This window comes from Eulemur rufifrons, chromosome 30 (assembly GCF_041146395.1).
Source record: "Eulemur rufifrons isolate Redbay chromosome 30, OSU_ERuf_1, whole genome shotgun sequence".
Taxonomy (NCBI): Eukaryota; Metazoa; Chordata; class Mammalia; order Primates; family Lemuridae; genus Eulemur; species Eulemur rufifrons.
Window position 1 is genome coordinate 90,791,049 of NC_091012.1, and position 71,612 is coordinate 90,862,660.

Sequence of the window (71,612 nt, forward strand, 5' to 3'; positions counted from 1 at the left end):
TACTCACTCTAGCCTGGGCAGCAGAGAGAGACTCTGTCTCAAAAAAAAAAAAAAAAGTTATTAAACTTCTATTATATGTCAAGCACCGGGCTAGACCCTGAGGGAGATTAAAAGATGAGGAAGAGTTCTCCCATGAAGAGGCTCACAGTCTACGAGGGGGACGGATTCAGGAGCATAGTATAACTGGGACTAGTGCTTTAGTAGAGACAGGCTCTAGAACTTAGGGAACCCAGGGAGGGAGGAGCCACTCTGACCTATGGCTTCGGCTTCAGAAGAAAGTGACAATTGGACTGGGTCCTAAGAAAAATGGGATATACTCAGGACAAAATGCACAGGCAGGAAACACTCCAGGCCTGTGGAACAGAGAACGCTAAGATACGGGAGCATGAGAAATACGTGGGCATTCCTCCCCCGTTCCCAGAACAATCCTTTTGCTGGGATGGCTGCCTCCAGTGGCCATTAGGAAGTTGCTGAAATAGCACAGGCTTTGGCAGGTGGGACAGGCAGACCCGACAAGACAGACAAACTTGGCAGGCTTAGGCACCTTTGGTGGGACAGGCATACTTGGCATGACTGGCTTACCAGGTGGCACACAAATATTTTTGGGGTTTTGCTTCCTTTTCCTCGGTTGTTTCGCCACAGATGTAGGCTTTTTATCAGTTGGCATCTTTCTATCTGAAATCGCTAGGTTAGCCTCAGGATCATTTGGTGGCTGGCTGAGGTTTCCACCAAGATCCTGCTCACCAACAACATCGGATACATTGCGCTGGGACACAGTAGACTCATCCAGCTCTTTCTCATCTGAGGTAGTTTGGCCCTGATCACATGAATCCCCTTCTTTTAGCACAGGATCCTTCGAATCATTGCTGTCAGCCTCTTCCTCAGGTACTGGAGGCTCCGTGATGGTCGGCTCATTGTCAATATCAAATAACTCCTCCACAGACTCTTCTGAAATGCAAGAGACACAGTCATATACATACCCCCGCTACCCTCACCTCATAGACCAAACTTCAGCTCAAATTAAATGAGCTGGGAACTGTGACATTTTCAATCACAGTTAAGAATTAGCTGTTTTGGATTGTTTTCCCTCTATTTCTTTTTCATTTTACTGACAGATAAAATAGCAATCAAAGTCCAGTGTCAATTTCCACATCATTCTCTAAGTAACACAATGTAGTTGGCTCAAGGGTTCCCAAATACGGGTCTGCAGACTTGCAGATTTTCACTGGTCCACAGCAAAATAAGAGAAATAAGAATAATAAAGTGGTGTTTTTATCCTCATCCGGTTAAATTTCTGGAATTGGAAGAACTGTCCTGACTAAACTTTTGGTGCTCTTTACTCTATGAAATTATAGAGATAGTAGATGGTAGCTGGATTTTTTTATTTCCTTCATTAGACAGATTAAAAATTGGCAACTCTACGTTGGTCACCAAAATTTCATTGTTTTAAATTAGACCATAAGTGCAAAGCTCTCAGAACCACTGACATAAGAGTGAGGAATTAGGTCCTGACACCAGCACTCTCTGAGAGGCCTTGGGAACATGCAGCACATCACCGCCTGTCTGCGCTAAGCATCTTGTCACCTGGAAACAAAGGCCAGCACGTCTGACACCACATGCTCTGTGGAGCCTGTTTGGAACTCAAGGTCTAGGTTTCTATGATTCTGGATGTAAAAAAATCTAAACCATGGCATGGGGAAGACATGAAGATATATTGATGGTACAAAACCTCTTTATCCTAAAACTGCAGCTTCTGAGTGTCTCATTTGATATTTAGCTATGAAAGAACTTGAAATATGAAATAAGGAAAGAGAAAAGGAGTAGGTGCTCTCATGGTAAAAAGTCCTCCCTTCCTAGAAAATTTAAAGATTGCCCACTTGCAGTGGAAATTTAAAATTTTTTAAAAGTGCAGACACACTGATTACAATATATATATTTAAAAAATGACTGTGACAGTGAGAAAGGTTAGAAGTGAGGTTGGAGTATGTTTTAAAGCTCATCAGATCTTTCATTCTATAGAATTTCCTAAATTCATTACAATCATGAAAGAAATGCCATGTGGAAAACAGCAAAGAAACATACAAAACCAGTCCTATGAGAGCAGCCTCCACTGCTGGGATGGACACCCACAGGCAGAGCCCCGGGGCCAGCAAGGTAAGAGCAGCCTTAGTTGAAAGTTCACCCTCAAAAGAACGTCTCTTCTGGTTCAAGGAGTCAGAACCTGGCGGCCTTCGGTGGTGAACTGGTTTCTGTTCCTGTCACTCCTCCCCTGCCCTCCAGCTGCCTCCTTGAGGTTCCCTTCAGTATTGGAGCAGCTTGTCATGTCAGACCCCCTGTTCAGTACCCGGACCTCTGTCCCACTCAGGCACAGCCACCCAAGCTAGAGAGAGGGAGGGGGAAAGAAAATTGAGGGGACAGGGGGTGAAACAACACGACACTAGGGCTCCAAGCCACCTTTCCTTTCCCTGCTGAGATCCCAGGTTAGCTAGGAAACTGTGGCCAACGATAGCTCTTGGGTAGGGATCTAAGAAGTAGCCAGAGAAAGTACACAGTCATTTTTTATACACTGTCAGCACTGTGTCCCTACTTTTAAAAACTTTTTAAATTTCTTTAAGGACCTCCCATTTTCAGTTGAGTTCAGCTTAGCAAACATTAATTAGGTGCCCAAGTATCACGCTCTACACCTGGTACTGACTGAACAAACATCAGTGAACTACTATCCCTAATGCTTAAGAAGCTTCTAGTCTTCCTGTGTCTCATGTCCACTGAGCAGCTAGGGTCTGAACTGCAAGTAAAGCTCCGAGCCTCACAAAAAAGCCTCTTTGAATCCACAGAGGCAAGGATCTTCTGTGAGAAACAGGCACTAAGAAACACAGGAATCTCTAGAAAATATAAAGGACGTGGCCAACAGCAGACATCAACAGCTTGATGGAGAAAGCAGGGATTTCCCCTGACGTGTCACTGCCAGCTGGCCCACAACCACCGCCCACCCAAGTGTCCACCAAGCTGGAAGAACGAGTCCATGCCTCCTCCTCCTTTCCTCCTCCTCGTCATTCCCACACATAGAGAAGGAGGGGAAGAGTGGAAGAGGGAGCAGCAGAGCAGCCTGCATACTTCTCAGCCTCAGTTCTCGACTTTGTCCCCTCTGCTCCCCTGGTGTAGTCCTACGCAAGCAAGAACTCTACTGAGGGGGCCGCCTCAGGTCTAAGGCAGAAAGAACAGTGGCGTCTGTGTTAGGAAATTGACCAAGAGGTACAGGGAACCCAGCCATATCCACAGCCAGCACATAGGAGGAAAGAAATGGTGGCGCTTGCTACTAAGTGATTCCGAATAGAAAGTCTGCTGACTCTTATCCTCACACTACTGTGTGTGATGAGGTTTCAGAGCTCAGCTGCTTCTCTGGGAGAGCAGTATACTTGCCATCACTGCTTATTTCAAATAGCCTGGATTTCTTTTCCTTTCGCAAGTATTCACCATCAGATTCCCAGTCAATCGTCTCCAAGCTGAGTGATGAGAGGGGGAAAAACAAAAGAGAAATGTCAGTGCGACAGTCTCCCTGTCACGGCATTTTCAATGAACACGATCACTTGTCAATTTTTTGTCTTTTCCCCACAGTAATTCTGTTCCCCTTCTTTAGAGCTACTCAGTCTTGCCATTATTCCCGCTTTTCCATCTTTTCCATGTTTCTACCGCATCTTTCCATCTGTCTCACTTCTAAAAGAAGGTATCTGTCACGCATTGAGAGTGAAATGGGCTCTGTCAGAGTGCTCACATTCAAATAGTTTGGGTGCGGGGCAGGGGAACTGAGAGGGAAATGTCTAGTTAGAAAATGTCATCACTTTTCTTTATCGAGTTTGAGATCCAGTTGTCTGGGAAGGGCAAAGGGCCACAGACGGAGAGAGGCAGCCTGAGAGCAAGGAGGTTTCTCCTCAGCGCCACTCTCTGCAACCCCAAACCGGCAGGCACCCTCTCTTCAATTGAAAGAGTGCTCTGGCAGGAGTCAAACTCAGTGGTGGCCCTGCACCACTGAGGGTGCCAGTGGTGTGCACCCCCTGGGGTCCTCATTCTCAGCTGGGGCTGGTATTTGGGTCAGAGACTCCAGCAGGATGAAATTTGCCACACTCCTGTATTTTCCAAATAGTGAAACATGGGCATGATATACTTTTCATGATGAGAGAAAAATAATATACTGTTACAGGACTTGGATGCACCTGTTACAGAGATAAATGTTAATCTATTTCCACCATGTTCACCACTTTTAAGCTGCCAAATTGATGGGCCTTTGCTATCCTGTTGACTATTCCATCCTCAAAATTCTCTCTTCTCTTGATTTCTGGAACACAGTTATCTTTTGGGCCTCATCTCACCTTTCCATCTCACTCCTTCTCACTCACTTGCCTCCCTCAAGTCAACCCCAGGGTTCATCCTCAGCCTCTCGATGGCAATCCAATCAATTCCTAAGGATTGGGTTGCCGAGCCCAATATGTCAGCCCAATCCATTATATCCAGCCTGACTTCTAACTTCTAGCTCCACAGTTACAACTTCTTCCCTGGACGTCCTGTGGGCTGGGCCAGTATTTAGTCAGCATGCACAGGCACAGCCTTACCAATTGTTTATTCATGGCATCTGTTCTGACCGGCAGGCATCCATCCTGACGAATCCCTGCCTGTGCTCTATTGGTCGTTAGATGTGTTCAATATCACCCTGTCTACAAGCCCCTCAGTTCCAACATGCCCCAAACAACTCGTCACTGTCCTCCCAAATCCACTCTTCCTATAGTATCCCTTATATAGAAGCCATTTGGGACTGGACCAAGACCTGTGGGCACTTCTTGCAGGCCCCTTAAAACAGATTTTCTTTAAATATTTGTTCAACATCTACCTAGTGGAGGCTGGAAGAAACTAATGTTTCTATTTGGTGATGCTCACGCTACCACATGCATTTGTCAAAATTAATCAAACTGTACACCTAAAAAGGGTGAATTTTATTGTATGTAAAGCAGACCTCAATAAACCTGAATTTAAAAGTATAATTAATAAAACTGATCATCTCCAATTAATGGCTTTATATTATACAATGCCTAACTTGGTTCTAGGATTTCAGCCGACTATAACTGCCAACCTCAAATGACTTTTCACACATTAGTATCAGTATTTTTACATGTTGCAAAAATGCACAACAGAGATAAATCAGAGCACTCTTTGGCTTGATCGGATGAGCAGGAATGACCAATTCACATTGCTGTAGTAATTCAAGGAGTCAACGTGCAAACCATACTTGTCTAGCACCATACTTCAGATATATTACAGTAATTTTTCAGCACCCCCTATAGTTTGGGACCTGGACAACACCCCTTTATCTAGCTCTGCTTAGAGCAGAGGATTCATTAATAGGAATAGCAATAGGTAAGGCTGAAAGATAGGTTATGGCCAGACCACAGAGGGCTGTACATACTTGGCTAAACAGCTTGATTTTTAGAGGACAAGCTACTTCAGTTGGGGATCAATACGATCAAAGCAGTGCCTTGGGAGATTCATGTGGAACTGGTATACAGACTGGATCAGAGGAGGAGAGGATCAAGGTCAGGAGCCCAGTTAAAAAGGAGTAACAACCGGTAAGGGCTTAGACGAGTGGAGACTGGAAGTAAGGCATGGTTCACAGACATTTTGAAGAAGAAACTGACCAATTTAGAGAATGCGCCAGAGACAAGGAACCTAATATTCTCAACCTGGTTGGAAGGTCAAACACCCATTATGATCCTGCTGAGCACCAGTGTTCACAGAGGAAATGGGATGTTTACTCTTAAATCTTCTTCATCAGAGCATCAGGCTTTTTTCCTTAAAAAAATGTCAAGTTTCGCTAATTCTCCTACTCACCCGATTGGTCTCTTCTGTGCTTCCGTTGTGGTCGCAACTAAACCAGAGAAAGAGAGAGGGCATTAGGAAGCATCTGAAGCACGGTAACATTTGCTTAGCCATGTGTTTAACTCCCTAAAACCAAAGTCCATAAATTGGAGCTGGTTAAAATTTACATCTCCCATGAAAGACAAAGAGGAAATAAAAGTAAGGAGACCCAGACCCAAAAACAGGAACAGGAAGTGAGTTGGAAAAGAAGCCCAGAGAAACTCCTCTGCTCCTGACAGTAGGGAAGTAAACTTCCTTTCCCCAGCCCAGAGAGAGTCCTAGAGGACATGAACCTAGGACCAGCTTAGGCTAAACGTCCCAAATGACATTTCAGTCATCTCTACAAAGACACTTCAAAATGTACATTACTGCTCTGAGCGGACTCTACTTACCGGGCCCACTGTCTTCATCAGGCTCATTGTCTTTATCGCTGGAATCAAGCGGGAGAATGAAACTGCAAAAGTAAAAGATACTTTTTAAAAGGAAGGCTACCAACATCATAGGCAACCAAACATCACAAATCTCGAGTAAGTGAAGAGAACAACCAATCAGAGTTTCTGAAATACAAAAAGGTTTGCAGGGCTTTAAGCCTTTATCACAATAGTGGCGGTAAAAAAAAAAAAAAATTAGAAGCAACAAGCTGCTAAGTAGTCTTTACTGCTGAATCAAAGATAGGGGAAAAATGTCAGCTGAGTACCATTAGCTGTCAGTGAGAAGCATGTTTTCTGCCAAGTGATTTATTTCTATTTAAAGATATGAAAGTGAGTCCTGAGAAAGGGGCCATGGGATAAAGGGCTTGAGGATGAAGAGATTGCAGTTAAAAATCAAAAGGATTAAAATAAAATTTTGTTCTAAGTGTGACCAGATTTTTTTTAAAACGGGGTAAAGGAGCAAGGAGGTCCCCTTTTAGGGCGTTACTGCTTGGAGAGCACCTACCGATGAGCTTCCTATCTAGGTAAATGGCCAAGGACTCAAGTCCACTTCTTGGGGAGCCAACAAAGGATGTCTGCAAAGCTGCACCTGCTCTCTGCAGTGAGCCATGATGCCGGGGCCTCTTGCTTCTCTGCCTCATGAGATGCCTGTGGACCCAGCATGCGCTCTCCACTGCTCATGCAAGGCCACTTTGCCCGTGGCTGTTGCTTACCAGACGGCTGTGCATACTACCCGAGGGTAAGCCAAGCGCATTCCTGCTCAGGACCCTGCAGCTCCCCGGACAGCAGCCGACTGGATATCCCACTGTCAGCCGCTCATTACACAGGGCCAAACCCCAGCCCAGAGGAGCCACAGAGCCACGCTGCAGTAAGCATCACTTCACTGCTGGAGCTTGGCTACCTCAGAGGTAATCTTGTCATTAGTTATGGTGACACATAGCCACAGGGGATATGAAAATGCTAGAGGAGGTAGACATAACAGCTCTAAGGAAGTCCAGGTTTCACATATCAACAGTTAGACTCGGCCAGCACAGGGGCGGGGGGCTCACGCCTATAATCCTAGCACTTCAGGAGGCCAAGGCAGGAAGGATCGCCTGAGGACAGGAGTTCTAGACCAGCCTCAGCAAGAACGAGACCCCATCTCTAAAAAAATAGAAAAATTAGCCGGGCATGGTGGGACTGTACCCGCCTGTAGTCCCAGCTAATTGGGAGGCTGAGGCAGGAGTATTGCTTGAGCACAGGAGTTTAAGATCGCAGTGAACTATGATGACAACACTGCACTCTAGCCCAGGATATGCAGCAAGACCCTGTCTAAAATTAAAAAAAAAAAAAAAAAAAAAAAGTTCTTGCTTTGGGAGGTTTATATAAAGAGGAAAAAAAAAAGAAACAAGAAAGTCAGACTTCACTTCTTTAGGAGTTTTCATTGGGCCCAGAGGCTGTTACTGGCCTTATTGTCTACTTTTTCAGTCTTTCAAGACACATGCTGGCTCACTCCCTTGACTAGATTTCCTACTCATTTATCAGCCACTACACACTGGACTTACTCAGTAGGAAGCTTCAAATTTATTTTTTTAGTAAGGAAAGAAAACTGGCTGGGTGTAAAGTTTCCTAGGAATGGGTCAAGACATCACCTTGGGTATCAGTAAATAGCACTATATACAAACTAAAAAGTGATTCAAACTTGATCCTTTTACATTTGTGTTACACACACACAAATATGTATGATACACATACAAATATGTTTTGAGAGGTCAGGCAAAAGGAACAAAGGATGGGAAACATGACAAAGAAAGTTACACAACACAGAGCCCCACCCCAATCCCTAAAGGCAAAATATCCAATTCCAGGATGGATAGTAACCAATAGAAGTGGTCTAAGGAAAGCACTAAGGAAGAAATATGTGGTCGAAAAGAAGGCAGATTTTGTTTGGTATCTTTTTCAAGTAAAATTTACCACCAGGAGTACAAGTCCGTAGATTCTGTTTCAAGTCTCATGTTACTGTCACTGGAAAATATATGCAGCCTGGGCGCAGTAGCCCACCCCTGCAGTCCCAGCTACTCTAGAGGCTGAGGCAGGAGGATCGCTTGAGCCCAGGAGTTTGAGGTTGCTGTGAGCTAGGCTGACACCAAGGCACTCACTCTAGCCCGGGAAACAGTGAGACTCTGTCTCAGAAAACAAAACAAAACAAAACAAAAGCAAAACAAAACAAACAAAAAAAACCCATTTCCATACTATATATAGTGCTAAGAGTAACTAGGTTCAGCCAGAACACTAGAAAAGCCTAGAAGACAATCTTGACCCCTCTCCCTCCAATTCTGACCATCAGAGCAACTTGTTGCTTCTGCCTTTTCACCATTTCCACGGCCTTCGCCTTAGTTTAGTGAACACTAGTGGCCATAAGACTGTGTCCAGCCTGAAAAAAAAGTATCTTGTTGGGCTACACATTCTTTGATCTAAGGACAAAGGCATCCTCAGAGGCCAGAGATGCTGTGGGGAGGAAGAAAATGCCCCCCACCAGGCACCTGCAGCCACCGTGGTGGAGCACCCACGCCCAGCCAGCGGCGGCCTCCTCCCCTGCTCAGGCCCTCCCATTCAGGGACAGAAACCTTGCCATTCCCCACTCCAAACCAAGCCAGACTCCTTCATCCCCTTGCAGAATCCCCGCCACATGCCCAGTGGACTGTTTCACATGTAACAACTGTGCACGGAATATGAGCACTACATACCCAGCCTCAGGTTTTTCAACTTTTGCTGCTCTGGGTTTCTTCTTGGAAGGCCCACGCTTTTTTCGTCCTTTAGCGGCTGAAAGGATAGTAGTTAATTTGTACCCTGAAAATTGGTACCATCAAGCAACTGACAGAACGGCAAGCCCAGGAGGATCTCCCACAGCCAAGCCCAGAGCAGTATGTCTGAACAAGTGTCTGAAGCCTGCATACTGCTGTGTTTGTCATGCTGAACCCTCTCACCTGTGAATCACAGAGCTGCCAGCAGCGTAAGCTGGGCAAGATTCCGTCACAGCCACCAAGCACCATGAAGGTGGGCAAGATTCTGTGACAGCCACCAAGCACCATGAAGGGACGGGAGTGTGCCGTTAGAGGCCAGGCAGTATGAGCAAGGGAAGCACATGCAGTTGAAGCATGGCACAGCTCACACGCTTGCTCTGAGCAGTGGCTCACAGCCGAGGCAGCACCTTCACCCTGGTTGCAAGCCAAATCTTTCTTCCTTCGTCTAGGACCCATCCTGCCAGTTGCACTAGCCAGATATTTATTAACCAATAGTGTCATTCATTTATTTAAAAAAGTTATTAAAACTCTATTACATGCCAAGCACCGGGCTAGACCCTGAGGGAGATTAAAAGATGAGGAAGAGTTCTCCCATGAAGAGGCTCACAGTCTACGAGGGGGACGGATTCAGCAGCATAGTATAACTGGGACTAGTGCTTTAGTAGAGACAGGCTCTAGAACTTAGGGAACCCAGGGAGGGAGGAGCCACTCTGACCTATGGCTTCGGCTTCAGAAGGAAGTGACAATTGGACTGGGTCCTAAGAAATATGGGATATCCTCAGGACAAAATGCACAGGCAGGAAACACTCCAGGCCTGTGGAACAGAGAACGCTAAGATACGGGAGCATGAGAAATACGTGGGCATTCCTCCCCCGTTCCCAGAACAATCCTTTTGCTGGGATGGCTGCCTCCAGTGGCCATTAGGAAGTTGCTGAAATAGCACAGGCTTTGGCAGGTGGGACAGGCAGACCCGACAAGACAGACAAACTTGGCAGGCTTAGGCACCTTTGGTGGGACAGGCATACTTGGCATGACTGGCTTACCAGGCGGCACACAAATATTTTTGGGTTTTTGCTTCCTTTTCCTCGGTTGTTTCGCCACAGATGTAGGCTTTTTATCAGTTGGCATCTTTCTATCTGAAATCGCTAGGTTAGCCTCAGGATCATTTGGTGGCTGGCTGAGGTTTCCACCAAGATCCTGCTCACCAACAACATCGGATACATTGCGCTGGGACACAGTAGACTCATCCAGCTCTTTCTCATCTGAGGTAGTTTGGCCCTGATCACATGAATCCCCTTCTTTTAGCACAGGATCCTTCAAATCATTGCTGTCAGCATCTTCCTCAAGTACTAGAGGCTCCATGATGGTCGGCTCATCGTCAGTATCAAATAACTCCTCCACAGACTCTTCTGAAATGCAAGAGACACAGTCATATACATACCCCCTCTACCCCCACCTCATATACCAAACTTCAGCAGATTATTGAGCTCAAATTAAATGAGCTGGGAACTGTGACATTTTGAATCACAGTTAAGAATTAGCTGTTTTGGATTGTTTTCCCTCTATTTCTTTTTCATTTTACTGACAGATAAAATAGCAATCAAAGTCCAGTGTCAATTTCCACATCATTCTCTAAGTAACACAATGTAGTTGGCTCAGGGGTTCCCAAATACGGGTCTGCAGACTTGTAGATTTTCACTGGTCCACAGCAAAATAAGAGAAATAAGAATAATAAAGTGTTGTTTTTAGTCCCCATCACGTTAAATTTCTGGAATTAGAAGAACTGTCCTGACGAAACTTTTGGTGCTCTTTATTCCATGAAATTATGGAGATACTAGATGGCAGTTGGATTTGTTTATTTCCTTCATTAGACAGATTAAAAATTGGCAACTCTCACACCTACATGATGAGCGTGATGTGCACTGTCTAGGACATGGACACAATTGAAGCTCAGACTCGGGGGGATGGGGAGGCATGGGCAATACATATAGCCTGAACTTTTGTATCCCCATAATGAGCTGAAAAGCAGAAAAATTAAAAAAAAATGAAAAATGAATGATTGTGAAATCCCTAGCCTTGTAAATTTTTTGTTAAAAATAAAAATAAAGGAAAAAATTTTCTACAAAAAAAAAAAAGTGAGAATACTTTTCAGTAGGGTCAACTGATTATTTAATTCTCAATATCCCACCCTAACTCTCTTTCTCTAGCAACTTGCCTGGGAAATTTGGGATGTTCGTCATCCAAGGCATTTAAACGAGACATTCCAAAGACCTTTCTCATGAAAGTATTAAAGGAAAGGGTCAAGGCCAGAGAAGAAGAGAGAGCAAAGGGCCAGGATCAGGTATCTGGTGGGTCATCGTCTACCACCTGTGGTTACTATCTGGAGGCTCTATGAAGTTACTCTCCCAATTTACAACTTAAAAATGAGGCAAATTACGATCACCCCCATAAGATCAAAACTCAGCCATGCAAGGTAACCTTTAAGGAATAAAAAACCACATAGGCCAGCACAACAGATGAATATATTACCCTATTGAAAGAAAAACTGTATAAATTAGAAGTCTGCAAGGATGTTAAAGGTTAAGAATAAAAGCAAAGAAAGAAGGCAGTCAGAGAAGCAAGTGTTTTCTACTAATCTAGTAACTTACTAAGTGAGGAGTATCAACTTTGGAATTCAAACATGGCCGTTCAATTAACAAATTCCTAAGATATTTTGACTCTAAGAAGAGAGTCTAACACCTTCAAGTTATTCTTCTATTACTTGATTTTCCATATCTTCCCAGTGTCATATTCTGCCTCAGAAATCCACACTACTTAATCCATCCTTTTTGCTCTACATTCAAAACATCCTCCATTCAGACATCCTTCACCACCATTGCAGCCCCCCGAGTCCAGTCATCATTATTTCTCTCTTAGAAGTACCGCAAAATATCACTGTAACTAGCCATCCCCAAATTGATTTCAATTATGTATATTAGATCATATCATGTCCTTATTTTTAAAAGTCCAGTGATTTTTATTGCACTTTCAATAAAATCTAGACTTCTTCACATGACCGCCAAAGTCTACAGTAGCTAGCCTTACGTAACTCTCCAACTTCTGTTCCTGCCCTTCTTCTTCACACTTTCTCTTCTCCACACTAGCTTTCTTCTATGGCAAGAACATATCAAACTTTTTCCAACCCTGAGGTCTTTTAATACGCCGTTCTTCTATCTGTGGCATTATCCAAGAATTGTCATAAGGTTGCCCTCTTTTTACCTTTCATCTTTGATGTATCAACTCAATTGTCTTCTTCTTATTAATACCTTATTTACTTTAATGGCCACCCAAAGAAGCACCCCCCAACCTATCCTCCGTATCCCATTGCCCTGGTTTATTTTTTAATAGCACCTCACTATCTGAAGCAATCTCATTTATTTACTAACTTTATATCTTTCACGACTAGAATGGTTATTGTTTTATTTGTGTATTTTTAAGTTTATATGAATGGATTAAGGCTAGGTATACAATCTGTAATCAATAAATATTTGTCAATAAACAAATGAATTTTATGCACATGAGTATTTCCATTCATGTGACAATTATACTTTTCACTGAAATAAATGATTTTTACATACCTCGGAAAAAAAAAATTGGCAACTCTACGTCGGTCCCCAAAATTTCATTTTTTTAAATTAGACCGTAAGTGCAAAGCTCTCAGAACCACTGTCATAAGAGTGAGGAATTAGGTCCTGACACCAGCACTCTCTGAGAGGCCTTGGGAACATGCAGCACATCACCGCCTGTCTGCACTAAGCATCTTGTCACCTGAAAACAAAGGCCAGCACGTCTGACACCACATGCTCTGTGGAGCCTGTCTGGAACTCAAGGTCTAGGTTTCTAAGATTCTGGAAGTAAAAAAATCTAAACCATGGCATGGGAAGACATGAAGATATATTGATGGTACATAACCTCTTTATCCTAAAACTGCAGCTTCTGAGTGTCTCATTTGATATTTAGCTATGAAAGAACTTGAAATATGAAATAAGGAAAGAGAAAAGGAGTAGGTGCTCTCATGGTAAAAAGTCCTCCCTTCCTAGAAAATTTAAAGATTGCCCACTTGCAGTGGAAATTTAAAATTTTTTAAAAGTGCAGACACACTGATTACAATATATATATTTAAAAAATGACTGTGACAGTGAGAGAGGTGAGAAGTGAGGTTGAAGTGTGTTTTAAAGCTCATCAGATCTTTCATTCTATAGAATTTCCTAAATTCATTACAATCATGAAAGAAATGCCATGTGGAAAACAGCAAAGAAACATACAAAACCAGTCCTATGAGAGCAGCCTCCACTGCTGGGATGGACACCCACAGGCAGAGCCCAGGGGCCAGCAAGGTAAGAGCAGCCTTAGTTGAAAGTTCACCCTCAAAAGAACGTCTCTTCTGGTTCAAGGAGTCAGAACCTGGCGGCCTTCGGTGGTGAACTGGTTTCTGTTCCTGTCACTCCTCCCCTGCCCTCCAGCTGCCTCCTTGAGGTTCCCTTCAGTATTGGAGCAGCTTGTCATGTCAGACCCCCTGTTCAGTACCCGGACCTCTGTCCCACTCAGGCACAGCCACCCAAGCTAGAGAGAGGGAGGGGGAAAGAAAATTGAGGGGACAGGGGGTGAAACAACACGACACTAGGGCTCCAAGCCACCTTTCCTTTCCCTGCTGAGATCCCAGGTTAGCTAGGAAACTGTGGCCAACGATAGCTCTTGGGTAGGGATCTAAGAAGTAGCCAGAGAAAGTACACAGTCATTTTTTATACACTGTCAGCACTGTGTCCCTACTTTTAAAAACTTTTTAAATTTCTTTAAGGACCTCCCATTTTCAGTTGAGTTCAGCTTAGCAAACATTAATTAGGTGCCCAAGTATCACGCTCTACACCTGGTACTGACTGAACAAACATCAGTGAACTACTATCCCTAATGCTTAAGAAGCTTCTAGTCTTCCTGTGTCTCATGTCCACTGAGCAGCTAGGGTCTGAACTGCAAGTAAAGCTCCGAGCCTCACAAAAAAGCCTCTTTGAATCCACAGAGGCAAGGATCTTCTGTGAGAAACAGGCACTAAGAAACACAGGAATCTCTAGAAAATATAAAGGACGTGGCCAACAGCAGACATCAACAGCTTGATGGAGAAAGCAGGGATTTCCCCTGACGTGTCACTGCCAGCTGGCCCACAACCACCGCCCACCCAAGTGTCCACCAAGCTGGAAGAACGAGTCCATGCCTCCTCCTCCTTTCCTCCTCCTCGTCATTCCCACACATAGAGAAGGAGGGGAAGAGTGGAAGAGGGAGCAGCAGAGCAGCCTGCATACTTCTCAGCCTCAGTTCTCGACTTTGTCCCCTCTGCTCCCCTGGTGTAGTCCTAGGCAAGCAAGAACTCTACTGAGGGGGCCGCCTCAGGTCTAAGGCAGAAAGAACAGTGGCGTCTGTGTTAGGAAATTGACCAAGAGGTACAGGGAACCCAGCCATATCCACAGCCAGCACATAGGAGGAAAGAAATGGTAGCGCTTGCTACTAAGTGATTCCGAATAGAAAGTCTGCTGACTCTTATCCTCACACTACTGTGTGTGATGAGGTTTCAGAGCTCAGCTGCTTCTCTGGGAGAGCAGTATACTTGCCATCACTGCTTATTTCAAATAGCCTGGATTTCTTTTCCTTTCGCAAGTATTCACCATCAGATTCCCAGTCAATCGTCTCCAAGCTGAGTGATGAGAGGGGGAAAAACAAAAGAGAAATGTCAGTGCGACAGTCTCCCTGTCACGGCATTTTCAATGAACACGATCACTTGTCAATTTTTTGTCTTTTCCCCACAGTAATTCTGTTCCCCTTCTTTAGAGCTACTCAGTCTTGCCATTATTCCCGCTTTTCCATCTTTTCCATGTTTCTACCGCATCTTTCCATCTGTCTCACTTCTAAAAGAAGGTATCTGTCACGCATTGAGAGTGAAATGGGCTCTGTCAGAGTGCTCACATTCAAATAGTTTGGGTGCGGGGCAGGGGAACTGAGAGGGAAATGTCTAGTTAGAAAATGTCATCACTTTTCTTTATCGAGTTTGAGATCCAGTTGTCTGGGAAGGGCAAAGGGCCACAGACGGAGAGAGGCAGCCTGAGAGCAAGGAGGTTTCTCCTCAGCGCCACTCTCTGCAACCCCAAACCGGCAGGCACCCTCTCTTCAATTGAAAGAGTGCTCTGGCAGGAGTCAAACTCAGTGGTGGCCCTGCACCACTGAGGGTGCCAGTGGTGTGCACCCCCTGGGGTCCTCATTCTCAGCTGGGGCTGGTATTTGGGTCAGAGACTCCAGCAGGATGAAATTTGCCACACTCCTGTATTTTCCAAATAGTGAAACATGGGCATGATATACTTTTCATGATGAGAGAAAAATAATATACTGTTACAGGACTTGGATGCACCTGTTACAGAGATAAATGTTAATCTATTTCCACCATGTTCACCACTTTTAAGCTGCCAAATTGATGGGCCTTTGCTATCCTGTTGACTATTCCATCCTCAAAATTCTCTCTTCTCTTGATTTCTGGAACACAGTTATCTTTTGGGCCTCATCTCACCTTTCCATCTCACTCCTTCTCACTCACTTGCCTCCCTCAAGTCAACCCCAGGGTTCATCCTCAGCCTCTCGATGGCAATCCAATCAATTCCTAAGGATTGGGTTGCCGAGCCCAATATGTCAGCCCAATCCATTATATCCAGCCTGACTTCTAACTTCTAGCTCCACAGTTACAACTTCTTCCCTGGACGTCCTGTGGGCTGGGCCAGTATTTAGTCAGCATGCACAGGCACAGCCTTACCAATTGTTTATTCATGGCATCTGTTCTGACCGGCAGGCATCCATCCTGACGAATCCCTGCCTGTGCTCTATTGGTCGTTAGATGTGTTCAATATCACCCTGTCTACAAGCCCCTCAGTTCCAACATGCCCCAAACAACTCGTCACTGTCCTCCCAAATCCACTCTTCCTATAGTATCCCTTATATAGAAGCCATTTGGGACTGGACCAAGACCTGTGGGCACTTCTTGCAGGCCCCTTAAAACAGATTTTCTTTAAATATTTGTTCAACATCTACCTAGTGGAGGCTGGAAGAAACTAATGTTTCTATTTGGTGATGCTCACGCTACCACATGCATTTGTCAAAATTAATCAAACTGTACACCTAAAAAGGGTGAATTTTATTGTATGTAAAGCAGACCTCAATAAACCTGAATTTAAAAGTATAATTAATAAAACTGATCATCTCCAATTAATGGCTTTATATTATACAATGCCTAACTTGGTTCTAGGATTTCAGCCGACTATAACTGCCAACCTCAAATGACTTTTCACACATTAGTATCAGTATTTTTACATGTTGCAAAAATGCACAACAGAGATAAATCAGAGCACTCTTTGGCTTGATCGGATGAGCAGGAATGACCAATTCACATTGCTGTAGTAATTCAAGGAGTCAACGTGCAAACCATACTTGTCTAGCACCATACTTCAGATATATTACAGTAATTTTTCAGCACCCCCTATAGTTTGGGACCTGGACAACACCCCTTTATCTAGCTCTGCTTAGAGCAGAGGATTCATTAATAGGAATAGCAATAGGTAAGGCTGAAAGATAGGTTATGGCCAGACCACAGAGGGCTGTACATACTTGGCTAAACAGCTTGATTTTTAGAGGACAAGCTACTTCAATTGGGGATCAATACGATCAAAGCAGTGCCTTGGGAGATTCATGTGGAACTGGTATACAGACTGGATCAGAGGAGGAGAGGATCAAGGTCAGGAGCCCAGTTAAAAAGGAGTAACAACCGGTAAGGGCTTAGACGAGTGGAGACTGGAAGTAAGGCATGGTTCACAGACATTTTGAAGAAGAAACTGACCAATTTAGAGAATGCGCCAGAGACAAGGAACCTAATATTCTCAACCTGGTTGGAAGGTCAAACACCCATTATGATCCTGCTGAGCACCAGTGTTCACAGAGGAAATGGGATGTTTACTCTTAAATCTTCTTCATCAGAGCATCAGGCTTTTTTCCTTAAAAAAATGTCAAGTTTCGCTAATTCTCCTACTCACCCGATTGGTCTCTTCTGTGCTTCCGTTGTGGTCGCAACTAAACCAGAGAAAGAGAGAGGGCATTAGGAAGCATCTGAAGCACGGTAACATTTGCTTAGCCATGTGTTTAACTCCCTAAAACCAAAGTCCATAAATTGGAGCTGGTTAAAATTTACATCTCCCATGAAAGACAAAGAGGAAATAAAAGTAAGGAGACCCAGACCCAAAAACAGGAACAGGAAGTGAGTTGGAAAAGAAGCCCAGAGAAACTCCTCTGCTCCTGACAGTAGGGAAGTAAACTTCCTTTCCCCAGCCCAGAGAGAGTCCTAGAGGACATGAACCTAGAACCAGCTTAGGCTAAACGTCCCAAATGACATTTCAGTCATCTCTACAAAGACACTTCAAAATGTACATTACTGCTCTGAGCGGACTCTACTTACCGGGCCCACTGTCTTCATCAGGCTCATTGTCTTTATCGCTGGAATCAAGCGGGAGAATGAAACTGCAAAAGTAAAAGATACTTTTTAAAAGGAAGGCTACCAACATCATAGGCAACCAAACATCACAAATCTCGAGTAAGTGAAGAGAACAACCAATCAGAGTTTCTGAAATACAAAAAGGTTTGCAGGGCTTTAAGCCTTTATCACAATAGTGGCGGTAAAAAAAAAAAAAATTAGAAGCAACAAGCTTCTAAGTAGTCTTTACTGCTGAATCAAAGATAGGGGAAAAATGTCAGCTGAGTACCATTAGCTGTCAGTGAGAAGCATGTTTTCTGCCAAGTGATTTATTTCTATTTAAAGATATGAAAGTGAGTCCTGAGAAAGGGGCCATGGGATAAAGGGCTTGAGGATGAAGAGATTGCAGTTAAAAATCAAAAGGATTAAAATAAAATTTTGTTCTAAGTGTGACCAGATTTTTTTTAAAACGGGGTAAAGGAGCAAGGAGGTCCCCTTTTAGGGCGTTACTGCTTGGAGAGCACCTACCGATGAGCTTCCTATCTAGGTAAATGGCCAAGGACTCAAGTCCACTTCTTGGGGAGCCAACAAAGGATGTCTGCAAAGCTGCACCTGCTCTCTGCAGTGAGCCATGATGCCAGGGCCTCTTGCTTCTCTGCCTCATGAGATGCCTGTGGACCCAGCATGCGCTCTCCACTGCTCATGCAAGGCCACTTTGCCCGTGGCTGTTGCTTACCAGACGGCTGTGCATACTACCCGAGGGTAAGCCAAGCGCATTCCTGCTCAGGACCCTGCAGCTCCCCGGACAGCAGCCGACTGGATATCCCACTGTCAGCCGCTCATTACACAGGGCCAAACCCCAGCCCAGAGGAGCCACAGAGCCACGCTGCAGTAAGCATCACTTCACTGCTGGAGCTTGGCTACCTCAGAGGTAATCTTGTCATTAGTTATGCTGACACATAGCCACAGGGGATATCAAAATGCTAGAGGAGGTAGACATAACAGCTCTAAGTCGAGGTTTCACATATCAACAGTTAGACTTGGCCAGCACAGGGGCAGGGGTGGGGGGAGGGGGCTGCTCACGCCTATAATCCTAGCACTTCAGGAGGCCAAGGCGGGAAGGATCGCCTGAGGCCAGGAGTTCTAGACCAGCCTCAGCAAGAACGAGACCCCATCTCTAAAAAAATAGAAAAATTAGCCGGGCATGGTGGGACTGTACCCGCCTGTAGTCCCAGCTACTTGGGAGGCTGAGGCAGGAGGATTGCTTGAGCACAGGAGTTTAAGATCGCAGTGAACTATGATGACAACACTGCACTCTAGCCCAGGAGACACAGCAAGACCCTGTCTCAAATTAAAAAAAAAAAAAAAAAAAAAAAAAAAAAGTTCTTGCTTTGGGAGGTTTATATAAAGAGGAAAAAAAAAAGAAACAAGAAAGTCAGACTTCACTTCTTTAGGAGTTTTCATTGGGCCCAGAGGCTGTTACTGGCCTTATTGTCTACTTTTTCAGTCTTTCAAGACACATGCTGGCTCACTCCCTTGACTAGATTTCCTACTCATTTATCAGCCACTACACACTGGACTTACTCAGTAGGAAGCTTCAAATTTATGTTTTTAGTAAGGAAAGAAAACTGGCTGGGTGTAAAGTTTCCTAGGAATGGGTCAAGACATCACCTTGGGTATCAGTAAATAGCACTATATACAAACTAAAAAGTGACTCAAACTTGATCCTTTTACATTTGTGTTACACACACACAAATATGTATGATACACATACAAATATGTTTTGAGAGGTCAGGCAAAAGAAACAAAGGATGGGAAACATGACAAAGAAAGTTACACAACACAGAGCCCCACCCCAATCCCTAAAGGCAAAATATCCAATTCCAGGATGGATAGTAACCAATAGAAGTGGTCCAAGGAAAGCACTAAGGAAGAAATATGTGGTCGAAAAGAAGGCAGATTTTGTTTGGTATCTTTTTCAAGTAAAATTTACCACCAGGAGTACAAGTCCATAGATTATGTTTCAAGGCTCATGTTACTGTCATTGGAAAATATATGCAGCCTGGACGCAGTAGCCCACCCCTGCAGTCCCAGCTACTCTAGAGGCTGAGGCAGGAGGATCGCTTGAGCCCAGGAGTTTGAGGTTGCTGTGAGCTAGGCTGACACCAAGGCACTCACTCTAGCCAGGGCAACAGTGAGACTCTGTCTCAAAAAACAAAACAAAACAAAACAAAAGCAAAACAAAACAAACAAAAAACCCCCATTTCCATACTATATATGGTAGTAAGAGTAACTAGGTTCAGCCAGAGCACTAGAAAAACCTAGAAGACAATCTTGACCCCTCTCCCTCCAATTCTGACCATCAGAGCAACTTGTTGCTTCTGCCTTTTCACCATTTCCACTGCCTTCGCCTTAGTTTAGTGAACACTAGTGGCCATTAGACTGTGTCCAGCCTGAAAAAAAAGTATCTTGTTGGGCTACACATTCTTTGATGTAAGGACAAAGGCATCCTCAGAGGCCAGAGATGCTGTGGGGGGGCAGAAAATGCCCCCCAGCAGGCACCTGCAGCCACCGTGGTGGAGCACCCACGCCCAGCCAGCGGCGGCCTCCTCCCCTGCTCAGGCCCTCCCATTCAGGGACAGAAACCTTGCCATTCCCCACTCCAAACCCGGCCAGACGCCTTCATCCCCTTGCAGACTCCCCGCCACATGCCCAGTGGACTGCTTCACAGGTAACAACTGTGCACGGAATATGAGCACTACATACCCAGCCTCAGGTTTTTCAACTTTTGCTGCTCTGGGTTTCTTCTTGGAAGGCCCACGCTTTTTTCGTCCTTTAACGGCTGAAAGGATAGTAGTTAATTTGTACCCTGAACATTGGTACCATCAAGCAACTGACAGAACGGCAAGCCCAGGAGGATCCCCCACAGCCAAGCCCAGAACAGTATGTCTGAACAAGTGTCTGAAGCCTGCATACTGCTGTGTTTGTCATGCTGAACCCTCTCACCTGTGAATCACAGAGCTGCCAGCAGCGTAAGCTGGGCAAGATTCTGTGACAGCCACCAAGCACCATGAAGGGACAGGAGTGTGCCGTTAGAGGCCAGGCAGTATGAGCAAGGGAAGCACATGCAGTTGAAGCATGGCACAGCTCACACGCTTGCTCTGAGCAGTGGCTCACAGCCGAGGCAGCACCTTCACCCTGGGTGCAAGCCAAATCTTTCTTCCTTCGTCTAGGACCCATCCTGCCAATTGCGCTGGCCAGAGATTTGTTTACCAATAGTGTCATTCATTTATTTAAAAAAGTTATTAAAACTCTATTACATGCCAAGCACCGGGCTAGACCCTGAGGGAGATTAAAAGATGAGGAAGAGTTCTCCCATGAAGAGGCTCACAGTCTACGAGGGGGATGGATTCAGGAGCATAGTATAACTGGGACTAGTGCTTTAGTAGAGACAGGCTCTAGAACTTAGGGAAACCAGGGAAGGAGGAGACACTCTGACCTATGGCTTCGGCTTCAGAAAGAAGTGACAATTGGACTGGGTCCTAAGAAAAATGGGATATCCTCAGGACAAAATGCACAGGCAGGAAACACTCCAGGCCTGTGGAACAGAGAACGCTAAGATATGGGAGCATGAGAAATACGTGGGCATTCCTCCCCCGTTCCCAGAACAATCCTTTTGCTGGGATGGCTGCCTCCAGTGGCCATTAGGAAGTTGCTGAAATAGCACAGGCTTTGGCAGGTGGGACAGGCAGACCCGACAAGACAGACAAACTTGGCAGGCTTAGGCACCTTTGGTGGGACAGGCATACTTGGCATGACTGGCTTACCAGGCGGCACACAAATATTTTTGGGTTTTTGCTTCCTTTTCCTCGGTTGTTTCGCCACAGATGTAGGCTTTTTATCAGTTGGCATCTTTCTATCTGAAATCGCTAGGTTAGCCTCAGGATCATTTGGTGGCTGGCTGAGGTTTCCACCAAGATCCTGCTCACCAACATCATCGGATACATTGCGCTGGGACACAGTAGACTCATCCAGCTCTTTCTCATCTGAGGTAGTTTGGCCCTGATCACATGAATCCCCTTCTTTTAGCACAGGATCCTTCAAATCATTGCTGTCAGCATCTTCCTCAATTATTAGAGGCTCTATGATGGTCAGCTCATCGTCAGTATCAAATAACTCCTCCACAGATTCTTCTGAAATGCAAGAGACACAGTCATATACATACCCCCTCTGCCCCCACCTCATATACCAAACTTCAGCAGATTATTGAGCTCAAATTAAATGAGCTGGGAACTGTGACATTTTGAATCACAGTTAAGAATTAGCTGTTTTGGATTGTTTTCTATCTATTTCTTTTTTATTTTAGGAACAGATAAAATAGCAATCAAAGTCCAGTGTCAATTTCCACATCATTCTCTAAGTAACACAATGTAGTTGGCTCAGGGGTTCCCAAATACGGGTCTGCAGACTTGTAGATTTTCACTGGTCCACAGCAAAATAAGAGAAAAAAGAATAGTAAAGTGGTGTTTTTGTCCCCATCAAGTTAAATTTCTGTAATTGGAAGAACTGTCCTGACTAAACTTTTGGTGCTCTTTACTCTATGAAATTATAGAGATAGTAGATGGTAGCTGGATTTTTTTATTTCCTTCATTAGACAGATTAAAAATTGGCAACTCTACGTTGGTCACCAAAATTTCATTGTTTTAAATTAGACCATAAGTGCAAAGCTCTCAGAACCACTGACATAAGAGTGAAGAATTAGGTCCTGACACCAGCACTCTCTGAGAGGCCTTGGGAACATGCAGCACATCACCGCCTGTCTGCACTAAGCATCTTGTCACCTGGAAACAAAGGCCAGCACGTCTGACACCACATGCTCTGTGGAGCCTGTTTGGAACTCAAGGTCTAGGTTTCTATGATTCTGGATGTAAAAAAATCTAAACCATGGCATGGGGAAGACATGAAGATGTATTGATGGTACAAAACCTCTTTATCCTAAAACTGCAGCTTCTGAGTGTCTCATTTGATATTTAGCTATGAAAGAACTTGAAATATGAAATAAGGAAAGAGAAAAGGAGTAGGTGCTCTCATGGTAAAAAGTCCTCCCTTCCTAGAAAATTTAAAGATTGCCCACTTGCAGTGGAAATTTAAAATTTTTTAAAAGTGCAGACACACTGATTACAATATATATATTTAAAAAATGACTGTGACAGTGAGAAAGGTTAGAAGTGAGGTTGGAGTATGTTTTAAAGCTCATCAGATCTTTCATTCTATAGAATTTCCTAAATTCATTACAATCATGAAAGAAATGCCATGTGGAAAACAGCAAAGAAACATACAAAACCAGTCCTATGAGAGCAGCCTCCACTGCTGGGATGGACACCCACAGGCAGAGCCCCGGGGCCAGCAAGGTAAGAGCAGCCTTAGTTGAAAGTTCACCCTCAAAAGAACGTCTCTTCTGGTTCAAGGAGTCAGAACCTGGCGGCCTTCGGTGGTGAACTGGTTTCTGTTCCTGTCACTCCTCCCCTGCCCTCCAGCTGCCTCCTTGAGGTTCCCTTCAGTATTGGAGCAGCTTGTCATGTCAGACCCCCTGTTCAGTACCCGGACCTCTGTCCCACTCAGGCACAGCCACCCAAGCTAGAGAGAGGGAGGGGGAAAGAAAATTGAGGGGACAGGGGGTGAAACAACACGACACTAGGGCTCCAAGCCACCTTTCCTTTCCCTGCTGAGATCCCAGGTTAGCTAGGAAACTGTGGCCAACGATAGCTCTTGGGTAGGGATCTAAGAAGTAGCCAGAGAAAGTACACAGTCATTTTTTATACACTGTCAGCACTGTGTCCCTACTTTTAAAAACTTTTTAAATTTCTTTAAGGACCTCCCATTTTCAGTTGAGTTCAGCTTAGCAAACATTAATTAGGTGCCCAAGTATCACGCTCTACACCTGGTACTGACTGAACAAACATCAGTGAACTACTATCCCTAATGCTTAAGAAGCTTCTAGTCTTCCTGTGTCTCATGTCCACTGAGCAGCTAGGGTCTGAACTGCAAGTAAAGCTCCGAGCCTCACAAAAAAGCCTCTTTGAATCCACAGAGGCAAGGATCTTCTGTGAGAAACAGGCACTAAGAAACACAGGAATCTCTAGAAAATATAAAGGACGTGGCCAACAGCAGACATCAACAGCTTGATGGAGAAAGCAGGGATTTCCCCTGACGTGTCACTGCCAGCTGGCCCACAACCACCGCCCACCCAAGTGTCCACCAAGCTGGAAGAACGAGTCCATGCCTCCTCCTCCTTTCCTCCTCCTCGTCATTCCCACACATAGAGAAGGAGGGGAAGAGTGGAAGAGGGAGCAGCAGAGCAGCCTGCATACTTCTCAGCCTCAGTTCTCGACTTTGTCCCCTCTGCTCCCCTGGTGTAGTCCTACGCAAGCAAGAACTCTACTGAGGGGGCCGCCTCAGGTCTAAGGCAGAAAGAACAGTGGCGTCTGTGTTAGGAAATTGACCAAGAGGTACAGGGAACCCAGCCATATCCACAGCCAGCACATAGGAGGAAAGAAATGGTGGCGCTTGCTACTAAGTGATTCCGAATAGAAAGTCTGCTGACTCTTATCCTCACACTACTGTGTGTGATGAGGTTTCAGAGCTCAGCTGCTTCTCTGGGAGAGCAGTATACTTGCCATCACTGCTTATTTCAAATAGCCTGGATTTCTTTTCCTTTCGCAAGTATTCACCATCAGATTCCCAGTCAATCGTCTCCAAGCTGAGTGATGAGAGGGGGAAAAACAAAAGAGAAATGTCAGTGCGACAGTCTCCCTGTCACGGCATTTTCAATGAACACGATCACTTGTCAATTTTTTGTCTTTTCCCCACAGTAATTCTGTTCCCCTTCTTTAGAGCTACTCAGTCTTGCCATTATTCCCGCTTTTCCATCTTTTCCATGTTTCTACCGCATCTTTCCATCTGTCTCACTTCTAAAAGAAGGTATCTGTCACGCATTGAGAGTGAAATGGGCTCTGTCAGAGTGCTCACATTCAAATAGTTTGGGTGCGGGGCAGGGGAACTGAGAGGGAAATGTCTAGTTAGAAAATGTCATCACTTTTCTTTATCGAGTTTGAGATCCAGTTGTCTGGGAAGGGCAAAGGGCCACAGACGGAGAGAGGCAGCCTGAGAGCAAGGAGGTTTCTCCTCAGCGCCACTCTCTGCAACCCCAAACCGGCAGGCACCCTCTCTTCAATTGAAAGAGTGCTCTGGCAGGAGTCAAACTCAGTGGTGGCCCTGCACCACTGAGGGTGCCAGTGGTGTGCACCCCCTGGGGTCCTCATTCTCAGCTGGGGCTGGTATTTGGGTCAGAGACTCCAGCAGGATGAAATTTGCCACACTCCTGTATTTTCCAAATAGTGAAACATGGGCATGATATACTTTTCATGATGAGAGAAAAATAATATACTGTTACAGGACTTGGATGCACCTGTTACAGAGATAAATGTTAATCTATTTCCACCATGTTCACCACTTTTAAGCTGCCAAATTGATGGGCCTTTGCTATCCTGTTGACTATTCCATCCTCAAAATTCTCTCTTCTCTTGATTTCTGGAACACAGTTATCTTTTGGGCCTCATCTCACCTTTCCATCTCACTCCTTCTCACTCACTTGCCTCCCTCAAGTCAACCCCAGGGTTCATCCTCAGCCTCTCGATGGCAATCCAATCAATTCCTAAGGATTGGGTTGCCGAGCCCAATATGTCAGCCCAATCCATTATATCCAGCCTGACTTCTAACTTCTAGCTCCACAGTTACAACTTCTTCCCTGGACGTCCTGTGGGCTGGGCCAGTATTTAGTCAGCATGCACAGGCACAGCCTTACCAATTGTTTATTCATGGCATCTGTTCTGACCGGCAGGCATCCATCCTGACGAATCCCTGCCTGTGCTCTATTGGTCGTTAGATGTGTTCAATATCACCCTGTCTACAAGCCCCTCAGTTCCAACATGCCCCAAACAACTCGTCACTGTCCTCCCAAATCCACTCTTCCTATAGTATCCCTTATATAGAAGCCATTTGGGACTGGACCAAGACCTGTGGGCACTTCTTGCAGGCCCCTTAAAACAGATTTTCTTTAAATATTTGTTCAACATCTACCTAGTGGAGGCTGGAAGAAACTAATGTTTCTATTTGGTGATGCTCACGCTACCACATGCATTTGTCAAAATTAATCAAACTGTACACCTAAAAAGGGTGAATTTTATTGTATGTAAAGCAGACCTCAATAAACCTGAATTTAAAAGTATAATTAATAAAACTGATCATCTCCAATTAATGGCTTTATATTATACAATGCCTAACTTGGTTCTAGGATTTCAGCCGACTATAACTGCCAACCTCAAATGACTTTTCACACATTAGTATCAGTATTTTTACATGTTGCAAAAATGCACAACAGAGATAAATCAGAGCACTCTTTGGCTTGATCGGATGAGCAGGAATGACCAATTCACATTGCTGTAGTAATTCAAGGAGTCAACGTGCAAACCATACTTGTCTAGCACCATACTTCAGATATATTACAGTAATTTTTCAGCACCCCCTATAGTTTGGGACCTGGACAACACCCCTTTATCTAGCTCTGCTTAGAGCAGAGGATTCATTAATAGGAATAGCAATAGGTAAGGCTGAAAGATAGGTTATGGCCAGACCACAGAGGGCTGTACATACTTGGCTAAACAGCTTGATTTTTAGAGGACAAGCTACTTCAATTGGGGATCAATACGATCAAAGCAGTGCCTTGGGAGATTCATGTGGAACTGGTATACAGACTGGATCAGAGGAGGAGAGGATCAAGGTCAGGAGCCCAGTTAAAAAGGAGTAACAACCGGTAAGGGCTTAGACGAGTGGAGACTGGAAGTAAGGCATGGTTCACAGACATTTTGAAGAAGAAACTGACCAATTTAGAGAATGCGCCAGAGACAAGGAACCTAATATTCTCAACCTGGTTGGAAGGTCAAACACCCATTATGATCCTGCTGAGCACCAGTGTTCACAGAGGAAATGGGATGTTTACTCTTAAATCTTCTTCATCAGAGCATCAGGCTTTTTTCCTTAAAAAAATGTCAAGTTTCGCTAATTCTCCTACTCACCCGATTGGTCTCTTCTGTGCTTCCGTTGTGGTCGCAACTAAACCAGAGAAAGAGAGAGGGCATTAGGAAGCATCTGAAGCACGGTAACATTTGCTTAGCCATGTGTTTAACTCCCTAAAACCAAAGTCCATAAATTGGAGCTGGTTAAAATTTACATCTCCCATGAAAGACAAAGAGGAAATAAAAGTAAGGAGACCCAGACCCAAAAACAGGAACAGGAAGTGAGTTGGAAAAGAAGCCCAGAGAAACTCCTCTGCTCCTGACAGTAGGGAAGTAAACTTCCTTTCCCCAGCCCAGAGAGAGTCCTAGAGGACATGAACCTAGAACCAGCTTAGGCTAAACGTCCCAAATGACATTTCAGTCATCTCTACAAAGACACTTCAAAATGTACATTACTGCTCTGAGCGGACTCTACTTACCGGGCCCACTGTCTTCATCAGGCTCATTGTCTTTATCGCTGGAATCAAGCGGGAGAATGAAACTGCAAAAGTAAAAGATACTTTTTAAAAGGAAGGCTACCAACATCATAGGCAACCAAACATCACAAATCTCGAGTAAGTGAAGAGAACAACCAATCAGAGTTTCTGAAATACAAAAAGGTTTGCAGGGCTTTAAGCCTTTATCACAATAGTGGCGGTAAAAAAAAAAAAAATTAGAAGCAACAAGCTTCTAAGTAGTCTTTACTGCTGAATCAAAGATAGGGGAAAAATGTCAGCTGAGTACCATTAGCTGTCAGTGAGAAGCATGTTTTCTGCCAAGTGATTTATTTCTATTTAAAGATATGAAAGTCAGTCCTGAGAAAGGGGCCATGGGATAAAGGGCTTGAGGATGAAGAGATTGCAGTTAAAAATCAAAAGGATTAAAATAAAATTTTGTTCTAAGTGTGACCAGATTTTTTTTAAAACGGGGTAAAGGAGCAAGGAGGTCCCCTTTTAGGGCGTTACTGCTTGGAGAGCACCTACCGATGAGCTTCCTATCTAGGTAAATGGCCAAGGACTCAAGTCCACTTCTTGGGGAGCCAACAAAGGATGTCTGCAAAGCTGCACCTGCTCTCTGCAGTGAGCCATGATGCCAGGGCCTCTTGCTTCTCTGCCTCATGAGATGCCTGTGGACCCAGCATGCGCTCTCCACTGCTCATGCAAGGCCACTTTGCCCGTGGCTGTTGCTTACCAGACGGCTGTGCATACTACCCGAGGGTAAGCCAAGCGCATTCCTGCTCAGGACCCTGCAGCTCCCCGGACAGCAGCCGACTGGATATCCCACTGTCAGCCGCTCATTACACAGGGCCAAACCCCAGCCCAGAGGAGCCACAGAGCCACGCTGCAGTAAGCATCACTTCACTGCTGGAGCTTGGCTACCTCAGAGGTAATCTTGTCATTAGTTATGCTGACACATAGCCACAGGGGATATCAAAATGCTAGAGGAGGTAGACATAACAGCTCTAAGTCGAGGTTTCACATATCAACAGTTAGACTTGGCCAGCACAGGGGCAGGGGTGGGGGGAGGGGGCTGCTCACGCCTATAATCCTAGCACTTCAGGAGGCCAAGGCGGGAAGGATCGCCTGAGGCCAGGAGTTCTAGACCAGCCTCAGCAAGAACGAGACCCCATCTCTAAAAAAATAGAAAAATTAGCCGGGCATGGTGGGACTGTACCCGCCTGTAGTCCCAGCTACTTGGGAGGCTGAGGCAGGAGGATTGCTTGAGCACAGGAGTTTAAGATCGCAGTGAACTATGATGACAACACTGCACTCTAGCCCAGGAGACACAGCAAGACCCTGTCTCAAATTAAAAAAAAAAAAAAAAAAAAAAAAAAAGTTCTTGCTTTGGGAGGTTTATATAAAGAGGAAAAAAAAAAGAAACAAGAAAGTCAGACTTCACTTCTTTAGGAGTTTTCATTGGGCCCAGAGGCTGTTACTGGCCTTATTGTCTACTTTTTCAGTCTTTCAAGACACATGCTGGCTCACTCCCTTGACTAGATTTCCTACTCATTTATCAGCCACTACACACTGGACTTACTCAGTAGGAAGCTTCAAATTTATTTTTTTAGTAAGGAAAGAAAACTGGCTGGGTGTAAAGTTTCCTAGGAATGGGTCAAGACATCACCTTGGGTATCAGTAAATAGCACTATATACAAACTAAAAAGTGACTCAAACTTGATCCTTTTACATTTGTGTTACACACACACAAATATGTATGATACACATACAAATATGTTTTGAGAGGTCAGGCAAAAGAAACAAAGGATGGGAAACATGACAAAGAAAGTTACACAACACAGAGCCCCACCCCAATCCCTAAAGGCAAAATATCCAATTCCAGGATGGATAGTAACCAATAGAAGTGGTCCAAGGAAAGCACTAAGGAAGAAATATGTGGTCGAAAAGAAGGCAGATTTTGTTTGGTATCTTTTTCAAGTAAAATTTACCACCAGGAGTACAAGTCCATAGATTATGTTTCAAGGCTCATGTTACTGTCATTGGAAAATATATGCAGCCTGGACGCAGTAGCCCACCCCTGCAGTCCCAGCTACTCTAGAGGCTGAGGCAGGAGGATCGCTTGAGCCCAGGAGTTTGAGGTTGCTGTGAGCTAGGCTGACACCAAGGCACTCACTCTAGCCAGGGCAACAGTGAGACTCTGTCTCAAAAAACAAAACAAAACAAAACAAAAGCAAAACAAAACAAACAAAAAACCCCCATTTCCATACTATATATGGTAGTAAGAGTAACTAGGTTCAGCCAGAGCACTAGAAAAACCTAGAAGACAATCTTGACCCCTCTCCCTCCAATTCTGACCATCAGAGCAACTTGTTGCTTCTGCCTTTTCACCATTTCCACTGCCTTCGCCTTAGTTTAGTGAACACTAGTGGCCATTAGACTGTGTCCAGCCTGAAAAAAAAGTATCTTGTTGGGCTACACATTCTTTGATGTAAGGACAAAGGCATCCTCAGAGGCCAGAGATGCTGTGGGGGGGCAGAAAATGCCCCCCAGCAGGCACCTGCAGCCACCGTGGTGGAGCACCCACGCCCAGCCAGCGGCGGCCTCCTCCCCTGCTCAGGCCCTCCCATTCAGGGACAGAAACCTTGCCATTCCCCACTCCAAACCCGGCCAGACGCCTTCATCCCCTTGCAGACTCCCCGCCACATGCCCAGTGGACTGCTTCACAGGTAACAACTGTGCACGGAATATGAGCACTACATACCCAGCCTCAGGTTTTTCAACTTTTGCTGCTCTGGGTTTCTTCTTGGAAGGCCCACGCTTTTTTCGTCCTTTAACGGCTGAAAGGATAGTAGTTAATTTGTACCCTGAACATTGGTACCATCAAGCAACTGACAGAACGGCAAGCCCAGGAGGATCCCCCACAGCCAAGCCCAGAACAGTATGTCTGAACAAGTGTCTGAAGCCTGCATACTGCTGTGTTTGTCATGCTGAACCCTCTCACCTGTGAATCACAGAGCTGCCAGCAGCGTAAGCTGGGCAAGATTCTGTGACAGCCACCAAGCACCATGAAGGGACAGGAGTGTGCCGTTAGAGGCCAGGCAGTATGAGCAAGGGAAGCACATGCAGTTGAAGCATGGCACAGCTCACACGCTTGCTCTGAGCAGTGGCTCACAGCCGAGGCAGCACCTTCACCCTGGGTGCAAGCCAAATCTTTCTTCCTTCGTCTAGGACCCATCCTGCCAATTGCGCTGGCCAGAGATTTGTTTACCAATAGTGTCATTCATTTATTTAAAAAAGTTATTAAAACTCTATTACATGCCAAGCACCGGGCTAGACCCTGAGGGAGATTAAAAGATGAGGAAGAGTTCTCCCATGAAGAGGCTCACAGTCTACGAGGGGGATGGATTCAGGAGCATAGTATAACTGGGACTAGTGCTTTAGTAGAGACAGGCTCTAGAACTTAGGGAAACCAGGGAAGGAGGAGACACTCTGACCTATGGCTTCGGCTTCAGAAAGAAGTGACAATTGGACTGGGTCCTAAGAAAAATGGGATATCCTCAGGACAAAATGCACAGGCAGGAAACACTCCAGGCCTGTGGAACAGAGAACGCTAAGATATGGGAGCATGAGAAATACGTGGGCATTCCTCCCCCGTTCCCAGAACAATCCTTTTGCTGGGATGGCTGCCTCCAGTGGCCATTAGGAAGTTGCTGAAATAGCACAGGCTTTGGCAGGTGGGACAGGCAGACCCGACAAGACAGACAAACTTGGCAGGCTTAGGCACCTTTGGTGGGACAGGCATACTTGGCATGACTGGCTTACCAGGCGGCACACAAATATTTTTGGGTTTTTGCTTCCTTTTCCTCGGTTGTTTCGCCACAGATGTAGGCTTTTTATCAGTTGGCATCTTTCTATCTGAAATCGCTAGGTTAGCCTCAGGATCATTTGGTGGCTGGCTGAGGTTTCCACCAAGATCCTGCTCACCAACATCATCGGATACATTGCGCTGGGACACAGTAGACTCATCCAGCTCTTTCTCATCTGAGGTAGTTTGGCCCTGATCACATGAATCCCCTTCTTTTAGCACAGGATCCTTCAAATCATTGCTGTCAGCATCTTCCTCAATTATTAGAGGCTCTATGATGGTCAGCTCATCGTCAGTATCAAATAACTCCTCCACAGATTCTTCTGAAATGCAAGAGACACAGTCATATACATACCCCCTCTGCCCCCACCTCATATACCAAACTTCAGCAGATTATTGAGCTCAAATTAAATGAGCTGGGAACTGTGACATTTTGAATCACAGTTAAGAATTAGCTGTTTTGGATTGTTTTCTATCTATTTCTTTTTTATTTTAGGAACAGATAAAATAGCAATCAAAGTCCAGTGTCAATTTCCACATCATTCTCTAAGTAACACAATGTAGTTGGCTCAGGGGTTCCCAAATACGGGTCTGCAGACTTGTAGATTTTCACTGGTCCACAGCAAAATAAGAGAAAAAAGAATAGTAAAGTGGTGTTTTTGTCCCCATCAAGTTAAATTTCTGTAATTGGAAGAACTGTCCTGACTAAACTTTTGGTGCTCTTTACTCTATGAAATTATAGAGATAGTAGATGGTAGCTGGATTTTTTTATTTCCTTCATTAGACAGATTAAAAATTGGCAACTCTACGTTGGTCACCAAAATTTCATTGTTTTAAATTAGACCATAAGTGCAAAGCTCTCAGAACCACTGACATAAGAGTGAAGAATTAGGTCCTGACACCAGCACTCTCTGAGAGGCCTTGGGAACATGCAGCACATCACCGCCTGTCTGCACTAAGCATCTTGTCACCTGGAAACAAAGGCCAGCACGTCTGACACCACATGCTCTGTGGAGCCTGTTTGGAACTCAAGGTCTAGGTTTCTATGATTCTGGATGTAAAAAAATCTAAACCATGGCATGGGGAAGACATGAAGATGTATTGATGGTACAAAACCTCTTTATCCTAAAACTGCAGCTTCTGAGTGTCTCATTTGATATTTAGCTATGAAAGAACTTGAAATATGAAATAAGGAAAGAGAAAAGGAGTAGGTGCTCTCATGGTAAAAAGTCCTCCCTTCCTAGAAAATTTAAAGATTGCCCACTTGCAGTGGAAATTTAAAATTTTTTAAAAGTGCAGACACACTGATTACAATATATATATTTAAAAAATGACTGTGACAGTGAGAAAGGTTAGAAGTGAGGTTGGAGTATGTTTTAAAGCTCATCAGATCTTTCATTCTATAGAATTTCCTAAATTCATTACAATCATGAAAGAAATGCCATGTGGAAAACAGCAAAGAAACATACAAAACCAGTCCTATGAGAGCAGCCTCCACTGCTGGGATGGACACCCACAGGCAGAGCCCCGGGGCCAGCAAGGTAAGAGCAGCCTTAGTTGAAAGTTCACCCTCAAAAGAACGTCTCTTCTGGTTCAAGGAGTCAGAACCTGGCGGCCTTCGGTGGTGAACTGGTTTCTGTTCCTGTCACTCCTCCCCTGCCCTCCAGCTGCCTCCTTGAGGTTCCCTTCAGTATTGGAGCAGCTTGTCATGTCAGACCCCCTGTTCAGTACCCGGACCTCTGTCCCACTCAGGCACAGCCACCCAAGCTAGAGAGAGGGAGGGGGAAAGAAAATTGAGGGGACAGGGGGTGAAACAACACGACACTAGGGCTCCAAGCCACCTTTCCTTTCCCTGCTGAGATCCCAGGTTAGCTAGGAAACTGTGGCCAACGATAGCTCTTGGGTAGGGATCTAAGAAGTAGCCAGAGAAAGTACACAGTCATTTTTTATACACTGTCAGCACTGTGTCCCTACTTTTAAAAACTTTTTAAATTTCTTTAAGGACCTCCCATTTTCAGTTGAGTTCAGCTTAGCAAACATTAATTAGGTGCCCAAGTATCACGCTCTACACCTGGTACTGACTGAACAAACATCAGTGAACTACTATCCCTAATGCTTAAGAAGCTTCTAGTCTTCCTGTGTCTCATGTCCACTGAGCAGCTAGGGTCTGAACTGCAAGTAAAGCTCCGAGCCTCACAAAAAAGCCTCTTTGAATCCACAGAGGCAAGGATCTTCTGTGAGAAACAGGCACTAAGAAACACAGGAATCTCTAGAAAATATAAAGGACGTGGCCAACAGCAGACATCAACAGCTTGATGGAGAAAGCAGGGATTTCCCCTGACGTGTCACTGCCAGCTGGCCCACAACCACCGCCCACCCAAGTGTCCACCAAGCTGGAAGAACGAGTCCATGCCTCCTCCTCCTTTCCTCCTCCTCGTCATTCCCACACATAGAGAAGGAGGGGAAGAGTGGAAGAGGGAGCAGCAGAGCAGCCTGCATACTTCTCAGCCTCAGTTCTCGACTTTGTCCCCTCTGCTCCCCTGGTGTAGTCCTACGCAAGCAAGAACTCTACTGAGGGGGCCGCCTCAGGTCTAAGGCAGAAAGAACAGTGGCGTCTGTGTTAGGAAATTGACCAAGAGGTACAGGGAACCCAGCCATATCCACAGCCAGCACATAGGAGGAAAGAAATGGTGGCGCTTGCTACTAAGTGATTCCGAATAGAAAGTCTGCTGACTCTTATCCTCACACTACTGTGTGTGATGAGGTTTCAGAGCTCAGCTGCTTCTCTGGGAGAGCAGTATACTTGCCATCACTGCTTATTTCAAATAGCCTGGATTTCTTTTCCTTTCGCAAGTATTCACCATCAGATTCCCAGTCAATCGTCTCCAAGCTGAGTGATGAGAGGGGGAAAAACAAAAGAGAAATGTCAGTGCGACAGTCTCCCTGTCACGGCATTTTCAATGAACACGATCACTTGTCAATTTTTTGTCTTTTCCCCACAGTAATTCTGTTCCCCTTCTTTAGAGCTACTCAGTCTTGCCATTATTCCCGCTTTTCCATCTTTTCCATGTTTCTACCGCATCTTTCCATCTGTCTCACTTCTAAAAGAAGGTATCTGTCACGCATTGAGAGTGAAATGGGCTCTGTCAGAGTGCTCACATTCAAATAGTTTGGGTGCGGGGCAGGGGAACTGAGAGGGAAATGTCTAGTTAGAAAATGTCATCACTTTTCTTTATCGAGTTTGAGATCCAGTTGTCTGGGAAGGGCAAAGGGCCACAGACGGAGAGAGGCAGCCTGAGAGCAAGGAGGTTTCTCCTCAGCGCCACTCTCTGCAACCCCAAACCGGCAGGCACCCTCTCTTCAATTGAAAGAGTGCTCTGGCAGGAGTCAAACTCAGTGGTGGCCCTGCACCACTGAGGGTGCCAGTGGTGTGCACCCCCTGGGGTCCTCATTCTCAGCTGGGGCTGGTATTTGGGTCAGAGACTCCAGCAGGATGAAATTTGCCACACTCCTGTATTTTCCAAATAGTGAAACATGGGCATGATATACTTTTCATGATGAGAGAAAAATAATATACTGTTACAGGACTTGGATGCACCTGTTACAGAGATAAATGTTAATCTATTTCCACCATGTTCACCACTTTTAAGCTGCCAAATTGATGGGCCTTTGCTATCCTGTTGACTATTCCATCCTCAAAACTCTCTCTTCTCTTGATTTCTGGAACACAGTTATCTTTTGGGCCTCATCTCACCTTTCCATCTCACTCCTTCTCACTCACTTGCCTCCCTCAAGTCAACCCCAGGGTTCATCCTCAGCCTCTCGATGGCAATCCAATCAATTCCTAAGGATTGGGTTGCCGAGCCCAATATGTCAGCCCAATCCATTATATCCAGCCTGACTTCTAACTTCTAGCTCCACAGTTACAACTTCTTCCCTGGACGTCCTGTGGGCTGGGCCAGTATTTAGTCAGCATGCACAGGCACAGCCTTACCAATTGTTTATTCATGGCATCTGTTCTGACCGGCAGGCATCCATCCTGACGAATCCCTGCCTGTGCTCTATTGGTCGTTAGATGTGTTCAATATCACCCTGTCTACAAGCCCCTCAGTTCCAACATGCCCCAAACAACTCGTCACTGTCCTCCCAAATCCACTCTTCCTATAGTATCCCTTATATAGAAGCCATTTGGGACTGGACCAAGACCTGTGGGCACTTCTTGCAGGCCCCTTAAAACAGATTTTCTTTAAATATTTGTTCAACATCTACCTAGTGGAGGCTGGAAGAAACTAATGTTTCTATTTGGTGATGCTCACGCTACCACATGCATTTGTCAAAATTAATCAAACTGTACACCTAAAAAGGGTGAATTTTATTGTATGTAAAGCAGACCTCAATAAACCTGAATTTAAAAGTATAATTAATAAAACTGATCATCTCCAATTAATGGCTTTATATTATACAATGCCTAACTTGGTTCTAGGATTTCAGCCGACTATAACTGCCAACCTCAAATGACTTTTCACACATTAGTATCAGTATTTTTACATGTTGCAAAAATGCACAACAGAGATAAATCAGAGCACTCTTTGGCTTGATCGGATGAGCAGGAATGACCAATTCACATTGCTGTAGTAATTCAAGGAGTCAACGTGCAAACCATACTTGTCTAGCACCATACTTCAGATATATTACAGTAATTTTTCAGCACCCCCTATAGTTTGGGACCTGGACAACACCCCTTTATCTAGCTCTGCTTAGAGCAGAGGATTCATTAATAGGAATAGCAATAGGTAAGGCTGAAAGATAGGTTATGGCCAGACCACAGAGGGCTGTACATACTTGGCTAAACAGCTTGATTTTTAGAGGACAAGCTACTTCAATTGGGGATCAATACGATCAAAGCAGTGCCTTGGGAGATTCATGTGGAACTGGTATACAGACTGGATCAGAGGAGGAGAGGATCAAGGTCAGGAGCCCAGTTAAAAAGGAGTAACAACCGGTAAGGGCTTAGACGAGTGGAGACTGGAAGTAAGGCATGGTTCACAGACATTTTGAAGAAGAAACTGACCAATTTAGAGAATGCGCCAGAGACAAGGAACCTAATATTCTCAACCTGGTTGGAAGGTCAAACACCCATTATGATCCTGCTGAGCACCAGTGTTCACAGAGGAAATGGGATGTTTACTCTTAAATCTTCTTCATCAGAGCATCAGGCTTTTTTCCTTAAAAAAATGTCAAGTTTCGCTAATTCTCCTACTCACCCGATTGGTCTCTTCTGTGCTTCCGTTGTGGTCGCAACTAAACCAGAGAAAGAGAGAGGGCATTAGGAAGCATCTGAAGCACGGTAACATTTGCTTAGCCATGTGTTTAACTCCCTAAAACCAAAGTCCATAAATTGGAGCTGGTTAAAATTTACATCTCCCATGAAAGACAAAGAGGAAATAAAAGTAAGGAGACCCAGACCCAAAAACAGGAACAGGAAGTGAGTTGGAAAAGAAGCCCAGAGAAACTCCTCTGCTCCTGACAGTAGGGAAGTAAACTTCCTTTCCCCAGCCCAGAGAGAGTCCTAGAGGACATGAACCTAGAACCAGCTTAGGCTAAACGTCCCAAATGACATTTCAGTCATCTCTACAAAGACACTTCAAAATGTACATTACTGCTCTGAGCGGACTCTACTTACCGGGCCCACTGTCTTCATCAGGCTCATTGTCTTTATCGCTGGAATCAAGCGGGAGAATGAAACTGCAAAAGTAAAAGATACTTTTTAAAAGGAAGGCTACCAACATCATAGGCAACCAAACATCACAAATCTCGAGTAAGTGAAGAGAACAACCAATCAGAGTTTCTGAAATACAAAAAGGTTTGCAGGGCTTTAAGCCTTTATCACAATAGTGGCGGTAAAAAAAAAAAAAATTAGAAGCAACAAGCTTCTAAGTAGTCTTTACTGCTGAATCAAAGATAGGGGAAAAATGTCAGCTGAGTACCATTAGCTGTCAGTGAGAAGCATGTTTTCTGCCAAGTGATTTATTTCTATTTAAAGATATGAAAGTCAGTCCTGAGAAAGGGGCCATGGGATAAAGGGCTTGAGGATGAAGAGATTGCAGTTAAAAATCAAAAGGATTAAAATAAAATTTTGTTCTAAGTGTGACCAGATTTTTTTTAAAACGGGGTAAAGGAGCAAGGAGGTCCCCTTTTAGGGCGTTACTGCTTGGAGAGCACCTACCGATGAGCTTCCTATCTAGGTAAATGGCCAAGGACTCAAGTCCACTTCTTGGGGAGCCAACAAAGGATGTCTGCAAAGCTGCACCTGCTCTCTGCAGTGAGCCATGATGCCAGGGCCTCTTGCTTCTCTGCCTCATGAGATGCCTGTGGACCCAGCATGCGCTCTCCACTGCTCATGCAAGGCCACTTTGCCCGTGGCTGTTGCTTACCAGACGGCTGTGCATACTACCCGAGGGTAAGCCAAGCGCATTCCTGCTCAGGACCCTGCAGCTCCCCGGACAGCAGCCGACTGGATATCCCACTGTCAGCCGCTCATTACACAGGGCCAAACCCCAGCCCAGAGGAGCCACAGAGCCACGCTGCAGTAAGCATCACTTCACTGCTGGAGCTTGGCTACCTCAGAGGTAATCTTGTCATTAGTTATGCTGACACATAGCCACAGGGGATATCAAAATGCTAGAGGAGGTAGACATAACAGCTCTAAGTCGAGGTTTCACATATCAACAGTTAGACTTGGCCAGCACAGGGGCAGGGGTGGGGGGAGGGGGCTGCTCACGCCTATAATCCTAGCACTTCAGGAGGCCAAGGCGGGAAGGATCGCCTGAGGCCAGGAGTTCTAGACCAGCCTCAGCAAGAACGAGACCCCATCTCTAAAAAAATAGAAAAATTAGCCGGGCATGGTGGGACTGTACCCGCCTGTAGTCCCAGCTACTTGGGAGGCTGAGGCAGGAGGATTGCTTGAGCACAGGAGTTTAAGATCGCAGTGAACTATGATGACAACACTGCACTCTAGCCCAGGAGACACAGCAAGACCCTGTCTCAAATTAAAAAAAAAAAAAAAAAAAAAAAAAAAGTTCTTGCTTTGGGAGGTTTATATAAAGAGGAAAAAAAAAAGAAACAAGAAAGTCAGACTTCACTTCTTTAGGAGTTTTCATTGGGCCCAGAGGCTGTTACTGGCCTTATTGTCTACTTTTTCAGTCTTTCAAGACACATGCTGGCTCACTCCCTTGACTAGATTTCCTACTCATTTATCAGCCACTACACACTGGACTTACTCAGTAGGAAGCTTCAAATTTATGTTTTTAGTAAGGAAAGAAAACTGGCTGGGTGTAAAGTTTCCTAGGAATGGGTCAAGACATCACCTTGGGTATCAGTAAATAGCACTATATACAAACTAAAAAGTGACTCAAACTTGATCCTTTTACATTTGTGTTACACACACACAAATATGTATGATACACATACAAATATGTTTTGAGAGGTCAGGCAAAAGAAACAAAGGATGGGAAACATGACAAAGAAAGTTACACAACACAGAGCCCCACCCCAATCCCTAAAGGCAAAATATCCAATTCCAGGATGGATAGTAACCAATAGAAGTGGTCCAAGGAAAGCACTAAGGAAGAAATATGTGGTCGAAAAGAAGGCAGATTTTGTTTGGTATCTTTTTCAAGTAAAATTTACCACCAGGAGTACAAGTCCATAGATTATGTTTCAAGGCTCATGTTACTGTCATTGGAAAATATATGCAGCCTGGACGCAGTAGCCCACCCCTGCAGTCCCAGCTACTCTAGAGGCTGAGGCAGGAGGATCGCTTGAGCCCAGGAGTTTGAGGTTGCTGTGAGCTAGGCTGACACCAAGGCACTCACTCTAGCCAGGGCAACAGTGAGACTCTGTCTCAAAAAACAAAACAAAACAAAACAAAAGCAAAACAAAACAAACAAAAAACCCCCATTTCCATACTATATATGGTAGTAAGAGTAACTAGGTTCAGCCAGAGCACTAGAAAAACCTAGAAGACAATCTTGACCCCTCTCCCTCCAATTCTGACCATCAGAGCAACTTGTTGCTTCTGCCTTTTCACCATTTCCACTGCCTTCGCCTTAGTTTAGTGAACACTAGTGGCCATTAGACTGTGTCCAGCCTGAAAAAAAAGTATCTTGTTGGGCTACACATTCTTTGATGTAAGGACAAAGGCATCCTCAGAGGCCAGAGATGCTGTGGGGGGGCAGAAAATGCCCCCCAGCAGGCACCTGCAGCCACCGTGGTGGAGCACCCACGCCCAGCCAGCGGCGGCCTCCTCCCCTGCTCAGGCCCTCCCATTCAGGGACAGAAACCTTGCCATTCCCCACTCCAAACCCGGCCAGACGCCTTCATCCCCTTGCAGACTCCCCGCCACATGCCCAGTGGACTGCTTCACAGGTAACAACTGTGCACGGAATATGAGCACTACATACCCAGCCTCAGGTTTTTCAACTTTTGCTGCTCTGGGTTTCTTCTTGGAAGGCCCACGCTTTTTTCGTCCTTTAACGGCTGAAAGGATAGTAGTTAATTTGTACCCTGAACATTGGTACCATCAAGCAACTGACAGAACGGCAAGCCCAGGAGGATCCCCCACAGCCAAGCCCAGAACAGTATGTCTGAACAAGTGTCTGAAGCCTGCATACTGCTGTGTTTGTCATGCTGAACCCTCTCACCTGTGAATCACAGAGCTGCCAGCAGCGTAAGCTGGGCAAGATTCTGTGACAGCCACCAAGCACCATGAAGGGACAGGAGTGTGCCGTTAGAGGCCAGGCAGTATGAGCAAGGGAAGCACATGCAGTTGAAGCATGGCACAGCTCACACGCTTGCTCTGAGCAGTGGCTCACAGCCGAGGCAGCACCTTCACCCTGGGTGCAAGCCAAATCTTTCTTCCTTCGTCTAGGACCCATCCTGCCAATTGCGCTGGCCAGAGATTTGTTTACCAATAGTGTCATTCATTTATTTAAAAAAGTTATTAAAACTCTATTACATGCCAAGCACCGGGCTAGACCCTGAGGGAGATTAAAAGATGAGGAAGAGTTCTCCCATGAAGAGGCTCACAGTCTACGAGGGGGATGGATTCAGGAGCATAGTATAACTGGGACTAGTGCTTTAGTAGAGACAGGCTCTAGAACTTAGGGAAACCAGGGAAGGAGGAGACACTCTGACCTATGGCTTCGGCTTCAGAAAGAAGTGACAATTGGACTGGGTCCTAAGAAAAATGGGATATCCTCAGGACAAAATGCACAGGCAGGAAACACTCCAGGCCTGTGGAACAGAGAACGCTAAGATATGGGAGCATGAGAAATACGTGGGCATTCCTCCCCCGTTCCCAGAACAATCCTTTTGCTGGGATGGCTGCCTCCAGTGGCCATTAGGAAGTTGCTGAAATAGCACAGGCTTTGGCAGGTGGGACAGGCAGACCCGACAAGACAGACAAACTTGGCAGGCTTAGGCACCTTTGGTGGGACAGGCATACTTGGCATGACTGGCTTACCAGGCGGCACACAAATATTTTTGGGTTTTTGCTTCCTTTTCCTCGGTTGTTTCGCCACAGATGTAGGCTTTTTATCAGTTGGCATCTTTCTATCTGAAATCGCTAGGTTAGCCTCAGGATCATTTGGTGGCTGGCTGAGGTTTCCACCAAGATCCTGCTCACCAACATCATCGGATACATTGCGCTGGGACACAGTAGACTCATCCAGCTCTTTCTCATCTGAGGTAGTTTGGCCCTGATCACATGAATCCCCTTCTTTTAGCACAGGATCCTTCAAATCATTGCTGTCAGCATCTTCCTCAATTATTAGAGGCTCTATGATGGTCAGCTCATCGTCAGTATCAAATAACTCCTCCACAGATTCTTCTGAAATGCAAGAGACACAGTCATATACATACCCCCTCTGCCCCCACCTCATATACCAAACTTCAGCAGATTATTGAGCTCAAATTAAATGAGCTGGGAACTGTGACATTTTGAATCACAGTTAAGAATTAGCTGTTTTGGATTGTTTTCTATCTATTTCTTTTTTATTTTAGGAACAGATAAAATAGCAATCAAAGTCCAGTGTCAATTTCCACATCATTCTCTAAGTAACACAATGTAGTTGGCTCAGGGGTTCCCAAATACGGGTCTGCAGACTTGTAGATTTTCACTGGTCCACAGCAAAATAAGAGAAAAAAGAATAGTAAAGTGGTGTTTTTGTCCCCATCAAGTTAAATTTCTGTAATTGGAAGAACTGTCCTGACTAAACTTTTGGTGCTCTTTACTCTATGAAATTATAGAGATAGTAGATGGTAGCTGGATTTTTTTATTTCCTTCATTAGACAGATTAAAAATTGGCAACTCTACGTTGGTCACCAAAATTTCATTGTTTTAAATTAGACCATAAGTGCAAAGCTCTCAGAACCACTGACATAAGAGTGAAGAATTAGGTCCTGACACCAGCACTCTCTGAGAGGCCTTGGGAACATGCAGCACATCACCGCCTGTCTGCACTAAGCATCTTGTCACCTGGAAACAAAGGCCAGCACGTCTGACACCACATGCTCTGTGGAGCCTGTTTGGAACTCAAGGTCTAGGTTTCTATGATTCTGGATGTAAAAAAATCTAAACCATGGCATGGGGAAGACATGAAGATGTATTGATGGTACAAAACCTCTTTATCCTAAAACTGCAGCTTCTGAGTGTCTCATTTGATATTTAGCTATGAAAGAACTTGAAATATGAAATAAGGAAAGAGAAAAGGAGTAGGTGCTCTCATGGTAAAAAGTCCTCCCTTCCTAGAAAATTTAAAGATTGCCCACTTGCAGTGGAAATTTAAAATTTTTTAAAAGTGCAGACACACTGATTACAATATATATATTTAAAAAATGACTGTGACAGTGAGAAAGGTTAGAAGTGAGGTTGGAGTATGTTTTAAAGCTCATCAGATCTTTCATTCTATAGAATTTCCTAAATTCATTACAATCATGAAAGAAATGCCATGTGGAAAACAGCAAAGAAACATACAAAACCAGTCCTATGAGAGCAGCCTCCACTGCTGGGATGGACACCCACAGGCAGAGCCCCGGGGCCAGCAAGGTAAGAGCAGCCTTAGTTGAAAGTTCACCCTCAAAAGAACGTCTCTTCTGGTTCAAGGAGTCAGAACCTGGCGGCCTTCGGTGGTGAACTGGTTTCTGTTCCTGTCACTCCTCCCCTGCCCTCCAGCTGCCTCCTTGAGGTTCCCTTCAGTATTGGAGCAGCTTGTCATGTCAGACCCCCTGTTCAGTACCCGGACCTCTGTCCCACTCAGGCACAGCCACCCAAGCTAGAGAGAGGGAGGGGGAAAGAAAATTGAGGGGACAGGGGGTGAAACAACACGACACTAGGGCTCCAAGCCACCTTTCCTTTCCCTGCTGAGATCCCAGGTTAGCTAGGAAACTGTGGCCAACGATAGCTCTTGGGTAGGGATCTAAGAAGTAGCCAGAGAAAGTACACAGTCATTTTTTATACACTGTCAGCACTGTGTCCCTACTTTTAAAAACTTTTTAAATTTCTTTAAGGACCTCCCATTTTCAGTTGAGTTCAGCTTAGCAAACATTAATTAGGTGCCCAAGTATCACGCTCTACACCTGGTACTGACTGAACAAACATCAGTGAACTACTATCCCTAATGCTTAAGAAGCTTCTAGTCTTCCTGTGTCTCATGTCCACTGAGCAGCTAGGGTCTGAACTGCAAGTAAAGCTCCGAGCCTCACAAAAAAGCCTCTTTGAATCCACAGAGGCAAGGATCTTCTGTGAGAAACAGGCACTAAGAAACACAGGAATCTCTAGAAAATATAAAGGACGTGGCCAACAGCAGACATCAACAGCTTGATGGAGAAAGCAGGGATTTCCCCTGACGTGTCACTGCCAGCTGGCCCACAACCACCGCCCACCCAAGTGTCCACCAAGCTGGAAGAACGAGTCCATGCCTCCTCCTCCTTTCCTCCTCCTCGTCATTCCCACACATAGAGAAGGAGGGGAAGAGTGGAAGAGGGAGCAGCAGAGCAGCCTGCATACTTCTCAGCCTCAGTTCTCGACTTTGTCCCCTCTGCTCCCCTGGTGTAGTCCTACGCAAGCAAGAACTCTACTGAGGGGGCCGCCTCAGGTCTAAGGCAGAAAGAACAGTGGCGTCTGTGTTAGGAAATTGACCAAGAGGTACAGGGAACCCAGCCATATCCACAGCCAGCACATAGGAGGAAAGAAATGGTGGCGCTTGCTACTAAGTGATTCCGAATAGAAAGTCTGCTGACTCTTATCCTCACACTACTGTGTGTGATGAGGTTTCAGAGCTCAGCTGCTTCTCTGGGAGAGCAGTATACTTGCCATCACTGCTTATTTCAAATAGCCTGGATTTCTTTTCCTTTCGCAAGTATTCACCATCAGATTCCCAGTCAATCGTCTCCAAGCTGAGTGATGAGAGGGGGAAAAACAAAAGAGAAATGTCAGTGCGACAGTCTCCCTGTCACGGCATTTTCAATGAACACGATCACTTGTCAATTTTTTGTCTTTTCCCCACAGTAATTCTGTTCCCCTTCTTTAGAGCTACTCAGTCTTGCCATTATTCCCGCTTTTCCATCTTTTCCATGTTTCTACCGCATCTTTCCATCTGTCTCACTTCTAAAAGAAGGTATCTGTCACGCATTGAGAGTGAAATGGGCTCTGTCAGAGTGCTCACATTCAAATAGTTTGGGTGCGGGGCAGGGGAACTGAGAGGGAAATGTCTAGTTAGAAAATGTCATCACTTTTCTTTATCGAGTTTGAGATCCAGTTGTCTGGGAAGGGCAAAGGGCCACAGACGGAGAGAGGCAGCCTGAGAGCAAGGAGGTTTCTCCTCAGCGCCACTCTCTGCAACCCCAAACCGGCAGGCACCCTCTCTTCAATTGAAAGAGTGCTCTGGCAGGAGTCAAACTCAGTGGTGGCCCTGCACCACTGAGGGTGCCAGTGGTGTGCACCCCCTGGGGTCCTCATTCTCAGCTGGGGCTGGTATTTGGGTCAGAGACTCCAGCAGGATGAAATTTGCCACACTCCTGTATTTTCCAAATAGTGAAACATGGGCATGATATACTTTTCATGATGAGAGAAAAATAATATACTGTTACAGGACTTGGATGCACCTGTTACAGAGATAAATGTTAATCTATTTCCACCATGTTCACCACTTTTAAGCTGCCAAATTGATGGGCCTTTGCTATCCTGTTGACTATTCCATCCTCAAAACTCTCTCTTCTCTTGATTTCTGGAACACAGTTATCTTTTGGGCCTCATCTCACCTTTCCATCTCACTCCTTCTCACTCACTTGCCTCCCTCAAGTCAACCCCAGGGTTCATCCTCAGCCTCTCGATGGCAATCCAATCAATTCCTAAGGATTGGGTTGCCGAGCCCAATATGTCAGCCCAATCCATTATATCCAGCCTGACTTCTAACTTCTAGCTCCACAGTTACAACTTCTTCCCTGGACGTCCTGTGGGCTGGGCCAGTATTTAGTCAGCATGCACAGGCACAGCCTTACCAATTGTTTATTCATGGCATCTGTTCTGACCGGCAGGCATCCATCCTGACGAATCCCTGCCTGTGCTCTATTGGTCGTTAGATGTGTTCAATATCACCCTGTCTACAAGCCCCTCAGTTCCAACATGCCCCAAACAACTCGTCACTGTCCTCCCAAATCCACTCTTCCTATAGTATCCCTTATATAGAAGCCATTTGGGACTGGACCAAGACCTGTGGGCACTTCTTGCAGGCCCCTTAAAACAGATTTTCTTTAAATATTTGTTCAACATCTACCTAGTGGAGGCTGGAAGAAACTAATGTTTCTATTTGGTGATGCTCACGCTACCACATGCATTTGTCAAAATTAATCAAACTGTACACCTAAAAAGGGTGAATTTTATTGTATGTAAAGCAGACCTCAATAAACCTGAATTTAAAAGTATAATTAATAAAACTGATCATCTCCAATTAATGGCTTTATATTATACAATGCCTAACTTGGTTCTAGGATTTCAGCCGACTATAACTGCCAACCTCAAATGACTTTTCACACATTAGTATCAGTATTTTTACATGTTGCAAAAATGCACAACAGAGATAAATCAGAGCACTCTTTGGCTTGATCGGATGAGCAGGAATGACCAATTCACATTGCTGTAGTAATTCAAGGAGTCAACGTGCAAACCATACTTGTCTAGCACCATACTTCAGATATATTACAGTAATTTTTCAGCACCCCCTATAGTTTGGGACCTGGACAACACCCCTTTATCTAGCTCTGCTTAGAGCAGAGGATTCATTAATAGGAATAGCAATAGATAAGGCTGAAAGATAGGTTATGGCCAGACCACAGAGGGCTGTACATACTTGGCTAAACAGCTTGATTTTTAGAGGACAAGCTACTTCAATTGGGGATCAATACGATCAAAGCAGTGCCTTGGGAGATTCATGTGGAACTGGTATACAGACTGGATCAGAGGAGGAGAGGATCAAGGTCAGGAGCCCAGTTAAAAAGGAGTAACAACCGGTAAGGGCTTAGACGAGTGGAGACTGGAAGTAAGGCATGGTTCACAGACATTTTGAAGAAGAAACTGACCAATTTAGAGAATGCGCCAGAGACAAGGAACCTAATATTCTCAACCTGGTTGGAAGGTCAAACACCCATTATGATCCTGCTGAGCACCAGTGTTCACAGAGGAAATGGGATGTTTACTCTTAAATCTTCTTCATCAGAGCATCAGGCTTTTTTCCTTAAAAAAATGTCAAGTTTCGCTAATTCTCCTACTCACCCGATTGGTCTCTTCTGTGCTTCCGTTGTGGTCGCAACTAAACCAGAGAAAGAGAGAGGGCATTAGGAAGCATCTGAAGCACGGTAACATTTGCTTAGCCATGTGTTTAACTCCCTAAAACCAAAGTCCATAAATTGGAGCTGGTTAAAATTTACATCTCCCATGAAAGACAAAGAGGAAATAAAAGTAAGGAGACCCAGACCCAAAAACAGGAACAGGAAGTGAGTTGGAAAAGAAGCCCAGAGAAACTCCTCTGCTCCTGACAGTAGGGAAGTAAACTTCCTTTCCCCAGCCCAGAGAGAGTCCTAGAGGACATGAACCTAGAACCAGCTTAGGCTAAACGTCCCAAATGACATTTCAGTCATCTCTACAAAGACACTTCAAAATGTACATTACTGCTCTGAGCGGACTCTACTTACCGGGCCCACTGTCTTCAGGCTCATTGTCTTTATCGCTGGAATCAAGCGGGAGAATGAAACTGCAAAAGTAAAAGATACTTTTTAAAAGGAAGGCTACCAACATCATAGGCAACCAAACATCACAAATCTCGAGTAAGTGAAGAGAACAACCAATCAGAGTTTCTGAAATACAAAAAGGTTTGCAGGGCTTTAAGCCTTTATCACAATAGTGGCGGTAAAAAAAAAAAAAATTAGAAGCAACAAGCTTCTAAGTAGTCTTTACTGCTGAATCAAAGATAGGGGAAAAATGTCAGCTGAGTACCATTAGCTGTCAGTGAGAAGCATGTTTTCTGCCAAGTGATTTATTTCTATTTAAAGATATGAAAGTCAGTCCTGAGAAAGGGGCCATGGGATAAAGGGCTTGAGGATGAAGAGATTGCAGTTAAAAATCAAAAGGATTAAAATAAAATTTTGTTCTAAGTGTGACCAGATTTTTTTTAAAACGGGGTAAAGGAGCAAGGAGGTCCCCTTTTAGGGCGTTACTGCTTGGAGAGCACCTACCGATGAGCTTCCTATCTAGGTAAATGGCCAAGGACTCAAGTCCACTTCTTGGGGAGCCAACAAAGGATGTCTGCAAAGCTGCACCTGCTCTCTGCAGTGAGCCATGATGCCAAGGCCTCTTGCTTCTCTGCCTCATGAGATGCCTGTGGACCCAGCATGCGCTCTCCACTGCTCATGCAAGGCCACTTTGCCCGTGGCTGTTGCTTACCAGACGGCTGTGCATACTACCCGAGGGTAAGCCAAGCGCATTCCTGCTCAGGACCCTGCAGCTCCCCGGACAGCAGCCGACTGGATATCCCACTGTCAGCCGCTCATTACACAGGGCCAAACCCCAGCCCAGAGGAGCCACAGAGCCACGCTGCAGTAAGCATCACTTCACTGCTGGAGCTTGGCTACCTCAGAGGTAATCTTGTCATTAGTTATGCTGACACATAGCCACAGGGGATATCAAAATGCTAGAGGAGGTAGACATAACAGCTCTAAGTCGAGGTTTCACATATCAACAGTTAGACTTGGCCAGCACAGGGGCAGGGGTGGGGGGAGGGGGCTGCTCACGCCTATAATCCTAGCACTTCAGGAGGCCAAGGCGGGAAGGATCGCCTGAGGCCAGGAGTTCTAGACCAGCCTCAGCAAGAACGAGACCCCATCTCTAAAAAAATAGAAAAATTAGCCGGGCATGGTGGGACTGTACCCGCCTGTAGTCCCAGCTACTTGGGAGGCTGAGGCAGGAGGATTGCTTGAGCACAGGAGTTTAAGATCGCAGTGAACTATGATGACAACACTGCACTCTAGCCCAGGAGACACAGCAAGACCCTGTCTCAAATAAAAAAAAAAAAAAAAAAAAAAAAAAAAGTTCTTGCTTTGGGAGGTTTATATAAAGAGGAAAAAAAAAAGAAACAAGAAAGTCAGACTTCACTTCTTTAGGAGTTTTCATTGGGCCCAGAGGCTGTTACTGGCCTTATTGTCTACTTTTTCAGTCTTTCAAGACACATGCTGGCTCACTCCCTTGACTAGATTTCCTACTCATTTATCAGCCACTACACACTGGACTTACTCAGTAGGAAGCTTCAAATTTATGTTTTTAGTAAGGAAAGAAAACTGGCTGGGTGTAAAGTTTCCTAGGAATGGGTCAAGACATCACCTTGGGTATCAGTAAATAGCACTATATACAAACTAAAAAGTGACTCAAACTTGATCCTTTTACATTTGTGTTACACACACACAAATATGTATGATACACATACAAATATGTTTTGAGAGGTCAGGCAAAAGAAACAAAGGATGGGAAACATGACAAAGAAAGTTACACAACACAGAGCCCCACCCCAATCCCTAAAGGCAAAATATCCAATTCCAGGATGGATAGTAACCAATAGAAGTGGTCCAAGGAAAGCACTAAGGAAGAAATATGTGGTCGAAAAGAAGGCAGATTTTGTTTGGTATCTTTTTCAAGTAAAATTTACCACCAGGAGTACAAGTCCATAGATTATGTTTCAAGGCTCATGTTACTGTCATTGGAAAATATATGCAGCCTGGACGCAGTAGCCCACCCCTGCAGTCCCAGCTACTCTAGAGGCTGAGGCAGGAGGATCGCTTGAGCCCAGGAGTTTGAGGTTGCTGTGAGCTAGGCTGACACCAAGGCACTCACTCTAGCCAGGGCAACAGTGAGACTCTGTCTCAAAAAACAAAACAAAACAAAACAAAAGCAAAACAAAACAAACAAAAAACCCCCATTTCCATACTATATATGGTAGTAAGAGTAACTAGGTTCAGCCAGAGCACTAGAAAAACCTAGAAGACAATCTTGACCCCTCTCCCTCCAATTCTGACCATCAGAGCAACTTGTTGCTTCTGCCTTTTCACCATTTCCACTGCCTTCGCCTTAGTTTAGTGAACACTAGTGGCCATTAGACTGTGTCCAGCCTGAAAAAAAAGTATCTTGTTGGGCTACACATTCTTTGATGTAAGGACAAAGGCATCCTCAGAGGCCAGAGATGCTGTGGGGGGGCAGAAAATGCCCCCCAGCAGGCACCTGCAGCCACCGTGGTGGAGCACCCACGCCCAGCCAGCGGCGGCCTCCTCCCCTGCTCAGGCCCTCCCATTCAGGGACAGAAACCTTGCCATTCCCCACTCCAAACCCGGCCAGACGCCTTCATCCCCTTGCAGACTCCCCGCCACATGCCCAGTGGACTGCTTCACAGGTAACAACTGTGCACGGAATATGAGCACTACATACCCAGCCTCAGGTTTTTCAACTTTTGCTGCTCTGGGTTTCTTCTTGGAAGGCCCACGCTTTTTTCGTCCTTTAACGGCTGAAAGGATAGTAGTTAATTTGTACCCTGAACATTGGTACCATCAAGCAACTGACAGAACGGCAAGCCCAGGAGGATCCCCCACAGCCAAGCCCAGAACAGTATGTCTGAACAAGTGTCTGAAGCCTGCATACTGCTGTGTTTGTCATGCTGAACCCTCTCACCTGTGAATCACAGAGCTGCCAGCAGCGTAAGCTGGGCAAGATTCTGTGACAGCCACCAAGCACCATGAAGGGACAGGAGTGTGCCGTTAGAGGCCAGGCAGTATGAGCAAGGGAAGCACATGCAGTTGAAGCATGGCACAGCTCACACGCTTGCTCTGAGCAGTGGCTCACAGCCGAGGCAGCACCTTCACCCTGGGTGCAAGCCAAATCTTTCTTCCTTCGTCTAGGACCCATCCTGCCAATTGCGCTGGCCAGAGATTTGTTTACCAATAGTGTCATTCATTTATTTAAAAAAGTTATTAAAACTCTATTACATGCCAAGCACCGGGCTAGACCCTGAGGGAGATTAAAAGATGAGGAAGAGTTCTCCCATGAAGAGGCTCACAGTCTACGAGGGGGATGGATTCAGGAGCATAGTATAACTGGGACTAGTGCTTTAGTAGAGACAGGCTCTAGAACTTAGGGAACCCAGGGAAGGAGGAGACACTCTGACCTATGGCTTCGGCTTCAGAAAGAAGTGACAATTGGACTGGGTCCTAAGAAAAATGGGATATCCTCAGGACAAAATGCACAGGCAGGAAACACTCCAGGCCTGTGGAACAGAGAACGCTAAGATATGGGAGCATGAGAAATACGTGGGCATTCCTCCCCCGTTCCCAGAACAATCCTTTTGCTGGGATGGCTGCCTCCAGTGGCCATTAGGAAGTTGCTGAAATAGCACAGGCTTTGGCAGGTGGGACAGGCAGACCCGACAAGACAGACAAACTTGGCAGGCTTAGGCACCTTTGGTGGGACAGGCATACTTGGCATGACTGGCTTACCAGGCGGCACACAAATATTTTTGGGTTTTTGCTTCCTTTTCCTCGGTTGTTTCGCCACAGATGTAGGCTTTTTATCAGTTGGCATCTTTCTATCTGAAATCGCTAGGTTAGCCTCAGGATCATTTGGTGGCTGGCTGAGGTTTCCACCAAGATCCTGCTCACCAACATCATCGGATACATTGCGCTGGGACACAGTAGACTCATCCAGCTCTTTCTCATCTGAGGTAGTTTGGCCCTGATCACATGAATCCCCTTCTTTTAGCACAGGATCCTTCAAATCATTGCTGTCAGCATCTTCCTCAATTATTAGAGGCTCTATGATGGTCAGCTCATCGTCAGTATCAAATAACTCCTCCACAGATTCTTCTGAAATGCAAGAGACACAGTCATATACATACCCCCTCTGCCCCCACCTCATATACCAAACTTCAGCAGATTATTGAGCTCAAATTAAATGAGCTGGGAACTGTGACATTTTGAATCACAGTTAAGAATTAGCTGTTTTGGATTGTTTTCTATCTATTTCTTTTTTATTTTAGGAACAGATAAAATAGCAATCAAAGTCCAGTGTCAATTTCCACATCATTCTCTAAGTAACACAATGTAGTTGGCTCAGGGGTTCCCAAATACGGGTCTGCAGACTTGTAGATTTTCACTGGTCCACAGCAAAATAAGAGAAAAAAGAATAGTAAAGTGGTGTTTTTGTCCCCATCAAGTTAAATTTCTGTAATTGGAAGAACTGTCCTGACTAAACTTTTGGTGCTCTTTACTCTATGAAATTATAGAGATAGTAGATGGTAGCTGGATTTTTTTATTTCCTTCATTAGACAGATTAAAAATTGGCAACTCTACGTTGGTCACCAAAATTTCATTGTTTTAAATTAGACCATAAGTGCAAAGCTCTCAGAACCACTGACATAAGAGTGAAGAATTAGGTCCTGACACCAGCACTCTCTGAGAGGCCTTGGGAACATGCAGCACATCACCGCCTGTCTGCACTAAGCATCTTGTCACCTGGAAACAAAGGCCAGCACGTCTGACACCACATGCTCTGTGGAGCCTGTTTGGAACTCAAGGTCTAGGTTTCTATGATTCTGGATGTAAAAAAATCTAAACCATGGCATGGGGAAGACATGAAGATGTATTGATGGTACAAAACCTCTTTATCCTAAAACTGCAGCTTCTGAGTGTCTCATTTGATATTTAGCTATGAAAGAACTTGAAATATGAAATAAGGAAAGAGAAAAGGAGTAGGTGCTCTCATGGTAAAAAGTCCTCCCTTCCTAGAAAATTTAAAGATTGCCCACTTGCAGTGGAAATTTAAAATTTTTTAAAAGTGCAGACACACTGATTACAATATATATATTTAAAAAATGACTGTGACAGTGAGAAAGGTTAGAAGTGAGGTTGGAGTATGTTTTAAAGCTCATCAGATCTTTCATTCTATAGAATTTCCTAAATTCATTACAATCATGAAAGAAATGCCATGTGGAAAACAGCAAAGAAACATACAAAACCAGTCCTATGAGAGCAGCCTCCACTGCTGGGATGGACACCCACAGGCAGAGCCCCGGGGCCAGCAAGGTAAGAGCAGCCTTAGTTGAAAGTTCACCCTCAAAAGAACGTCTCTTCTGGTTCAAGGAGTCAGAACCTGGCGGCCTTCGGTGGTGAACTGGTTTCTGTTCCTGTCACTCCTCCCCTGCCCTCCAGCTGCCTCCTTGAGGTTCCCTTCAGTATTGGAGCAGCTTGTCATGTCAGACCCCCTGTTCAGTACCCGGACCTCTGTCCCACTCAGGCACAGCCACCCAAGCTAGAGAGAGGGAGGGGGAAAGAAAATTGAGGGGACAGGGGGTGAAACAACACGACACTAGGGCTCCAAGCCACCTTTCCTTTCCCTGCTGAGATCCCAGGTTAGCTAGGAAACTGTGGCCAACGATAGCTCTTGGGTAGGGATCTAAGAAGTAGCCAGAGAAAGTACACAGTCATTTTTTATACACTGTCAGCACTGTGTCCCTACTTTTAAAAACTTTTTAAATTTCTTTAAGGACCTCCCATTTTCAGTTGAGTTCAGCTTAGCAAACATTAATTAGGTGCCCAAGTATCACGCTCTACACCTGGTACTGACTGAACAAACATCAGTGAACTACTATCCCTAATGCTTAAGAAGCTTCTAGTCTTCCTGTGTCTCATGTCCACTGAGCAGCTAGGGTCTGAACTGCAAGTAAAGCTCCGAGCCTCACAAAAAAGCCTCTTTGAATCCACAGAGGCAAGGATCTTCTGTGAGAAACAGGCACTAAGAAACACAGGAATCTCTAGAAAATATAAAGGACGTGGCCAACAGCAGACATCAACAGCTTGATGGAGAAAGCAGGGATTTCCCCTGAGGTGTCACTGCCAGCTGGCCCACAACCACCGCCCACCCAAGTGTCCACCAAGCTGGAAGAACGAGTCCATGCCTCCTCCTCCTTTCCTCCTCCTCGTCATTCCCACACATAGAGAAGGAGGGGAAGAGTGGAAGAGGGAGCAGCAGAGCAGCCTGCATACTTCTCAGCCTCAGTTCTCGACTTTGTCCCCTCTGCTCCCCTGGTGTAGTCCTACGCAAGCAAGAACTCTACTGAGGGGGCCGCCTCAGGTCTAAGGCAGAAAGAACAGTGGCGTCTGTGTTAGGAAATTGACCAAGAGGTACAGGGAACCCAGCCATATCCACAGCCAGCACATAGGAGGAAAGAAATGGTGGCGCTTGCTACTAAGTGATTCCGAATAGAAAGTCTGCTGACTCTTATCCTCACACTACTGTGTGTGATGAGGTTTCAGAGCTCAGCTGCTTCTCTGGGAGAGCAGTATACTTGCCATCACTGCTTATTTCAAATAGCCTGGATTTCTTTTCCTTTCGCAAGTATTCACCATCAGATTCCCAGTCAATCGTCTCCAAGCTGAGTGATGAGAGGGGGAAAAACAAAAGAGAAATGTCAGTGCGACAGTCTCCCTGTCACGGCATTTTCAATGAACACGATCACTTGTCAATTTTTTGTCTTTTCCCCACAGTAATTCTGTTCCCCTTCTTTAGAGCTACTCAGTCTTGCCATTATTCCCGCTTTTCCATCTTTTCCATGTTTCTACCGCATCTTTCCATCTGTCTCACTTCTAAAAGAAGGTATCTGTCACGCATTGAGAGTGAAATGGGCTCTGTCAGAGTGCTCACATTCAAATAGTTTGGGTGCGGGGCAGGGGAACTGAGAGGGAAATGTCTAGTTAGAAAATGTCATCACTTTTCTTTATCGAGTTTGAGATCCAGTTGTCTGGGAAGGGCAAAGGGCCACAGACGGAGAGAGGCAGCCTGAGAGCAAGGAGGTTTCTCCTCAGCGCCACTCTCTGCAACCCCAAACCGGCAGGCACCCTCTCTTCAATTGAAAGAGTGCTCTGGCAGGAGTCAAACTCAGTGGTGGCCCTGCACCACTGAGGGTGCCAGTGGTGTGCACCCCCTGGGGTCCTCATTCTCAGCTGGGGCTGGTATTTGGGTCAGAGACTCCAGCAGGATGAAATTTGCCACACTCCTGTATTTTCCAAATAGTGAAACATGGGCATGATATACTTTTCATGATGAGAGAAAAATAATATACTGTTACAGGACTTGGATGCACCTGTTACAGAGATAAATGTTAATCTATTTCCACCATGTTCACCACTTTTAAGCTGCCAAATTGATGGGCCTTTGCTATCCTGTTGACTATGCCATCCTCAAAACTCTCTCTTCTCTTGATTTCTGGAACACAGTTATCTTTTGGGCCTCATCTCACCTTTCCATCTCACTCCTTCTCACTCACTTGCCTCCCTCAAGTCAACCCCAGGGTTCATCCTCAGCCTCTCGATGGCAATCCAATCAATTCCTAAGGATTGGGTTGCCGAGCCCAATATGTCAGCCCAATCCATTATATCCAGCCTGACTTCTAACTTCTAGCTCCACAGTTACAACTTCTTCCCTGGACGTCCTGTGGGCTGGGCCAGTATTTAGTCAGCATGCACAGGCACAGCCTTACCAATTGTTTATTCATGGCATCTGTTCTGACCGGCAGGCATCCATCCTGACGAATCCCTGCCTGTGCTCTATTGGTCGTTAGATGTGTTCAATATCACCCTGTCTACAAGCCCCTCAGTTCCAACATGCCCCAAACAACTCGTCACTGTCCTCCCAAATCCACTCTTCCTATAGTATCCCTTATATAGAAGCCATTTGGGACTGGACCAAGACCTGTGGGCACTTCTTGCAGGCCCCTTAAAACAGATTTTCTTTAAATATTTGTTCAACATCTACCTAGTGGAGGCTGGAAGAAACTAATGTTTCTATTTGGTGATGCTCACGCTACCACATGCATTTGTCAAAATTAATCAAACTGTACACCTAAAAAGGGTGAATTTTATTGTATGTAAAGCAGACCTCAATAAACCTGAATTTAAAAGTATAATTAATAAAACTGATCATCTCCAATTAATGGCTTTATATTATACAATGCCTAACTTGGTTCTAGGATTTCAGCCGACTATAACTGCCAACCTCAAATGACTTTTCACACATTAGTATCAGTATTTTTACATGTTGCAAAAATGCACAACAGAGATAAATCAGAGCACTCTTTGGCTTGATCGGATGAGCAGGAATGACCAATTCACATTGCTGTAGTAATTCAAGGAGTCAACGTGCAAACCATACTTGTCTAGCACCATACTTCAGATATATTACAGTAATTTTTCAGCACCCCCTATAGTTTGGGACCTGGACAACACCCCTTTATCTAGCTCTGCTTAGAGCAGAGGATTCATTAATAGGAATAGCAATAGATAAGGCTGAAAGATAGGTTATGGCCAGACCACAGAGGGCTGTACATACTTGGCTAAACAGCTTGATTTTTAGAGGACAAGCTACTTCAATTGGGGATCAATACGATCAAAGCAGTGCCTTGGGAGATTCATGTGGAACTGGTATACAGACTGGATCAGAGGAGGAGAGGATCAAGGTCAGGAGCCCAGTTAAAAAGGAGTAACAACCGGTAAGGGCTTAGACGAGTGGAGACTGGAAGTAAGGCATGGTTCACAGACATTTTGAAGAAGAAACTGACCAATTTAGAGAATGCGCCAGAGACAAGGAACCTAATATTCTCAACCTGGTTGGAAGGTCAAACACCCATTATGATCCTGCTGAGCACCAGTGTTCACAGAGGAAATGGGATGTTTACTCTTAAATCTTCTTCATCAGAGCATCAGGCTTTTTTCCTTAAAAAAATGTCAAGTTTCGCTAATTCTCCTACTCACCCGATTGGTCTCTTCTGTGCTTCCGTTGTGGTCGCAACTAAACCAGAGAAAGAGAGAGGGCATTAGGAAGCATCTGAAGCACGGTAACATTTGCTTAGCCATGTGTTTAACTCCCTAAAACCAAAGTCCATAAATTGGAGCTGGTTAAAATTTACATCTCCCATGAAAGACAAAGAGGAAATAAAAGTAAGGAGACCCAGACCCAAAAACAGGAACAGGAAGTGAGTTGGAAAAGAAGCCCAGAGAAACTCCTCTGCTCCTGACAGTAGGGAAGTAAACTTCCTTTCCCCAGCCCAGAGAGAGTCCTAGAGGACATGAACCTAGAACCAGCTTAGGCTAAACGTCCCAAATGACATTTCAGTCATCTCTACAAAGACACTTCAAAATGTACATTACTGCTCTGAGCGGACTCTACTTACCGGGCCCACTGTCTTCAGGCTCATTGTCTTTATCGCTGGAATCAAGCGGGAGAATGAAACTGCAAAAGTAAAAGATACTTTTTAAAAGGAAGGCTACCAACATCATAGGCAACCAAACATCACAAATCTCGAGTAAGTGAAGAGAACAACCAATCAGAGTTTCTGAAATACAAAAAGGTTTGCAGGGCTTTAAGCCTTTATCACAATAGTGGCGGTAAAAAAAAAAAAAATTAGAAGCAACAAGCTTCTAAGTAGTCTTTACTGCTGAATCAAAGATAGGGGAAAAATGTCAGCTGAGTACCATTAGCTGTCAGTGAGAAGCATGTTTTCTGCCAAGTGATTTATTTCTATTTAAAGATATGAAAGTGAGTCCTGAGAAAGGGGCCATGGGATAAAGGGCTTGAGGATGAAGAGATTGCAGTTAAAAATCAAAAGGATTAAAATAAAATTTTGTTCTAAGTGTGACCAGATTTTTTTTAAAACGGGGTAAAGGAGCAAGGAGGTCCCCTTTTAGGGCGTTACTGCTTGGAGAGCACCTACCGATGAGCTTCCTATCTAGGTAAATGGCCAAGGACTCAAGTCCACTTCTTGGGGAGCCAACAAAGGATGTCTGCAAAGCTGCACCTGCTCTCTGCAGTGAGCCATGATGCCAGGGCCTCTTGCTTCTCTGCCTCATGAGATGCCTGTGGACCCAGCATGCGCTCTCCACTGCTCATGCAAGGCCACTTTGCCCGTGGCTGTTGCTTACCAGACGGCTGTGCATACTACCCGAGGGTAAGCCAAGCGCATTCCTGCTCAGGACCCTGCAGCTCCCCGGACAGCAGCCGACTGGATATCCCACTGTCAGCCGCTCATTACACAGGGCCAAACCCCAGCCCAGAGGAGCCACAGAGCCACGCTGCAGTAAGCATCACTTCACTGCTGGAGCTTGGCTACCTCAGAGGTAATCTTGTCATTAGTTATGCTGACACATAGCCACAGGGGATATCAAAATGCTAGAGGAGGTAGACATAACAGCTCTAAGTCGAGGTTTCACATATCAACAGTTAGACTTGGCCAGCACAGGGGCAGGGGTGGGGGGAGGGGGCTGCTCACGCCTATAATCCTAGCACTTCAGGAGGCCAAGGCGGGAAGGATCGCCTGAGGCCAGGAGTTCTAGACCAGCCTCAGCAAGAACGAGACCCCATCTCTAAAAAAATAGAAAAATTAGCCGGGCATGGTGGGACTGTACCCGCCTGTAGTCCCAGCTACTTGGGAGGCTGAGGCAGGAGGATTGCTTGAGCACAGGAGTTTAAGATCGCAGTGAACTATGATGACAACACTGCACTCTAGCCCAGGAGACACAGCAAGACCCTGTCTCAAATAAAAAAAAAAAAAAAAAAAAAAAAAAAAAGTTCTTGCTTTGGGAGGTTTATATAAAGAGGAAAAAAAAAAGAAACAAGAAAGTCAGACTTCACTTCTTTAGGAGTTTTCATTGGGCCCAGAGGCTGTTACTGGCCTTATTGTCTACTTTTTCAGTCTTTCAAGACACATGCTGGCTCACTCCCTTGACTAGATTTCCTACTCATTTATCAGCCACTACACACTGGACTTACTCAGTAGGAAGCTTCAAATTTATTTTTTTAGTAAGGAAAGAAAACTGGCTGGGTGTAAAGTTTCCTAGGAATGGGTCAAGACATCACCTTGGGTATCAGTAAATAGCACTATATACAAACTAAAAAGTGACTCAAACTTGATCCTTTTACATTTGTGTTACACACACACAAATATGTATGATACACATACAAATATGTTTTGAGAGGTCAGGCAAAAGAAACAAAGGATGGGAAACATGACAAAGAAAGTTACACAACACAGAGCCCCACCCCAATCCCTAAAGGCAAAATATCCAATTCCAGGATGGATAGTAACCAATAGAAGTGGTCCAAGGAAAGCACTAAGGAAGAAATATGTGGTCGAAAAGAAGGCAGATTTTGTTTGGTATCTTTTTCAAGTAAAATTTACCACCAGGAGTACAAGTCCATAGATTATGTTTCAAGGCTCATGTTACTGTCATTGGAAAATATATGCAGCCTGGACGCAGTAGCCCACCCCTGCAGTCCCAGCTACTCTAGAGGCTGAGGCAGGAGGATCGCTTGAGCCCAGGAGTTTGAGGTTGCTGTGAGCTAGGCTGACACCAAGGCACTCACTCTAGCCAGGGCAACAGTGAGACTCTGTCTCAAAAAACAAAACAAAACAAAACAAAAGCAAAACAAAACAAACAAAAAACCCCCATTTCCATACTATATATGGTAGTAAGAGTAACTAGGTTCAGCCAGAGCACTAGAAAAACCTAGAAGACAATCTTGACCCCTCTCCCTCCAATTCTGACCATCAGAGCAACTTGTTGCTTCTGCCTTTTCACCATTTCCACGGCCTTCGCCTTAGTTTAGTGAACACTAGTGGCCATTAGACTGTGTCCAGCCTGAAAAAAAAGTATCTTGTTGGGCTACACATTCTTTGATGTAAGGACAAAGGCATCCTCAGAGGCCAGAGATGCTGTGGGGGGGCAGAAAATGCCCCCCAGCAGGCACCTGCAGCCACCGTGGTGGAGCACCCACGCCCAGCCAGCGGCGGCCTCCTCCCCTGCTCAGGCCCTCCCATTCAGGGACAGAAACCTTGCCATTCCCCACTCCAAACCCGGCCAGACGCCTTCATCCCCTTGCAGACTCCCCGCCACATGCCCAGTGGACTGCTTCACAGGTAACAACTGTGCACGGAATATGAGCACTACATACCCAGCCTCAGGTTTTTCAACTTTTGCTGCTCTGGGTTTCTTCTTGGAAGGCCCACGCTTTTTTCGTCCTTTAACGGCTGAAAGGATAGTAGTTAATTTGTACCCTGAACATTGGTACCATCAAGCAACTGACAGAACGGCAAGCCCAGGAGGATCCCCCACAGCCAAGCCCAGAACAGTATGTCTGAACAAGTGTCTGAAGCCTGCATACTGCTGTGTTTGTCATGCTGAACCCTCTCACCTGTGAATCACAGAGCTGCCAGCAGCGTAAGCTGGGCAAGATTCTGTGACAGCCACCAAGCACCATGAAGGGACAGGAGTGTGCCGTTAGAGGCCAGGCAGTATGAGCAAGGGAAGCACATGCAGTTGAAGCATGGCACAGCTCACACGCTTGCTCTGAGCAGTGGCTCACAGCCGAGGCAGCACCTTCACCCTGGGTGCAAGCCAAATCTTTCTTCCTTCGTCTAGGACCCATCCTGCCAATTGCGCTGGCCAGAGATTTGTTTACCAATAGTGTCATTCATTTATTTAAAAAAGTTATTAAAACTCTATTACATGCCAAGCACCGGGCTAGACCCTGAGGGAGATTAAAAGATGAGGAAGAGTTCTCCCATGAAGAGGCTCACAGTCTACGAGGGGGATGGATTCAGGAGCATAGTATAACTGGGACTAGTGCTTTAGTAGAGACAGGCTCTAGAACTTAGGGAACCCAGGGAAGGAGGAGACACTCTGACCTATGGCTTCGGCTTCAGAAAGAAGTGACAATTGGACTGGGTCCTAAGAAAAATGGGATATCCTCAGGACAAAATGCACAGGCAGGAAACACTCCAGGCCTGTGGAACAGAGAACGCTAAGATACGGGAGCATGAGAAATACGTGGGCATTCCTCCCCCGTTCCCAGAACAATCCTTTTGCTGGGATGGCTGCCTCCAGTGGCCATTAGGAAGTTGCTGAAATAGCACAGGCTTTGGCAGGTGGGACAGGCAGACCCGACAAGACAGACAAACTTGGCAGGCTTAGGCACCTTTGGTGGGACAGGCATACTTGGCATGACTGGCTTACCAGGCGGCACACAAATATTTTTGGGTTTTTGCTTCCTTTTCCTCGGTTGTTTCGCCACAGATGTAGGCTTTTTATCAGTTGGCATCTTTCTATCTGAAATCGCTAGGTTAGCCTCAGGATCATTTGGTGGCTGGCTGAGGTTTCCACCAAGATCCTGCTCACCAACATCATCGGATACATTGCGCTGGGACACAGTAGACTCATCCAGCTCTTTCTCATCTGAGGTAGTTTGGCCCTGATCACATGAATCCCCTTCTTTTAGCACAGGATCCTTCAAATCATTGCTGTCAGCATCTTCCTCAATTATTAGAGGCTCTATGATGGTCAGCTCATCGTCAGTATCAAATAACTCCTCCACAGATTCTTCTGAAATGCAAGAGACACAGTCATATACATACCCCCTCTGCCCCCACCTCATATACCAAACTTCAGCAGATTATTGAGCTCAAATTAAATGAGCTGGGAACTGTGACATTTTGAATCACAGTTAAGAATTAGCTGTTTTGGATTGTTTTCTATCTATTTCTTTTTTATTTTAGGAACAGATAAAATAGCAATCAAAGTCCAGTGTCAATTTCCACATCATTCTCTAAGTAACACAATGTAGTTGGCTCAGGGGTTCCCAAATACGGGTCTGCAGACTTGTAGATTTTCACTGGTCCACAGCAAAATAAGAGAAAAAAGAATAGTAAAGTGGTGTTTTTGTCCCCATCAAGTTAAATTTCTGTAATTGGAAGAACTGTCCTGACTAAACTTTTGGTGCTCTTTACTCTATGAAATTATAGAGATAGTAGATGGTAGCTGGATTTTTTTATTTCCTTCATTAGACAGATTAAAAATTGGCAACTCTACGTTGGTCACCAAAATTTCATTGTTTTAAATTAGACCATAAGTGCAAAGCTCTCAGAACCACTGACATAAGAGTGAAGAATTAGGTCCTGACACCAGCACTCTCTGAGAGGCCTTGGGAACATGCAGCACATCACCGCCTGTCTGCACTAAGCATCTTGTCACCTGGAAACAAAGGCCAGCACGTCTGACACCACATGCTCTGTGGAGCCTGTTTGGAACTCAAGGTCTAGGTTTCTATGATTCTGGATGTAAAAAAATCTAAACCATGGCATGGGGAAGACATGAAGATGTATTGATGGTACAAAACCTCTTTATCCTAAAACTGCAGCTTCTGAGTGTCTCATTTGATATTTAGCTATGAAAGAACTTGAAATATGAAATAAGGAAAGAGAAAAGGAGTAGGTGCTCTCATGGTAAAAAGTCCTCCCTTCCTAGAAAATTTAAAGATTGCCCACTTGCAGTGGAAATTTAAAATTTTTTAAAAGTGCAGACACACTGATTACAATATATATATTTAAAAAATGACTGTGACAGTGAGAAAGGTTAGAAGTGAGGTTGGAGTATGTTTTAAAGCTCATCAGATCTTTCATTCTATAGAATTTCCTAAATTCATTACAATCATGAAAGAAATGCCATGTGGAAAACAGCAAAGAAACATACAAAACCAGTCCTATGAGAGCAGCCTCCACTGCTGGGATGGACACCCACAGGCAGAGCCCCGGGGCCAGCAAGGTAAGAGCAGCCTTAGTTGAAAGTTCACCCTCAAAAGAACGTCTCTTCTGGTTCAAGGAGTCAGAACCTGGCGGCCTTCGGTGGTGAACTGGTTTCTGTTCCTGTCACTCCTCCCCTGCCCTCCAGCTGCCTCCTTGAGGTTCCCTTCAGTATTGGAGCAGCTTGTCATGTCAGACCCCCTGTTCAGTACCCGGACCTCTGTCCCACTCAGGCACAGCCACCCAAGCTAGAGAGAGGGAGGGGGAAAGAAAATTGAGGGGACAGGGGGTGAAACAACACGACACTAGGGCTCCAAGCCACCTTTCCTTTCCCTGCTGAGATCCCAGGTTAGCTAGGAAACTGTGGCCAACGATAGCTCTTGGGTAGGGATCTAAGAAGTAGCCAGAGAAAGTACACAGTCATTTTTTATACACTGTCAGCACTGTGTCCCTACTTTTAAAAACTTTTTAAATTTCTTTAAGGACCTCCCATTTTCAGTTGAGTTCAGCTTAGCAAACATTAATTAGGTGCCCAAGTATCACGCTCTACACCTGGTACTGACTGAACAAACATCAGTGAACTACTATCCCTAATGCTTAAGAAGCTTCTAGTCTTCCTGTGTCTCATGTCCACTGAGCAGCTAGGGTCTGAACTGCAAGTAAAGCTCCGAGCCTCACAAAAAAGCCTCTTTGAATCCACAGAGGCAAGGATCTTCTGTGAGAAACAGGCTCTAAGAAACACAGGAATCTCTAGAAAATATAAAGGACGTGGCCAACAGCAGACATCAACAGCTTGATGGAGAAAGCAGGGATTTCCCCTGAGGTGTCACTGCCAGCTGGCCCACAACCACCGCCCACCCAAGTGTCCACCAAGCTGGAAGAACGAGTCCATGCCTCCTCCTCCTTTCCTCCTCCTCGTCATTCCCACACATAGAGAAGGAGGGGAAGAGTGGAAGAGGGAGCAGCAGAGCAGCCTGCATACTTCTCAGCCTCAGTTCTCGACTTTGTCCCCTCTGCTCCCCTGGTGTAGTCCTACGCAAGCAAGAACTCTACTGAGGGGGCCGCCTCAGGTCTAAGGCAGAAAGAACAGTGGCGTCTGTGTTAGGAAATTGACCAAGAGGTACAGGGAACCCAGCCATATCCACAGCCAGCACATAGGAGGAAAGAAATGGTGGCGCTTGCTACTAAGTGATTCCGAATAGAAAGTCTGCTGACTCTTATCCTCACACTACTGTGTGTGATGAGGTTTCAGAGCTCAGCTGCTTCTCTGGGAGAGCAGTATACTTGCCATCACTGCTTATTTCAAATAGCCTGGATTTCTTTTCCTTTCGCAAGTATTCACCATCAGATTCCCAGTCAATCGTCTCCAAGCTGAGTGATGAGAGGGGGAAAAACAAAAGAGAAATGTCAGTGCGACAGTCTCCCTGTCACGGCATTTTCAATGAACACGATCACTTGTCAATTTTTTGTCTTTTCCCCACAGTAATTCTGTTCCCCTTCTTTAGAGCTACTCAGTCTTGCCATTATTCCCGCTTTTCCATCTTTTCCATGTTTCTACCGCATCTTTCCATCTGTCTCACTTCTAAAAGAAGGTATCTGTCACGCATTGAGAGTGAAATGGGCTCTGTCAGAGTGCTCACATTCAAATAGTTTGGGTGCGGGGCAGGGGAACTGAGAGGGAAATGTCTAGTTAGAAAATGTCATCACTTTTCTTTATCGAGTTTGAGATCCAGTTGTCTGGGAAGGGCAAAGGGCCACAGACGGAGAGAGGCAGCCTGAGAGCAAGGAGGTTTCTCCTCAGCGCCACTCTCTGCAACCCCAAACCGGCAGGCACCCTCTCTTCAATTGAAAGAGTGCTCTGGCAGGAGTCAAACTCAGTGGTGGCCCTGCACCACTGAGGGTGCCAGTGGTGTGCACCCCCTGGGGTCCTCATTCTCAGCTGGGGCTGGTATTTGGGTCAGAGACTCCAGCAGGATGAAATTTGCCACACTCCTGTATTTTCCAAATAGTGAAACATGGGCATGATATACTTTTCATGATGAGAGAAAAATAATATACTGTTACAGGACTTGGATGCACCTGTTACAGAGATAAATGTTAATCTATTTCCACCATGTTCACCACTTTTAAGCTGCCAAATTGATGGGCCTTTGCTATCCTGTTGACTATTCCATCCTCAAAACTCTCTCTTCTCTTGATTTCTGGAACACAGTTATCTTTTGGGCCTCATCTCACCTTTCCATCTCACTCCTTCTCACTCACTTGCCTCCCTCAAGTCAACCCCAGGGTTCATCCTCAGCCTCTCGATGGCAATCCAATCAATTCCTAAGGATTGGGTTGCCGAGCCCAATATGTCAGCCCAATCCATTATATCCAGCCTGACTTCTAACTTCTAGCTCCACAGTTACAACTTCTTCCCTGGACGTCCTGTGGGCTGGGCCAGTATTTAGTCAGCATGCACAGGCACAGCCTTACCAATTGTTTATTCATGGCATCTGTTCTGACCGGCAGGCATCCATCCTGACGAATCCCTGCCTGTGCTCTATTGGTCGTTAGATGTGTTCAATATCACCCTGTCTACAAGCCCCTCAGTTCCAACATGCCCCAAACAACTCGTCACTGTCCTCCCAAATCCACTCTTCCTATAGTATCCCTTATATAGAAGCCATTTGGGACTGGACCAAGACCTGTGGGCACTTCTTGCAGGCCCCTTAAAACAGATTTTCTTTAAATATTTGTTCAACATCTACCTAGTGGAGGCTGGAAGAAACTAATGTTTCTATTTGGTGATGCTCACGCTACCACATGCATTTGTCAAAATTAATCAAACTGTACACCTAAAAAGGGTGAATTTTATTGTATGTAAAGCAGACCTCAATAAACCTGAATTTAAAAGTATAATTAATAAAACTGATCATCTCCAATTAATGGCTTTATATTATACAATGCCTAACTTGGTTCTAGGATTTCAGCCGACTATAACTGCCAACCTCAAATGACTTTTCACACATTAGTATCAGTATTTTTACATGTTGCAAAAATGCACAACAGAGATAAATCAGAGCACTCTTTGGCTTGATGGGATGAGCAGGAATGACCAATTCACATTGCTGTAGTAATTCAAGGAGTCAACGTGCAAACCATACTTGTCTAGCACCATACTTCAGATATATTACAGTAATTTTTCAGCACCCCCTATAGTTTGGGACCTGGACAACACCCCTTTATCTAGCTCTGCTTAGAGCAGAGGATTCATTAATAGGAATAGCAGTAGATAAGGCTGAAAGATAGGTTATGGCCAGACCACAGAGGGCTGTACATACTGGGGGCTAAACAGCTTGATTTTTAGAGGACAAGCTACTTCAATTGGGGATCAATACGATCAAAGCAGTGCCTTGGGAGATTCATGTGGAACTGGTATACAGACTGGATCAGAGGAGGAGAGGATCAAGGTCAGGAGCCCAGTTAAAAAGGAGTAACAACCGGTAAGGGCTTAGACGAGTGGAGACTGGAAGTAAGGCATGGTTCACAGACATTTTGAAGAAGAAACTGACCAATTTAGAGAATGCGCCAGAGACAAGGAACCTAATATTCTCAACCTGGTTGGAAGGTCAAACACCCATTATGATCCTGCTGAGCACCAGTGTTCACAGAGGAAATGGGATGTTTACTCTTAAATCTTCTTCATCAGAGCATCAGGCTTTTTTCCTTAAAAAAATGTCAAGTTTCGCTAATTCTCCTACTCACCCGATTGGTCTCTTCTGTGCTTCCGTTGTGGTCGCAACTAAACCAGAGAAAGAGAGAGGGCATTAGGAAGCATCTAAAGCACGGTAACATTTGCTTAGCCATGTGTTTAACTCCCTAAAACCAAAGTCCATAAATTGGAGCTGGTTAAAATTTACATCTCCCATGAAAGATAAAGAGGAAATAAAAGTAAGGAGACCCAGACCCAAAAACAGGAACAGGAAGTGAGTTGGAAAAGAAGCCCAGAGAAACTCCTCTGCTCCTGACAGTAGGGAAGTAAACTTCCTTTCCCCAGCCCAGAGAGAGTCCTAGAGGAGATGAACCTAGGACCAGCTTAGGCTAAACGTCCCAAATGACATTTCAGTCATCTCTACAAAGACACTTCAAAATGTACATTACTGCTCTGAGTGCACTCTACTTACCGGGCCCACTGTCTTCATCAGGCTCATTGTCTTTATCGCTGGAATCAAGCGGGAGAATGAAACTGCAAAAATAAAAGATACTTTTTAAAAGCAAGGCTACCAACATCATAGGCAACCAAATATCACAAATCTCGAGTAAGTGAAGAGAACAACCAATCAGAGTTTCTGAAATACAAAAAGGTTTGCAGGGCTTTAAGCCTTTATCACAATAGTGGAGGTAAAAAAAAAAAAATTAGAAGCAACAAGCTGCTAAGTAGTCTTTACTGCTGAATCAAAGATAGGGGAAAAATGTCAGCTGAGTACCATTAGCTGTCAGTGAGAAGCATGTTTTCTGCCAAGTGATTTATTTCTATTTAAAGATATGAAAGTCAGTCCTGAGAAAGGGGCCATGGGATAAAGGGCTTGAGGATGAAGAGATTGCAGTTAAAAATCAAAAGGATTAAAATAAAATTTTGTTCTAAGTGTGACCAGATTTTTTTTAAAAAGGGGTAAAGGAGCAAGGAGGTCCCCTTTTAGGGCGTTACTGCTTGGAGAGCACCTACCGATGAGCTTCCTATCTAGGTAAATGGCCAAGGACTCAAGTCCACTTCTTGGGGAGCCAACAAAGGATGTCTGCAAAGCTGCACCTGCTCTCTGCAGTGAGCCATGATGCCGGGGCCTCTTGCTTCTCTGCCTCATGAGATGCCTGTGGACCCAGCATGCGCTCTCCACTGCTCATGCAAGGCCACTTTGCCCGTGGCTGTTGCTTACCAGACGGCTGTGCATACTACCCGAGGGTAAGCCAAGCGCATTCCTGCTCAGGACCCTGCAGCTCCCCGGACAGCAGCCGACTGGATATCCCACTGTCAGCCGCTCATTACACAGGGCCAAACCCCAGCCCAGAGGAGCCACAGAGCCACGCTGCAGTAAGCATCACTTCACTGCTGGAGCTTGGCTACCTCAGAGGTAATCTTGTCATTAGTTATGCTGACACATAGCCACAGGGGATATCAAAATGCTAGAGGAGGTAGACATAACAGCTCTAAGTCGAGGTTTCACATATCAACAGTTAGACTTGGCCAGCACAGGGGCAGGGGTGGGGGGAGGGGGCTGCTCACGCCTATAATCCTAGCACTTCAGGAGGCCAAGGCGGGAAGGATCGCCTGAGGCCAGGAGTTCTAGACCAGCCTCAGCAAGAACGAGACCCCATCTCTAAAAAAATAGAAAAATTAGCCGGGCATGGTGGGACTGTACCCGCCTGTAGTCCCAGCTACTTGGGAGGCTGAGGCAGGAGGATTGCTTGAGCACAGGAGTTTAAGATCGCAGTGAACTATGATGACAACACTGCACTCTAGCCCAGGAGACACAGCAAGACCCTGTCTCAAATAAAAAAAAAAAAAAAAAAAAAAAAAAGTTCTTGCTTTGGGAGGTTTATATAAAGAGGAAAAAAAAAAGAAACAAGAAAGTCAGACTTCACTTCTTTAGGAGTTTTCATTGGGCCCAGAGGCTGTTACTGGCCTTATTGTCTACTTTTTCAGTCTTTCAAGACACATGCTGGCTCACTCCCTTGACTAGATTTCCTACTCATTTATCAGCCACTACACACTGGACTTACTCAGTAGGAAGCTTCAAATTTATTTTTTTAGTAAGGAAAGAAAACTGGCTGGGTGTAAAGTTTCCTAGGAATGGGTCAAGACATCACCTTGGGTATCAGTAAATAGCACTATATACAAACTAAAAAGTGACTCAAACTTGATCCTTTTACATTTGTGTTACACACACACAAATATGTATGATACACATACAAATATGTTTTGAGAGGTCAGGCAAAAGGAACAAAGGATGGGAAACATGACAAAGAAAGTTGCACAACAGAGAGCCCCACCCCAATCTCTAAAGGCAAAATATCCAGTTCCGGGATGGATAGTAACCAATAGAAGTGGTCCAAGGAAAGCACTAAGGAAGAAATATGTGGTCGAAAAGAAGAAAGACTTTGTTTGGTATCTTTTTCAAGTAAAATTTACCACCAGGAGTACAAGTCCGTAGATTCTGTTTCAAGGCTCATGTTACTGTCACTGGAAAATATATGCAGCCTGGGCGCAGTAGCCCACCCCTGCAGTCCCAGCTACTCTAGAGGCTGAGGCAGGAGGATCGCTTGAGCCCAGGAGTTTGAGGTTGCTGTGAGCTAGGCTGACACCAAGGCACTCACTCTAGCCCGGGCAACAGTGAGACTCTGTCTCAGAAAACAAAACAAAACAAAACAAAAGCAAAACAAAACAAACAAAAAAAACCCCATTTCCATACTATATATGGTAGTAAGAGTAACTAGGTTCAGCCAGAGCACTAGAAAAGCCTAGAAGACAATCTTGACCCCTCTCCCTCCAATTCTGACCATCAGAGCAACTTGTTGCTTCTGCCTTTTCACCATTTCCACGGCCTTCGCCTTAGTTTAGTGTACACTAGTGGCCATAAGACTGTGTCCAGCCTGAAAAAAAAGTATCTTGTTGGGCTACACATTCTTTGATGTAAGGACAAAGGCATCCTCAGAGGCCAGAGATCCTGTGGGGGGGGCAGAAAATGCCCCCCACCAGGCACCTGCAGCCACCGGGTGGAGCACCCACGCCCAGCCAGCGGCGGCCTCCTCCCCTGCTCAGGCCCTCCCATTCAGGGACAGAAACCTTGCCATTCCCCACTCCAAACCCGGCCAGACTCCTTCATCCCCTTGCAGACTCCCCGCCACATGCCCAGTGGACTGTTTCACAGGTAACAACTGTGCACGGAATATGAGCACTACATACCCAGCCTCAGGTTTTTCAACTTTTGCTGCTCTGGGTTTCTTCTTGGAAGGCCCACGCTTTTTTCGTCCTTTAACGGCTGAAAGGATAGTAGTTAATTTGTACCCTGAAAATTGGTACCATCAAGCAACTGACAGAACGGCAAGCCCAGGAGGATCTCCCACAGCCAAGCCCAGAGCAGTATGTCTGAACAAGTGTCTGAAGCCTGCATACTGCTGTGTTTGTCATGCTGAACCCTCTCACCTGTGAATCACAGAGCTGCCAGCAGCGTAAGCTGGGCAAGATTCTGTCACAGCCACCAAGCACCATGAAGGTGGGCAAGATTCTGTCACAGCCACCAAGCACCATGAAGGGACGGGAGTGTGCCGTTAGAGGCCAGGCAGTATGAGCAAGGGAAGCACATGCAGTTGAAGCATGGCACAGCTCACACGCTTGCTCTGAGCAGTGGCTCACAGCCGAGGCAGCACCTTCACCCTGGGTGCAAGCCAAATCTTTCTTCCTTCGTCTAGGACCCATCCTGCCAGTTGCACTAGCCAGATATTTATTAACCAATAGTGTCATTCATTTATTTAAAAAAGTTATTAAAACTCTATTACATGCCAAGCACCGGGCTAGACCCTGAGGGAGATTAAAAGATGAGGAAGAGTTCTCCCATGAAGAGGTTCACAGTCTACGAGGGGGACGGATTCAGCAGCATAGTATAACTGGGACTAGTGCTTTAGTAGAGACAGGCTCTAGAACTTAGGGAACCCAGGGAGGGAGGAGACACTCTGACCTATGGCTTCGGCTTCAGAAGGAAGTGACAATTGGACTGGGTCCTAAGAAAAATGGGATATCCTCAGGACAAAATGCACAGGCAGGAAACACTCCAGGCCTGTGGAACAGAGAACGCTAAGATACGGGAGCATGAGAAATACGTGGGCATTCCTCCCCCGTTCCCAGAACAATCCTTTTGCTGGGATGGCTGCCTCCAGTGGCCATTAGGAAGTTGCTGAAATAGCACAGGCTTTGGCAGGTGGGACAGGCAGACCCGACAAGACAGACAAACTTGGCAGGCTTAGGCACCTTTGGAGGGACAGGCATACTTGGCATGACTGGCTTACCAGGCGGCACACAAATATTTTTGGGTTTTTGCTTCCTTTTCCTCGGTTGTTTCGCCACAGATGTAGGCTTTTTATCAGTTGGCATCTTTCTATCTGAAATCGCTAGGTTAGCCTCAGGATCATTTGGTGGCTGGCTGAGGTTTCCACCAAGATCCTGCTCACCAACAACATCGGATACATTGCGCTGGGACACAGTAGACTCATCCAGCTCTTTCTCATCTGAGGTAGTTTGACCCTGATCACATGAATCCCCTTCTTTTAGCACAGGATCCTTCGAATCATTGCTGTCAGCCTCTTCCTCAAGTACTGGAGGCTCCGTGATGGTCGGCTCATTGTCAATATCAAATAACTCCTCCACAGACTCTTCTGAAATGCAAGGGACACAGTCATATACATACCCCCTCTACCCCCACCTCATATACCAAACTTCAGCAGATTATTGAGCTCAAATTAAATGAGCTGGGAACTGTGACATTTTGAATCACAGTTAAGAATTAGCTGTTTTGGTTTGTTTTCTATCTATTTCTTTTTTATTTTAGGAACAGATAAAATAGCAATCAAAGTCCAGTGTCAATTTCCACATCATTCTCTAAGTAACACAATGTAGTTGGCTCAGGGGTTCCCAAATACGGGTCTGCAGACTTGTAGATTTTCACTGGTCCACAGCAAAATAAGAGAAAAAAGAATAGTAAAGTGGTGTTTTTGTCCCCATCAAGTTAAATTTCTGTAATTGGAAGAACTGTCCTGACTAAACTTTTGGTGCTCTTTACTCTATGAAATTATGGAGATAGTAGATGGTAGCTGGATTTTTTTATTTCCTTCATTAGACAGATTAAAAATTGGCAACTCTACGTTGGTCACCAAAATTTCATTGTTTTAAATTAGACCATAAGTGCAAAGCTCTCAGAACCACTGACATAAGAGTGAGGAATTAGGTCCTGACACCAGCACTCTCTGAGAGGCCTTGGGAACATGCAGAACATCACCGCCTGTCTGCACTAAGCATCTTGTCACCTGGAAACAAAGGCCAGCACGTCTGACACCACATGCTCTGTGGAGCCTGTTTGGAACTCAAGGTCTAGGTTTCTATGATTCTGGATGTAAAAAAATCTAAACCATGGCATGGGGAAGACATGAAGATATATTGATGGTACAAAACCTCTTTATCCTAAAACTGCAGCTTCTGAGTGTCTCATTTGATATTTAGCTATGAAAGAACTTCAAATATGAAATAAGGAAAGAGAAAAGGAGTAGGTGCTCTCATGGTAAAAAGTCCTCCCTTCCTAGAAAATTTAAAGATTGCCCACTTGCAGTGGAAATTTAAAATTTTTTAATAGTGCAGACACACTGATTACAATATATATATTTAAAAAATGACTGTGACAGTGAGAAAGGTTAGAAGTGAGGTTGGAGTATGTTTTAAAGCTCATCAGATCTTTCATTCTATAGAATTTCCTAAATTCATTACAATCATGAAAGAAATGCAATGTGGAAAACAGCAAAGAAACATACAAAACCAGTCCTATGAGAGCAGCCTCCACTGCTGGGATGGACACCCACAGGCAGAGCCCCGGGGCCAGCAAGGTAAGAGCAGCCTTAGTTGAAAGTTCACCCTCAAAAGAACGTCTCTTCTGGTTCAAGGAGTCAGAACCTGGCGGCCTTCGGTGGTGAACTGGTTTCTGTTCCTGTCACTCCTCCCCTGCCCTCCAGCTGCCTCCTTGAGGTTCCCTTCAGTATTGGAGCAGCTTGTCATGTCAGACCCCCTGTTCAGTACCCGGACCTCTGTCCCACTCAGGCACAGCCACCCAAGCTAGAGAGAGGGAGGGGGAAAGAAAATTGAGGGGACAGGGGGTGAAACAACACGACACTAGGGCTCCAAGCCACCTTTCCTTTCCCTGCTGAGATCCCAGGTTAGCTAGGAAACTGTGGCCAACGATAGCTCTTGGGTAGGGATCTAAGAAGTAGCCAGAGAAAGTACACAGTCATTTTTTATACACTGTCAGCACTGTGTCCCTACTTTTAAAAACTTTTTAAATTTCTTTAAGGACCTCCCATTTTCAGTTGAGTTCAGCTTAGCAAGCATTAATTAGGTGCCCAAGTATCACGCTCTACACCTGGTACTGACTGAACAAACATCAGTGAACTACTATCCCTAATGCTTAAGAAGCTTCTAGTCTTCCTGTGTCTCATGTCCACTGAGCAGCTAGGGTCTGAACTGCAAGTAAAGCTCCGAGCCTCACAAAAAAGCCTCTTTGAATCCACAGAGGCAA

At 45.2% G+C, this 71,612-nt stretch overlaps 2 protein-coding genes across 2 annotated transcripts in view; both read right to left on the minus strand.

Annotated features, from left to right (window-relative positions):
* Positions 1-20,128: 20,128 nt before the first annotated feature.
* LOC138378962 (germ cell nuclear acidic protein-like) lies at positions 20,129-46,360 on the minus strand. The gene is made up of 14 exons (XM_069464256.1): positions 46,337-46,360; positions 45,918-45,954; positions 40,611-40,976; positions 39,550-39,625; positions 36,771-36,832; positions 36,352-36,388; positions 33,895-33,977; positions 31,045-31,410; positions 29,984-30,059; positions 27,205-27,266; positions 26,786-26,822; positions 24,329-24,411; positions 21,641-21,844; positions 20,129-20,178 (listed from the first exon to the last, which is right to left on the minus strand). The coding sequence occupies exons 1-14, from the start codon at positions 46,358-46,360 to the stop codon at positions 20,129-20,131; spliced, it is 1,563 nt and encodes a 520-aa protein (XP_069320357.1).
* A 16,162-nt stretch (positions 46,361-62,522) lies between these two features.
* LOC138378963 (uncharacterized) overlaps positions 62,523-71,612 on the minus strand; it is a 9,304-nt gene continuing 214 nt past the window's right edge. The window contains exons 2-6 of the mRNA XM_069464257.1: positions 69,343-69,708; positions 68,243-68,318; positions 65,466-65,527; positions 65,047-65,083; positions 62,523-62,670 (exon numbers count right to left, since the gene is read on the minus strand). Coding sequence (XP_069320358.1) covers positions 62,523-62,670; positions 65,047-65,083; positions 65,466-65,527; positions 68,243-68,318; positions 69,343-69,708 — 689 coding nt within the window. The remainder of the gene's footprint in view (positions 62,671-65,046; positions 65,084-65,465; positions 65,528-68,242; positions 68,319-69,342; positions 69,709-71,612) is intronic.

What these genes read in the sequence shown, in the direction of transcription:
- LOC138378962 (XM_069464256.1), bottom strand. Translation starts at nt 46,360, where the DNA reads ATGAGCCTGAAGACAGTGGGCCCG. An exon ending in TGATGAAGACAGTGGGCCCG is followed by an intron (nt 36,389 to 36,770) that starts GTAAGTAGAGTC and finishes TCTCTGGTTTAG; the next exon opens with TTGCGACCACAACGGAAGCA. An exon ending in GCACAGAAGAGACCAATCGG is followed by an intron (nt 33,978 to 36,351) that starts GTGAGTAGGAGA and finishes CTCATCACTCAG; the next exon opens with CTTGGAGACGATTGACTGGG.